General features: G+C 34.9%; 4 protein-coding genes and 1 long non-coding RNA gene across 7 annotated transcripts in view; 2 read left to right on the forward strand and 3 right to left on the reverse strand.

Moving 5' to 3' along the window:
* LOC114302782 (E3 ubiquitin-protein ligase AIRP2) overlaps positions 1-2268 on the forward strand; it is a 4787-nt gene extending 2519 nt beyond the window's left edge. The window contains exon 5 of the mRNA XM_028247863.2: positions 1903-2268. Coding sequence (XP_028103664.1) covers positions 1903-2113 — 211 coding nt within the window. The 3' untranslated portion in view covers positions 2114-2268. The remainder of the gene's footprint in view (positions 1-1902) is intronic.
* Positions 2269-4500: 2232 nt separating this feature from the next.
* On the reverse strand, positions 4501-7954 carry LOC114302781 (ammonium transporter 1 member 3). Its single transcript, XM_028247861.2, has one exon. It carries the CDS (start codon positions 7892-7894, stop codon positions 6506-6508), a length of 1389 nt encoding a protein of 462 aa, XP_028103662.2. The 5' UTR covers positions 7895-7954; the 3' UTR covers positions 4501-6505.
* A 10743-nt stretch (positions 7955-18697) lies between these two features.
* Positions 18698-23917, reverse strand: NPC1 (non-specific phospholipase C1). Its single transcript, XM_028247859.2, has 3 exons — positions 22432-23917; positions 20459-20635; positions 18698-19298 (listed from the first exon to the last, which is right to left on the reverse strand). Exons 1-3 carry the CDS (start codon positions 23534-23536, stop codon positions 18991-18993), a joined length of 1590 nt encoding a protein of 529 aa, XP_028103660.1. The 5' UTR covers positions 23537-23917; the 3' UTR covers positions 18698-18990.
* Positions 23918-32173: 8256 nt separating this feature from the next.
* Positions 32174-50389, reverse strand: VLN1 (villin-like 1). 3 transcript variants are annotated; one of them, XM_082906931.1, is made up of 24 exons: positions 50058-50389; positions 49781-49854; positions 48654-48762; positions 47394-47493; positions 47115-47183; positions 46081-46317; positions 45388-45565; positions 45170-45302; positions 44592-44757; positions 38756-38903; positions 38537-38622; positions 38278-38433; positions 37343-37411; positions 36773-36841; positions 36522-36659; positions 36095-36223; positions 35844-35991; positions 35682-35704; positions 34428-34568; positions 34187-34312; positions 33986-34048; positions 33653-33872; positions 33059-33195; positions 32174-32610 (listed from the first exon to the last, which is right to left on the reverse strand). In XM_082906931.1, exons 3-24 carry the CDS (start codon positions 48704-48706, stop codon positions 32497-32499), a joined length of 2703 nt encoding a protein of 900 aa, XP_082763057.1. In that variant the 5' UTR covers positions 48707-48762; positions 49781-49854; positions 50058-50389; the 3' UTR covers positions 32174-32496. The 3 variants fall into 3 exon arrangements, with proteins under 3 accessions (XP_082763057.1, XP_028103644.2, XP_082763058.1); XM_028247843.2 differs by having other exon boundaries at positions 50008-50388; XM_082906932.1 differs by lacking the exon at positions 37343-37411 and having other exon boundaries at positions 50058-50388.
* Positions 50390-60438: 10049 nt separating this feature from the next.
* Positions 60439-64819, forward strand: LOC114302761 (uncharacterized). The gene is made up of 3 exons (XR_014351327.1): positions 60439-61009; positions 63380-63720; positions 64358-64819. It is a non-coding gene; the product is annotated as an uncharacterized LOC114302761 (long non-coding RNA).
* The last annotated feature ends 7270 nt before the right edge of the window (positions 64820-72089 follow it).

Genomic DNA, 72089 nt, shown 5'->3' on the forward strand with positions numbered 1-72089 from the left:
AGCATTTTATTAGGATAGGAAAACAAAAGGTATCGGACTTTTTTAACACTCCTCAGAAATCAGTTTTCTGAAGCATGTTTTTTAATAACTGTCAAGGTTGTATCCCTAGCCACAAACAAAAAATAAAGAACTGAAACTAAACATTCCAGTGTATGCTGAAAATTACTTATTTTTAACTCAATTTTCGAAAAAGAGATTCTGTGAACAACAAATCAAACGAAATTTCAGTCCTGTTCTCGGTTTTCTGCAACTCTAGGAACAGAACTCTTAAAAACTCTGCCCACCCCTGCCATTACCTCTTGGCTCATTGACCATGAGAAGTTTTTTTTTTATATTTAAATCATTTGTGACCACTTATTGCTGTATATTGGTGGCACATTGATTGAGTTGGACAAACTAATTGGTACCCTCATTTTGGCGCCCACTTATAATCTTTCTTTGATTGAGTTTGATGTATGGAAAGCAATTCTAAAAGAAAATGTGTAAAGAGAAGTGTCTTCACTATTCCATGGTAACTAGGATCGCAAGTGTGTTTGACTGGGTGCGTTTGTTTGGACGGACTGGATAAGGGGGGATTGTAATCCATCGGACTATTAGTCCTGGGATACATTGTCCAAGAACTATTGGGTTGGACTAAATTTGTATCCTATGTTTGTTTAGTCATGGGATTAGATGTCTGGATTGGACTATTTTTAGTTATCCAATGTTTGTTTGAAATATTATGGAGTAGGATAAATGCTCAAATGACTATTTTATCCTTTTCAATTATGTACTAAGTAATAGTAATATTAAACATAGCTTTAATATTTTAATTATTTTTAACTAAATTAAATAAAAATTTGTTTTATTTTATTTTTTGCACAATATTTTAATATTTTAATTTATTATTTTCAATTAAATTAAATTTATAATTTATAATTTATATTTTTTATTTAATATATAATTTTAAATTAACGACAATAAAAAATAATTTTATTTAATATATAAATTAAATTTTCAACAACACTAAAAAAATTTAATTTATAAGGCCATAATTTATAATTTATTATTTTTAAATAAATTTAATTTATAATTTATATTTTTTATTTAATATATAATTTTAAATTAACAATACTAAAAAAATAATTTAATTTAATATGTAAATTTAATTTTTTAACAACACTAAAAAAATTTAATTTATAAGGCCATAATTTATAATTTATTATTTTTAATTAAATGAAATTTATAATTTATAATTTATAATTAAAATTTTTTATTTAATATATAGTTTTAAATTAATAACACTAAAAAAATAATTTATAAATGTTCAAAAAAATATTTTATCCTTTTCTAATTGTTTGCTTAGTAATAACATGGAGGGTAAAATGAACATTTCACAAAATAATCCTATAGGATACCAATCCCATGGTTTCTATCCCACCCTCCCCCATGGGATAGGATAGTCCCATGTTTGTGGGACTAATAGTCCGGGGGGACTATTAGTCCGGAGCAAAAAAAATGAAACAAACAATGGACTATTCATCTGGTGAGACTAATAGTCCAATCCCACCCCCTAATCCTTCAAAACAAACACACCCGTATGGTTATCCCGTCATAGTACAAGATGGGGAATCATATTCTGATACTGTCAAACCATATATTTTTCTGCTATGAGTAGTGTTATACAAACAAAATCCATATACAATAATATGGTTTATTATGTATCTTTCACTTCAAAACAAAACACCATTAAAGACAGATTTATTTACAATAATGGCATTGTCACATCATTTTTGTCAATTTTTTGTATGAATTTTATGTATGTTCAGAATTTTCCTTCTGCTATTCTGCAGGAACAGTTCTTGCATTTCCTTTTGTAAATATTTACTTTGGACCTTCTGTGTTTTTTTTTGCTTGCCTCAGGCGTGGACGATCTCAATCATGCCCCTTTTGCCGGGACAGCCTTAAACGGGTGAACTCAGGTGACCTTTGGATTTGTACCAACAACAGTGAAACTATTGATTTATCGATAATCTTGAGAGAGAACTTACACAGGCTATTTATGTACATAGAAAAGTTGCCTCTTGTTATTCCAGATACCGTGTTTGCTCCCTATGATTCTCATCTGAGGTGAGGAATTATTGCTCTGTAATCATCCTGCTAATGGAAACCCGCTTGTATATAAACAGTTAACAACTGTAAATCCCTGCTAGCTTTTGTATTGGTGGGATTCAATATTCCGTTGATCTCTGGATCGTTCTTATCAATATAAATATGTTTCAGGTTTTACTTGTTGCTCTTCTTTTATTCTTGCAGCCTTATTTGACTCAAATGTGTACCATAGTTCTAATACTCCGACGTAGGAGCTCACCATTTGTCGCAGCTTTAGATATTACACTTACGGGTGTTTTGGCTATCCACTTAACCAAAAAAAAAAAAAAAAAGTTAAAAGTATACTTTTAATTCATATTAAGGGGTTGTTTGGGGTGTCCTAAATAAGTGTATTTTTTATCTTTTTGGACTAAAAAATTGAGAAAAAAAATATGAATATTTCGGTTAATTTTTTGACTTTTTATGGAAACATGTGTATTAAAAAATTGTATAAATTAGTGTGTATGGAAAAATTAAGATTGAGAGTTGTGCAGTCATAATTTTTGACTTTTGATGAAGAGAGATAACTTTTTAACTTTTTGAGTAACTTTTTGACTTTTTTTAAACTTGTCAAACTTGACCTAAGTCATATCCCTTCTCATGAAATAGTAAAAAATTTGAAAAAGTTAAAAAATTAACTTTTAATTTTCTTCCTATTGACGTAATATTTTTTCCTTGGATTTTGTTGAGTTCAAAGACACGAGGACTGTTATATATTATTAAAATATTTTATCAAAATGTTAAAACTAGTATGCAATTTGCATTGATGGACATGAGAGAGAAAATAAAATAGTAAAATATAATTAATAAGGCTTCGTTTGGACAGTGAGTTAGTTTTTTAGCTTTTTAATTTTTTTTAACTAAATTTAACCTGAGGTTAAAAAGTTTGATTTTGGAAAGATTTTTTATTTTTTTTGATTTTTTTAATTTTTTTGTGAGAGAAAGAATGTAATGATTATGGATTAGATGTGATGTTTTGTCTTACTGGGTTAAAAAATCTATTTTGTTTTTTGTGGTTATTTTAGCCAAAAAAAGCTTTAAAATCCACTATCCAAACATAGGCTAAGACTGTCCAATCGTGTATCAAATTCATCATTAAATTTGAATTTGATGAAAAATGTGTCTTTTTTCAACTCCAATAGTTTCATCAAAACAGTATCAAACTGATAATATCAAAAATCAAAATAGTATCAAATCAAGAATATCAAAAATGTTTCACCAAATAAAAGACATCTGGGAGCGTTTAGCATTTCCCGGTTTGATACCCTTGGTTTTGTAGAACTGGACGACGAGCCAGATGTCCGACTGGTTGTCCCCTTGGTTATCCAGTTACTTGAAAACTTTTCATAGCAAAGCATACTCTAAGAAGTGAGGGATTGCTCTTGCCGGTAAACCAGCCAATCGTCCTCCCAATTGACTTATGGGTTGATGACAGTCAAAACTCTGTTTCGTTGTAGTGCTGAATACCATATGAAATTTTTACTCAAATTTAGTGAAATAAATTATACATGGTTGGATATAATTATCATTTTTCACAATCAGTACTCTATTTGACATGTATTTAATTTTTTTTTAAAAGGAAAAAAAAAAGGAAAAAAAGAAGGGGATGCATGAACTCATCACATGAAGATGAGTTGTTGTATATGTTTGATCTATTGAAGTGTAAAAGTGATTTTTAAACTTTTAATTTATTTTAAATTGTATCACCTCTTTATTTTTTTTTTATATTTTTTTAAAAATATATCTAAAAAGTCAACAAAATAGCTTTTAATTAACTTCTCAATATAATCCTAAATCTGTAGTAATAAGATGTATATATATTCCTTTCAAGATGATGTGGCAAGTCCAATTTTGGATAAGATGGTATCTGTTGCTTTCAAGATGATAGTTCAGTCTTTGATGAAATACTATGACTTAGTATATGTTGAAATCATGAACAAAAGTATCTAGTATTTTTTTTTTTTTGGTGGGTAACATCTAATCCCTAGCTTGGATTTGCCACAAGTTTTGAATCGTTGACTTGATCTTCTAATAGATGTAAGGTTTTGATCAACTGAGTTATTCAGCAGGCAAAATTGTTAGATAATCTTGACTATTGAGTATTTATATGATATTGTTTGCACAGTGTTTTTATCATTTACAAATTAAAAAAATATATGAAGTGAGCTATTATCTAATGAACAAAAAAAAGATGCTTTGAAGGTGGTAATAATGACAATATTAAAAAAATGATCAATGAAATTTTATTGCACACCTTAGAGTTACAACCTACTTTCTCAAAAAAACAAAAAAAATCAAATTCAAGAATTTCGAATTTCAAAAAATGTGACGCAGCGGAATATACGAAAGGGGCTCTCGAATCCACGAGAAAAATAGAACCTTGAATCCACAAGGAAAAGAAAATATCTTAATATTGAATGAAAAAATTATCTTTGCCATGAGGCTTACATAGCTATTTATAATAAACCAAACCTAATACTTGTAGAAAAAGTAATTCTAAAATAAACTAAGAAACTTAAATCAATACAAATTAGGAAACCTAAGAGAATAGGAAATTAGAATTCTAAACTATTTAAAATCCTAGTCAAAATCTAATTCCAAAATAATAAAATTAAGAAACCTAATAATTTTAAAATATTTATACTAAATTACAAGAATCCTAATAATATATCAAAAATATTAAAACTAAAAAATATAAAAATTCTTAAAATCTTGTCCTATATCAGACTCCTCTTCTTTGAAAGAACTCGTCCTCGAGTTCATATTAGAGATCTGCCATCGTCCATCCCAAATAAAAAGATACTTGGAATACTTCAGTTGTTTGTCCCTCTTCTGAACATTATATGCAGAGAAGTTTACTTTCTGAAAGTTGTTCTCTATATTCTTCAACTGGTTGACAAGATCAATTAGACAAGCATTGAAAATCAAATTAAATTGCTCCACACCAAGAAAATCAACAAAATTTACTTTGTGTAGAACTTGCATGCTCTCTTGATTTTGCACCATCTCAGATTCAATTGATCCTTCAACTATCAACCTTGGAATATCAAGTGTAGCATCAACCAATTTCTTTTTTGCACACAGCGGTTGTATTATCTCTTCTTCTGTTTTCTCTTTGTTACTAGGCTCAATCAGATTTCCTTCTTCTTCAATATTTTTATGATTTGTTTGTAAAACTTTCTCCTCAATATTCAAATTACCATGTGTTGATGCATTATCAACATTCGAACAACCAATATCACCACAAATAATATTTTGATGCGATTTTTTTTTCTTTTTCAACTACAATTTCATGGCAATGTTTTACCAACTCCATAGAAGTATCTTGATTTGTATATGACAATATATCTTCATGATCATGAAAGTAAAATTTTGTTGCCAAAAACTTTTTCATTGTTAACCATGAATGAAATTTATCTTTATCTTTGCAAATTCGATAATCTTGTAATCCATTCCACCACTTCAATGCAATTTTATCAAGTTTGTAGGATGCAAATATAACCTTCTTTTCATGAGGAATCTTCATGATTTCAAAGAAATTTTCAAGATCAAGCAACCAATCAAGAAAATCTTCTTTTTGAAACTTACTTGAACCATTAAAATATGAAATTTCTGCAAAATAACGTAAGCTAACAGGTTGGCCTCGGGTGAATCCTCCGGCGCAATTGTTGTCAACTATTGGTTACCTCTGGTTGACGATTAGTCCCAAATCAGCAAGTAGATTACAAATCTCATTGCGAAGTTCGTGCACCTCTAGTCGATGTTCCTCAATCGCATCCCATATGGCTTCCACCCTACGATCAACGTCAATAGGGATTGTGTGTGCTCCATTGTCTTGTGTAATTGAGCTAGGCGAATCCATGCTCTGATACCACTTGACGCAACGGAATACACGGGAACTAGAAATCGTTCTAGTTGATGAAAGGGGCTCTCGAATCCACGAGAAAAATAGAACCTTGAATCCACAAAGAAAAGAAAATATCTTAATATTGAATGAAAAAATTGTCTTTACCATGAGGCTTACATAGCTATTTATAATAAACCAAACCTAATACTTAGAAAAAAGTAATTCTAAAATAAACTAAGAAACTTAAATCAATACAAATTAGGAAACCTAAGAGAATAAGAAACTAGAATTCTAAACTATTTAAAATCCTAGTCAAAATCTAATTCCAAAATAATAAAATTAAGAAACCTAATAATTTTAAAATATTTATACTAAATTACAAGAATCCTAATAATATATCAAAAATATTAAAACTAAAAAATATAAAAATTCTAAAAATCTTGTCCTAAAAATCTTGTCCTACATCAAAATGACAATAATGAAAATAATTAAAAATGAGAGAGAGAGAGAGAGAGAAGGGTTGAATCATCATTGGTTTTGCAGCCTCATGTAATCAGCATAATAGCGTGGGGTGTCCTCTGGATGAGCAGTATAGGCATAACCTCCATGGCTAGAGATGTCAAGCCCTGCAACTTCCTCATCAACAGATATCCTCAAAATCTCGAGCCTGTGTAGTGCATAGAAAAGTGGGCCCATTGTTATACTAACCCAGCCCACAATAACCAATACCTCAATCACTTGGGCTCCTAGTAGGCCCCATCCCCCACCCAATAAAAGCCCATAGGGTCGAACCACTCCAGTCTCACCCGAATTATAGGCCTGAACAATGAATTCCTCTTTTGCAAACAGGCCTGTAAAAAGCAGACCCCAAGCCCCACACCCACCATGTAATTGGGTTGCCTCTAAGGGGTCATCGAATTTCAGTTTCAGGGCCAAGATATTCAGCCCAATCAATACCCACGCCGAAAAAAACCCGCATACAATGGCAGCCCATGGTTCCACCACTGCGCAGCCTGATGTGATCGCGACAAACCCACCAAGAAGCCCATTGCACACATCTAATGCATCCCAGTGGCCCACTAGTAACCGTCGGCCGAATAGTGTTACGAGTCCGGCTGTTGAACCGGCAAGTGCGGTCGTGACCGCTGTTCGGCCAATTCCGGTCCAGTTTCCTTGATTGGATGTGTCAGGGTACGCAACAAGAATTTTGTCGAACGAACCTGGATTGAACCCGAACCACCCAAACCACAACAAGAAGGTCCCTAGCACCACAAGAGTTGCATTGTGGCCTCGCATTGGCACGGGCTTGCCAAAGGCATCGAACCGGCCCACCCTTGGGCCTTCTATCAATGAGCCCCAAAGCCCAGCAATTCCACCCACTAAATGCACCACTCCACTCCCAGCAAAGTCAATTGCACCCGAACTAAAAATCAAACTAGTTGAGCTCGGACTAAGCCAGCCACTCGATGACCAAACCCAGTGAACCACCACCGGGTAAACGAACCCCGTTAAAAAAAATGAGAAAACGAGGTAGGCGCTGAACTGGGTTCGCTCGGCTATCGAGCCGCTAGTGATGCCAGAGACAGCGATAGCGAAAGCCCATTGGTAGAGAAAGTAACTGTAGTCATATGAACTATCGGGGATGTCTTTGAGAGCAAAAAATTCAGTGCCAATGAATGGGTTGGAACTGGAGCCGTCGCCGAAAGCGAAAGCGAAGCCGAAGAGGTAGTAGGAGATGCTGCCGACAACGGCGTCAACGACGTTGGTGAGCATTATGTTCATGGCGTTCTTGGCTCGGACAGAGCCGGCACAGAGCATGGCGAAGCCGAGCTGCATTACGAAGGCTAGGTAGGCGGAGAAAAGGAGGTATATGGTGTTGATTGAATCGGTGACGCTGGCTTCCCATGAGGCCTCCATTGAAGAGAGAGAGAGAGAGAGAGAGAGAGAGAGAGAGAGAGAGAGGTGGTTGGTGTTGAAGGAAGATGGAGAGATAGGTGAGACATGTTATAGGAGGGATGTAAAGGGTAAGTTGAATGGTAGTTAACAGTGTTGGAAGGCCCACTAGTTGAGTGTTGATGTAGTTGATTGGTGGTTCATTCTAATTCAGTCACTTTTATATTGTGCGTGTAGATAGGCTTTGGACTCGGATTTGAACTTGGAATCAGACTCAGACTGCCACTCACGCTCGGACTCGTACGTTCCAAATGCTAATATGTGGGTTGCTTTGCTGCATGGTGCTGGTTTTGGATTTTTTTTTTTTTTTTGTATTTTTTCATTAATAATGTGTTTGATTGGGGAATTTAAGAAGAAATTTGGAAAGCAAAATGAAAAAGGAAGGTGAAATGTGAATAAATCATACCTATATTTCACCTAGTTTCACACACGTTTTCCTTTTCTCTTTCCAAATTTCTCAACCAAACACAGCGTAAAAGACAAATTGGTTATAAAATTAAAAAAAATAAATCTAAACAAAATATCACATCAAATCTCATAATCATTTCACTTTTTCTCTCACAAACATCATATCTAACTACAAAAAAACAAACTATCTTCTCAAATGCAAATTTTTTTTTTCTTCAATAATATCTTACAATTAAAAAATCTACAAAAAAAACTCACCCACATTGTTTGGATTGAGCGACTCCGATTTATTGAATGCGGATACATACTGATATTTTTGTTATTGGTTTAATTATTGTTAAAATTTTAAATTATTTTATAAAAAATAATTTTACATTTGTGTTTATTTTTCCTCCTTGCTATTATCTAATTATTATTTTTAAATAAATATTAATCATCTCAGAAATTTTTTTCTTTTTTTTTTGGGTAGAAAAGGAGCATATGTAAATAAAATTAAAAAAGTAATTAGAAGTACATCACTTAAAACGTAGTAAGGAGGTGTTTAGCTCATCCCAAGTCAAAATAGTTAATAAAACAAAATATTTTATTATATTATTTTTTTTAAAAATATTTTTACATGTCTTTTTATAAAAAATTAAATAACTAACTAAAATAATTTAAAGGTATTTACGTATAGATCTTAATAAGTGAACTTATTGTCTAGTAGGTCCTATGTGAAAAATTTGTCATAAAAAAAGTCATTAATTGTAAGTTTTAACGGCAATTTATAAAAATTATAAAAAAAAATCACTAATTGTCAATTTTTAGTAATGTATGTAAAAAATTATCACAAAAAAAATTATTCAGCAACAATTTAACTAAGACTTATTTTCAATAAGACTTGATGAGAATTAAGTTTAACTATTAGGATCTATTAGTAGTTTAGCCAATAATTTTATTTCTAAATAATGCCTAAATATTGAAAGACATCCCAGATATTGGCTAGACTAGATGCCTAAATATTAGAAGTACATCCCAGATATTGGCTAGACTAGATTCCAACGACTGAGCAAACAAAGAAAAAATAAGTCTAATATGAACCATTTAATCCACGTCAAATCGGACCGTTTGTTTTGAATCACCTATTTATAATTTTTTTGATTTTTTTGCTCAGTCTTATTCTTTTCAATAGAGATGGGCTGGTCACGTCTAGATATATTTTGGAAGTATATGCATGGATCAAAATATGTTTAAAATAATTTTTGAAGCTTCTTTTCGATAGATGGGTTGATCACGATTCACATCTAGATATATCCTAGATGTATATATTAGGTAAATTTTATTTGAATCTAAAATATGTCTTAATATGGGGTGCTTTTATTTGCACATTATATTTTTTTTCAAAGTACACCATTAATTGGTTATTTTTTATTACAATAATACCTTACCTAAAATGACCAAAATGGCCACAAAAGAATATCAATACACACGTTAGTTGAATACACAACATCTAAACCCTAACCCTAGCCACCATTGTTGCAGCCACCGCTGCCTCGTTGCCCCTTTCCAGCTTTGGTGAATCTGCATCACCACAAATCCTCACCGGCTCTCTCTCTCTCTCTTGGCGCGATCTGTATTCTCGCGATCTGCAAGGTGGTGAGTTGCGGGATTGGTAACGGAAGAAAGATGCGACTAGGCTAGGAAGAGGACAGCAGCAACGCGCGAGTGAGAAGAGGGATTGATAGCGGTGAAGGTGATTTACGAAAGGAGGCGACGACGAGGCTGAGAATGAGATAGCGGCAAACGCGAGAGAAGGAGGGGTTGAAGACAGTGGCGGTGATCTGTGATGTGGTAGGTCTCTGGGAATGAAAGAAACTTACGAGACTAGAAAGTGAGCAACGACAGTTGCAAAGACAGAAAGAAAGGTTGATGGCGATGGCCATGGTTGGTGTTAATTGTGGTTACTGGTGATGGTTGCTGCAACCGGTAGTAAGTGTCTAACAGTTAGGTTTTTTTTTTTTTTTTTTTTTTGGAATTTGAGGTGTGTACTAAGTGGTATGTGACTAAGGGCAAAAATGGAACATTGTGATATGTGTTGAGAAAAATTATGTTTTTTTAAATTATTAAAGGTGTGAACTGACTAGTGGTGAACCTTGAGACCAAATGTGATATGTAAATAGAGGCACCCCTCAATATGTCTAATTTAAATTCATAAATTTGAATTCTTAATATATCCTAATATGAATTTATTAATAAGGACAATATATATTAAATCCCAAAATAATTTTTTTTCTCATGGTACGCCCTAATATCTCTCTATCTTCTTCCGTAGGATATCAAAGTTATTATTTCTTCTTCTTCTTCTTCTTCTTCTTTTTCTTCTTCTTCCTTCCTCCAAACTTCAATCCACCCTATCAAAACTTACTATCATCATCAACATCATTGCTTTTTATTATTTTGAAATCCTAAACCCTAGAAGAAAATTTGAACAAAATCAAAAAATGGATGAGAGCAATAATCAAAATAGTTTTTTGAAGCAACTCATCAAAAAGGAGATAAGTATTCATATAAAAGGGTTTCACAATTTTTGTAAAGCACCATCAATTATTTTCTGTATCGTTTTTTGACAAAAATTAAAATACCCAGTAATTAAATTAACAATAACATATGATTAGAATTATTCTTATTTTGTTATTTAAATAGTACATTATTTGAAAACTACTATTTCTTGTTAGTTCTTGATGTTTATGTGCTTATAAATTTGATTTTTACTTTTTCACGAGCATTCTTGTAAATAATTTATAATGTAAAAGTTAGTTTTTTCTGTATTGAAAAGTTTTATAATACTTACGTAAAAGTTTTGTTTTTTTTGTTTTTATAATACTTATGTACTTATAAGTTTGATTCATTATTATTATTATTTTTCTTTTGTATTTGAGAATTATTTTCTTTATTGAAAAGATTTGAAATAATTTAATTTATTTAATTTATTTATTATTTATTATTTATTATTTAAGTTTATCTTGAGGGTAATTTGAGAAAAATAATAGAGCATAATGAGAATAAAATAAAATCTTAAATAATTAAATATGATATACTTAGAAATTAGGAATACTTAACCATTTTTTTTTTTTTTTTTGGTGTAAATAGACTCCCCCATATTATGATATGGCTAATATGGTTGTCTAGATGAATGCATTTCAAGAGTATGTTCCACTGCCCAAAATTGAATTTACACCATCCAATAATATTACGAGTTAACTTTCTTTTTTTTTTTTTTTTTTTTTTTTGTGTGTGTGTGTGTGTCAATTTTCTGTATTATACTATTTGCCACTGGGTGTCTATCATCATTTTCTCAAAGAAGTTAACAATATAAACATCAAAAAAAAAAATTTCAAATTAAATTTCATAGTTTTAATTTTGATAAATTAAATCCTAGAATTTCTTTCGTATTTTAATGTGAACCCTCCGTCTATATTCGTTTGATTAAATTAACGGAATCTGAACAAAATTCTCAGATTCAAGCACACATGTTTAAATACTTGTATCTCCCTTGTCGTAATTCTGTTTCGCCTCATTTTTGCGTCGTTGGATTCACCTCGTTGCCTAGTTTTCATTCCATGCCTCATTCGCCTTGTTCCACATCTTTTTGTGTGCCGTTGGAACTCTGAAAGTTGAAAAAAATAAGATTTTTCCCTCTTAGGAAAATTTTCAGATTTAAACACACATGTTTAAGCACTTGTATCTCCTTTGTTGTAATCCCGTTTTGTCTTTGTATTCACTTCATGGCTTAGTTTTCGTTCCACCCCTCATAAGCCTTGTTCCACCTTTTTTGCATACTGTCAGAGCTCCGAAAGTTGGCCACAAATAAGATTTTTTTTCTTTCTTTCTTCATCTATCTTATATCTCCATACTTCTTTCTTCTTCCTTCCTCCTTCCTTTCCACAATTATTCTCTTTTCCTCTTCTTTTATGGCCCTTCCCCTACTCTTATGTTTCTTTCTGTTCTTGTAAGTCATATACATTCATACTCGATAACACTGTCACCGTCGGAGGTTCGGTGGTCACCATGAGCTCGGTGGAAGGGCCATGAAGGAAAGGGAAAAAGAGAATAAGAGGTGGAAAATAGGAAGGAAGAAGCATGGAGATAGAAAATAAAGGAGGGAAAAAAAAAACAATTATTTTTTGCCAACTTTTGGAGCTTTGACGGCATACAAAAAGAGGTGGAATAAGGCGCATGAGGGGTGAAATGAAAATTAGGCCATGAGGTGAATCCAACAAAGCAAAAATGAGACAAAACAGAGTTACGATGAAGGAGATACAAGTGCTTGAATATGTGAGTTTGAGTATGAAAATTTTGCCCAAAGAAATAAAAATCTTATTTTTGACCAACTTTCAGAACTCCAACAATATGCAAAAAGAAGTGGAACAAGGCTTATAAGGGTGGAACAAAAACTAGGCCATGAGGTGAATTCAAAGACACAAAAATGAGGAAAAACGGAATTACGATGAAGGAAATACAAGTGTTTGAACATGTATGTTTAAATCTGAAAATTTTCTTAAGAGAAAAATCTTATTTTTTTCCAACTTTCGGAGTTCCAACGACACACAAAAAGAGGTGGAACAAGGCATATGAGGGACGAAATGAAAACTAGACAATGAGGTGAATCCAACGACGCAAAAATGAGGCGAAACGGAATTACGACGAGTGAGATACAAGTGTTTGAACATGTGTGCTTGAATCTAAGAATTTTGTCCAAATTCCGTTAGTTCAATCAAACAGATATAGACGGAGGGTTCATATTGAAACAAGGAAAAAACTCCAAAGTTTAATTTGTCAAAATTGAAACTATGAGATTTAATTTGAAAAACACGCAAAACCCTAGGATATTTTTTGTAATTCCCCCTCCCCCTCAAAAAAAAATTAGGAAGTGTTTGGTAGAGTTTTCTAAATATAATTTGAGAATAAGAGTTGTATTTTGAATTTGTGAGTTTTGGAATTATGATTTGAGTGTGAAAAATTTGTTTGGTGAATGAGTTTTAAAATAAATTTTGAAAAGAGTTTTGAATTGAGTGAGGAATTTTTGATGTGACATATGATATTTGATACAAAAACTTACAACTCATAACCAAACACACAACTCAAAACTCATAAAATTTTAAAAAAATTCAAAAAATATTTTTTATTGAATATATAAAAACTAGAATGTATCAAATGCAAAAAAAAAATAAAAATTTACTGTTCTGGTCAACCGGCGTACTGGTAGGACGATCGGTTAGTCTAAATTTTCCCGCTTTAAACAGTATTTTCAAAATTGAATGTGGAATTAACTTTTGAAATCGCGAACAAACGTCAAACGCAAATAAAATGGTAGAAATATATTAAAAAATACAACCAAACACAACCTTAATTTTTTGCAACCCTAAAAAAAAAAAAAAAAAAAAAATTGAGTGCTTTCAATTTTTTTCTTTTTTCACCAAACTTGTTCTTGGAATGGAAACACAACCAAAAATAACAGAAAGTCTACTTAGAAATGGTAGGTGTGCACCTAGAAGCTCCAACAACTGTTTTCTTGGGAAATTAATTGAACAATAATGACCCGGATCCCATTTTTTCCCCACCTTCTTGACCCCCTCTTTACTTGATTGGCCACTTTTTTTCTTTTTTTTTTCTTTTTTTTTCCTTCTCCTCCAATCACCATCTGCCACGTGTGTATGGGGTGGTGGGGGTGGTGATTGGAGGGGGTCTCAATCATGACCCGCTCTAGAATATTACCCTATGCTCTTTTTTTCCTGAGCAATGCTATAGACTACTAATTTGCCATCACTAATCCCACCACTAGTGAGGTGGCAATTGAAAAAAAAAAAAAAAAAAAACAAGGCACAAACACACTGTGGCAGTGGGTGGGACCCACTGCCACATCATTAGAGCCACCACTAATTAGTGGTCTTAAGCATTTTCATTTTTTCCTGCGTTCGGATCCTCTAGAGTGAAATGGTGGAGTGGATTAGTGAGAATGCAACACTTGTCCCACTAATGGAGTCAAGGTTGAGATTACCCTTCACCAAACGACGTCGTTTTGGTGGAAAAAAATAAAGAACGAGAGAGAGAGAGAGAAACAGAGAATGAGAGAGAAATGTCGATACCCCTCCTCGCCAACACTATCTCCACCAGCTCCTCTTCTTATTCTCTCCTCCGCCTCATCTTCTTCTTTTGGTGGGCGGTGACAGATACAGATTGTAAAAGGAGTTAATTTGAGCCCACTAAATTAATTAGGCCCAATAGTCTAAGGTTGGTGGGCCCAAATTTATCGCAAGTCTAAGATTGGTAGGCTCGGATTTATCGCCATCAAACGGGCCAAATCGCTCTAAGCCTCGAAAGGGTTCAGATTCACGAACTTAGAGACTTACTTGGGCTCCTACTCGAAAGGGTTCGGATCCACGAACCTAGAAATCCGAAGCACTTGACTTCGAACAGATTCAGATGCAATCTAGAAGTCGCTTCATTAATGAGTCCCAGAACACTTGCGGACTCGGAGCTTTTCGGGATCTACGTACCAGAACCATGGGCGTAATGGAGTCCGAACAAAGGACCCGACCCCGAGGACGGTGAGTGGAGATAAATTCACTCTTTAGTTAAACTAGCCTATACCTGGGTCGAGGTGGCACGATCTAGGAGGTCCCTGAGACTCGGCAATATTTGCGACAAGGCGTTCTCTTGAACTACCCCTGACCCTTCTGCGGCAGGGTGTCCTCTGGGATTACCCCTGACCCCTTGGGATGATTGGGGTCATTGGTTAGGTGTGGCTAAGAAGAAGGGTTCGCCGAGAGGTTGATCTCCTCTTCGGGGTTTTCCTCATCCTTGGAGAGGTCACCTCTTCGGACAAGGTGGTTAGAGAGAATATTTCCCATGTACTTTGCATATGGGCTCCATCCTACATCATGAGGTGCCTATAAATAGCACCCACCCATAGCTTTACAAGGGATGAATTTTGGAGAGATAACTCTTGGGAAAGAACTAATTGCCCTTCTCCATTATCAACCTCGAGAGTGAAAGTGGGAGATCCATGGGAGAGCCTTGCCATTATTCTCTCTCTAATTACTTTGCCTTCTTTTTCACTCAATCTCTTATCTCCATCGTCTCTTTGGTTTTGTGTTCTTAGTTGTGCCTATTGAAGAATTTAAGCTTCTCATCATCTTCTAGAGAATTCGAGTATTCTTCAAAGATCTTCGAAGATCTTCGAATTCTCCAACGACGTTCTTGAACCCTCTCATATACAGATACAGATATATATATATATATATATATATATATATATATATATATATAGAGAGAGAGAGAGAGAGAGAGAGAGAAACATATTCCAGATCTAGGGTTTTAAAACCCAGATTGTGATGTCATCCGGTGGATCTTGGAGGCGGCGATTGTGGGTTTGCAGAGGTCGGTGGCGGGGATTACAAAAAGGGTGGGGGCATCGGGGGGGTAAGGGCTTGCATAGGGTGGAAAGAGGGAGGAGAAGGGAGATAGAGGGAAGATGGAATGAGTAGGAGTGAGGCAGAGGACGGAGGACGATGATGGGTTTAGAGTAATGCTTCTCTCTCTCTCTAAATCTACGTACATTTCCTTGTTTCGTTGGTTTCGATCTTCACTGGGTTGTCCCTCTATTTTGTTGCTAAGAAAATGCAGAAAATAAATTGGGTTTCATGTTTTATGATTTTCCATAATCAGGATTTGGTTAGAGGTGCAACTCGGCCGAGTTTAGATTGTCCAAATCTAAGTTGTACTGGTACTTGTCAAGATCCGAATTATAATCTGAGATTACTTGCTCAAGCCGACCTGATAAATTTGAATTGTCCGAATTATCTGAATTGTAAATGAATTTTAATTTTTTTTTTTGTAGTTATATTATTAAATTATTAAAATTTGACTCTACTATATTTTTTTTAAGAAAATCATTAATAACATCAAAATAAATAATTTATATAACGTAAGAAAGATATAATTATAGTAGTCTTTACCATTTATGAGTGTGAATTAAAAAAAAGTGTTATTTGTATATATAATATGAAAAAAGATGCAGACCACTAATTAGTAGTTGCACTAGGGATGTGGCAGTGGGTGCCACATGTGTTTTGTGTCTTAGTTTTTGTGTTTTTTTTTTTTTTTTTACTTGCCACATCATTAGTGGTGGTGTTAGTGGTAGAAATTTAGTGGTTTGTGGCATTGTTGATATAATATATATTCAATATGATTTAATAATTTAAATTATTTTAATATCATGTCATAGATAATAATATATATATATATATATATATATATATATATATATATATATAAAATTCAGATCTCAAGTTGCTCAGGGTTCGTTTGGCATGAAAGTTTGGATTGGGTTGGGTTGGGTAGGGCAATTTTAGTTATAAAAAGACAAAATAAGTTTTTTAACCCAATAAGACAAAATGTCACTCCAAACTATAAACGTTTCAATTTTTTTCTCACAAAAATTAAAAAAATCAAAAAGACCATTCCAAACGAGGTTTTTTAATCCCAAGTTAAAAAAGTCAAAAAGTCAAAAAAATTAAAAAGCCAAAAAAATCAACCCACATTTCAAACGAAAGCTCAGATTGTTTGATATCTTTACTCAAGTCCGTCTAAATTTAATTCAAATTTTTAAATTTTTATCTAAATTCATACCAAATTTAAAAATATTTCTTCCAAATCTTTAAAAAATTTCAAACTAGACTCAAGTTTGTCCAGTTAAGCTGGCCCAAATTGGACGCCTAAATTTGATCAATCAACTCAATAGAGAAAAGACAAGTACCCAAAAAAGATAAGAGAGAGTTATGGATTGGTTCTATGGACCAGTCTTTTTACCTAACAAGTCCTAGTCAAAAAAATCAAACGGTGTTTTTCATTTTTACCCCTAAACTCAACACTGCATATTTATCACTGGTTTAAATAAATTTATCACTGATTTGTCAATGGTTTAAAAAAATTCATCAATAATTTATCACAAGTTTAAACAAATTTATCACTGATTTAACAAATTTATCACTAGTTTAAACAAACTTATCACTGGTTTCAACAGATTTATCACTGGGATCTTTCCCAATATACAGAGAGAGAGAGAGAGAGAGAGAGAGAGAGAGAAAAGGCCCAACGACAAAGAACCTAGATCCTAGATCGAGAGGTGGAGGCAACGAAGACTATGAAGGTGGAAACGGCAATGGTCGGCAACGATAGTGAAGATGAAGACATCAGCGAAGGTGGAAGCAATAGTGAAAGTGGAAGAAGATGTCGGTTGGGGTCGCCGACAAAGATGACAATGGAGACGGCGGTGGTCGACAACGATGGAGATGCCGATGGCTATTGATAGAGAAATATGCACACACACACAGATAGAAAGAGAGAAAGAGTAATAACCCTTAAGAACCAAAAATGTTCAAATTTGAGTATAAAAATCTGAGGCCAAAAATGAAATAAACAAAAATATTCAATACCTATAGGTAAAAGAGTCTCCATTAAGAACCTATTGGGTACTAAGGCTTGAAAATAGGACTAGCTTGTAAAAATCTTAAAAGATAACCAAATATGCACTCACGGAGGTGTTTTGGAAACAAGTTAAAAAAAAAAGTAGGGCAAATTACATATACACCCCTCGAGGTTTGGTTAAATTACAGATACCCCCCTGAGGTTTCGGAAATTACATCCCGCCCCCTGAGGTTTGTATTTTCATAACAATTTACCCCCTGAGGTTTATATTTCATAACAAATTACCCCCTAATTTCTTATGCAAATATAGCATTCAGGGGGGAATTCGTAATTTCTCAAACCTCAGGGGGGTATTTGTAATTTAGCCAAACCTCGAGGGGTGTATATGTAATTTGCCCTAAAAAGTAAACTTTTTGATTTTTTAATCTTTTTTACATAAAAAAAACCACAAAAAAACCAATTTTTTTACACAAAAAAGCCAAAAAACATAATAAAAATTAACTTTTAATTAACTTCTCAAAACACCCCGCTATAGATTTATACGTTGTGTTTCAAAAAAAATAAAAATGTTTTATACATTTTCCCCCGTTTTGGGGTAGATTTAACCCACCAAAATGACGCGGTTTTAGTAATTCAGCCATTGATTTTATTAGTGGGACTGGTGTCATGCCCTCACCATTCGGCTCCACCAGATCACCCTAGTCATTCACTTTAGAGGATCAGAAAGCTTTTTTCCTATTCCAAAATTGACATTGGTACAATGAGGCAAGAGTAGTTGGCATTAAATGTAACATGCAGTAATAAAAATGCTAAAAATATCATAGTAGAAGCCACTTAACAAGCACATGGTCAAATCAAAAAAAAAAAAAAACAAGCACATGGTCAAATAAATTTAAGACTGACCAACCTCGTGGCGAAATAATGTTTACTATTCAACCATTGGAGTTTGCAATTATTTTATAAAACACCTGAAAGGACCTAAGCTCCATACAGAAAGTTCACTAGTGTCATACACAACAGAGTGGTTTATATGTTTACTATTAAGACTTCAAATTGGCCGATCGGGCCAACAGGTCTTGCTTTGGTACTAAGAAGTTTGAATACTACTAAAATTTACGTACACCAGTATGGAAAGTTCAATATGAATATACTATACACAACTCGCTAATGTAGAGGGGGATTGATCAATAGCTGCTATAACCCCCTGAAGTTCGGCTAGTGAGGGACGGTCTCATTCTGACAAGAGCAGATTCATTTGCTCCAGCTCTCAAAGCTGTCTTTCCAGCTTCCAAGAACCTTGCAACTGCTGTCTCCGCATAACGGTTTGCTTCACCCACAGTCATGGATTTTCCCATATATGGGTAGGTATTGAGAACATGATCACCGACCAGCTGGGATGCAAGCTGGATCAACTCGACTTGGAACTCAGAGAGTTTCTCATCTTCCTTTGGTCCGCGTGACCTGAGTGACCTCCTAACTTCTGGGAGCTTTACTGTATAGCCAACAAATTTCACCGCTCAAGATGATTAAATTCAATGCGAGTATATAGCTACTTAAATCAAAACTATAATAAGAGACAGACTCACGCGAGTGTCATGTTCGATTCTAGGGTTCTTGAGAGCTAAGATGTGGCAGATTATATCCATCCAACCCTATATATCATCAGCTGAGCCCAACTTAGGACTTTATATGAGGAAAATCAATTTGAAGAGATCCTCAACACTCAACTGTATTAACAAAAGGGGGGCCTCTAGGTAATCATATTTCAATCTACATGTTCGGAAAAACTCAGGTACTATGAATGCTCAACTTTCAAAACCATGTCCAATAAACGGCCGAGAATCCTATACCCAAGCACAGCAGAATTTAAATTTTGTTTTGATTTACAATTCTCATGATCATGTTTATAATGTATAAAAAACATATATAACAAGCAAACATCAATTGTAGATAGAAGATGATCCTAAATGCAAAATCCAATTTCGTGTTTGATCCTTTTAGTTCACCGACTCCAATTTCAAAGTCTCAATTGTTTGGCTTCAACCTCTAAAAGAATGCACACGGAGCAATTCATGAACACAAACACTGACACACTCACTAGCATAAAGATTCAGGGGGAGAAGGCAATGAGTAAATGTTAGCACTTGTGAGAGCTCTCCTATTTACCTTGACTCACAAAAATTGGTATTTTTTTTTTTGTCTTACAAAAGAATTAAGTTTTATCACAACTAACTTTTAATTGCAACAAGTCCTTTATTTAACTTAAGTCCATAATTAAACTTTAATTAGGATTACCTCTCTTTATTCATTTCTATTACACATTGTTCCTTTTGTATATGACATTTTAAGTTCACAATAAAGTAATATCATCTCTTCATATTAGATTATCACTATTTCTAATTCCCCAAGAACCTTTCTAATAGGCTTCTATTCTTACAGATCATGAGTGACAATTAGCATCATATCATAAATATACTGCCCTATCAAAGAAAAGGCACCAACAATGGGCAGCAGTAAGGTCACACTAGGCAATGTACAAAGGCTTCATAGTTACGATTTCACTAATCAACTATATATGGCAAATTTATCAAGCTTCATCAATCAAAGAGCATAGAAAAGCCGGTAGTAATTAACAAATGCAATGATGCAAACCTGGACAATCATCACGTGGAGTATCACGAAGTTTGAAGTAATTCTCAAACGTTCCAGCCCATGCATCCCTTTTGGTCAGGAAATTAGACTTCAAATTGAAAAGCTTCTTAATAGTAGCAGGGATAGAAGAATGTTCAAACTGTGAATCTGGTGTTGGCCCATTTGGCTCATGAATTACTGCACCAAATAATCAAATAGTTAATCTTAAAGACAGATTACTCCCAAAGTAAAATAAATTTTTAGAAATATAAAAGAAATGTCTGAAAACTGTAATACTCCAATCATAATTGCAACCTGAGAACATTCATATAGACATTTAGATGACTTGTTTAAGAATCTCCTTCTCCAATATACTAAGACGAGTGACAAGAAAGGATTTCAAACTAGATAAGGAAGGGGCAATATGCCAATTTGTCATGACTCCTGAGATGACAATGGATTTTAAGCAAAAAAAAATATGGTCAGTCAATAACATTGGACAAGGATATCACCGTATTTTATTTGAATCTGACGTAAAAATAAAAGGTTTATATAGCATGCCGAACCTAAATAAGTAATAAACGTTGGCAGGAAAATCTCATTCTGACTCCAATGCTAGTTCCCCAATGTCAAACGTGCTGCCCCAACCCCTCCAATGCCCCCGCCCTGCCCCCCAACAAATAAAGGGAATGACAAGAGCCAGTTCTGGAATTGGTCAAAAAAAAAAAAAAAATACAAGAACCAGTCTGGAAGTTCACAAAAGGAAACTTATCTTTGCTACTTCATAGATAGCAAACTTGAATTTATCATTCACATAACCATTCTCGATTGTTTTTTCAACAATAAATTCCAACTTTTGCTAGTTACGAGTAAGCTAATGGCTGAAATAATGATGCAGGACAATCCTCCCTTGACTTGAGTTAGTGGCATGGGATTCTTTTGGCACTTAGGACAGGAGATAAGAGAAGAGATGGTGGGTTCCAATGGCAAAGGTATATTCTTGATAAAAAGTTACTCATTTACAATTTGAGCGCATCATGCATCTCTCTAGCTTTATTCAATTTTAGGACACTTCTATTAAGCACTTCTAACGCCCAAAAAAAAAAAATTGATAACGAAGCATCTCCCTGACCCCTTTGATATCTACTTTGACAACCACTTCAGAATTAAAATAGTATTTGTTACAACACCAACATATGAAGCACACCCTGATCAGAATAAAGATAAGGATGTTAACCATACGAGTAAACATCATAGGGGAAAAAAACAAGTAGAAAATGAATTTCTCCTCTATATGCCCAACAAAAAAAAAAAAAAAGTGCAACAAAGTAACAAGAACAAGCTCTAGACAACTAGGAAAATATTGTAATCGCAACAATAGTAGGGAAATTCAACAAAATCTGCAGGCACCACAAAAAACCTACTTGTTAACTCAAGAGAAGAAAGACTTGATTGACCTCTAGTCTATACTCTGCACAAGTTCACTTTTAGCATCAGCTCCGTCTTAAGTTCTGTTATCCCTCTCATCTTCAGCCATGACTTCTTTCCTTGCCACTATAACCCCACCTCTCCTTAAGCCACTCTTGTCCTCATAGCACCACCAAACACAAATTTTCTCGGATCAATTACAACAAACTCTAATTTCATTCCGTGAAAATGTTCACTTCTTACTTCTGTTTATTTGTATTGCCACCACTCCATCATCCACATTTTAAAAACACCACGTGGAACAAGCCTAAATAGACCATCAAAACCACAACTCACTATAATCATTACTCAATTCAACAAAATTTCCTTACTTGACAACTAAACTAAGCATAAATAAATGAAAGTACCCAGCAAATTCCACCTATAACAAGCAATTACAATCTTTAAATTGATTCACTAGGATTTCCTTCCTAGATTGAAACTACCCAATATTCACAGAGATAAACATAATTGAAACAATAACATTGCAACATGAACTAAACAAACTAGTAAACAGAAAGACTTACCTACACCCTTATCGATCCACGGCGATATCAACAGCGTCGGGACTCGAACCCCCAACCGATCAAACCTGAAGTACCAGGGGTCGGGTCCAATGATCCCATCCGGGTTAGGCACACCAGAGACAGGGGTAGGCACGTGATCATAGAACCCACCATGCTCATCATAAGTAAACAACACAGCCATCTCATTCCACTGCGGGCTAGCCCTCAGGATCTCGTACACCTCCTTCACGAACTTCTGTCCGATCGCTACGTCATGAGAAGGGTGATCATCATTGGCCGGAAAGAGCTCCACATCGAAGTAACGCTGCTCCACCACCACGTAATTCGGAAGCTTACCCTTCTTAGCATGTAGTTTGAACTTCAATTTGTACTCATGAAACTTTGTGATGTGCTTAAGCTTCCTCATGCTCTTGAAGAACAGTGTTGCAGGGATGTTTTGGTAATAAATCCCAAAAGTGAGGTCATTTTCGTCCAAAGAATCGAAGATGGTTTTTTGGGGGAAGCCATGGATGAGGTCCTTCCTCACGTTGCTGGAAGCTCCGTGTGATGTTGCAGAGTGGACGTAGAACCGGTTCGGCTGAGTCGAAGCGGGAACGGACGCGAACCACCGGTCGAACACGGCGAACTCGTTCACCAACTCAGTGTATATCGGCAAAACCTCCGGTTTGAACCCGCTCATCACGGTTTCGGGCATACTGACCCCCATACTGTACGCTTGCTGGACGAACCCGTTCATCGGAGCCGGGTTAGCGGTCGTTACATTTGACCCGAATATCTGCTCCCGGATCGCCTGAATCGAATGCCCCGGATCGGAGTCGATGAAGATAGCGTTGTCGGAGACGAAGACTTCAGGGGAGTTTGGGTCGGAAGCGTTGAACCGGTTCGATTCCTTTCCAGTTAAACCGTCGATGTCGGGTCGGGTTTTCTTCAACCATCCGAGCATGTGATCGAAGGACCGGTTCTCCATGACCACGACGACTAGGGTTTTGATGGGTCCATCGATTTTGTGTTTGGGTTTTGATTTTGTGAACTCGAGAGAGTGAGACGAAGCCAATAGGTAGAGGAAGAAGACGGCGGAGAGAGCGATTCGCCGCCGCGGAATCATGTTTTCCGACGACTCGGCACCGTGATGGGGCGGCGATCGGGGAGAAGGGTAAAGTTGTCTTCTAGGTAGTTAAAGCTTTGTGGAGTTTACATACGATATATTTTTTTGTGGAGTTTACATATGATATATTTTTGTACCGTATATGATATTGTGGGGTTTATATAACGTAGCAGTGAAGGGTATATTTCTTTTGGATTTTTGGAATATTATGATTAGTGGGACCTTGTGGGAATCATATGGTGGTGTTGGGGCAAACTTATGTGGTGTTTTAATTTGTATTTTATTGCTGAAAAAATATTGATACATCAAACTTAAATTTATTTGAATCGTTCGAATTATGTAAGTTAGACGATCGGTCGAATGATTAGCGTCACCCTTATTAACTGTGGTAGTCGCCTTTGTCAATTGGCATATCAAGTAGCATATGTCAAAGAACTGGCCACACAATCTCTGGAATGACCGGTTGAATGATCAGCCAAATAATTGACATGTACAAATTCAACTGATTTGAGAGAGATTAAATTCAATGAATGTAACATTATTTTTTATTTATTAAACTGTGGAGTTGAAAAATGCTTGGGAGCACTAATTAGTGCTCCCACTAATTAGGTGGCAGTGGGTCCCGCCATTAATGATGTGATGTTTTGGTCTTTGAGTTGTGTTTTTTTTTTTTTTTTTACTTTTTTAATGCATTAGTGCTATTAGTGGTGATGTTTTTAGTGGGATGAATCATTGTTGCTGTGGAGTTTATGTTAGACTTTAAGAAATAATTAAACAAGTGTCACACAATTAATGGTTGAAAGCGTTTATCCTATTATTATATATGTGAGCATATGATTTAATGTCTAATAGTTTTGTGGTTTAAACTTCTGTCATGTGACAAATTTACATATTTTAAAATAAAAAAATATTATTCAAAGGTATAAGTAAGATTTAAACCAAAGATTTGAGTTTTATAAAAAGACTCTTATTATTCATACAACATATATATTATAATATTATTTCTTTTTATATTTATTTATCTTGCTTAAAAACTATCAAATAATTTCTTTTGGGTCTTGCGTGTGAGTTATGTAGACTGTAACGGGAGACTTTGAGCAGTCCTTAAGTTGCCACGTAGCAGATTAGGTGAAAGTCATCATCCGACGAAAAATTGAAATAAAGGCATTTTGATGTGCTGCTTGTGTTCCTTGTGGCCATATAAAAGTGAGAAAAATAAAAATAAAGATTGAATGTCAATTTTTTATTTTGGGTAAATTATGTTTGAGATTTAAAAAATATATATAATAAATTTTATAATTTTGATGTAATTATATTTAATTTTTTTATAATTTTAATTTATATAATATATAGTTCTCTTTTCATTAATTATATGAATAAAAAATTTATATTGTTGTCTCTTTTATAATAAAATATATATATTTATTTATTTATTTATTTATTTTATCTTCACACTGTTTGCATCAGTTTCAGTTATATTAACGTTGTGTAAGTAAGATCGGTGTAATTATGTTAAAATTATAAAATTATTTAATATATATTTTTTAAAAATCTTAAGAAAGATAAGTGTAATATATCCTTTTATTTTTATTTCTTTTACATAGATCATTGAGACATTTCTTGTGGTAGGGTTATAAAGCTTGACTAACAATTCAATCCACTTTATTGTATTCAAGACAATTTGAGTCTTCTGAAAATGAGAAGAGATTTTTTCAATTTATTGGATTACCCTGTCCAACTCTGTGAATTTTGTTATAGATCTCACTTTTTTATCTGATTAATTTATTTATTATATTGATTTGACATTAATTCATTTCAATGGTATGCAAAAAAATAGGTAACAAGTATGCATTTGAAAATAATTATTTATTTTTTACAGATAAATTTGATAAATCATGTAGTTTTTATTATGGGATAAATTTTATTTTCTTATGCATGATCGAAAAATTAGAGAGAATTTTTTATTTATAAAAATATATCTTTCATATTATTTGCTCATTAGTTAGTATTAACCTTTGATAGTAAGGTCAAATTCAATTATTACATGGAGTAATATTGTACAAATAAGAGACAATTATATAAGAGCATATTTAACGCTTCATTTTTTATTTTATCAAATTTAAATTTAATAAAAAAATGTATAAAATTGGTACTCCAACGTTATCATTAAATTAGTATCAAATTGAAGATATCTCAAATTTTTCATTAAATTAAAGATACTGAAATTTTTTACCAAATTATTGTACATAATCGTTAGTTGTTAGTTTACAGGTGGCTGATGGACAATAAATGAGCACCGACTGTCCGGCCGGCTGTCCCCCGACGACCATCCCCTTGCAAAATTGAGGGAAAATTTGTTTTAGAATATGAAAAAATTACACTAGTCGGTTGACCGACTGAACATCCCCCTATCGTCTTTCCAGTCAATTGGTGATTTGATAAAATTTTAGATTATTCCATTGGAACGTGCGACATCAGATGAAACTTTTACTTAAATTTAATGAGAAAAAAAAAAAAAGAGAATAAACGTTGAAGATACTCTAATTTTGAACCTATTGCTTCAAAGTTCATAAAAGGGAGCCTTACTTAGCGCAATGATAAGAACTTGTACATAGCTATGGGTTATATATGGTTGTTTGGTGTAGATTATTTTGGCCAATTTATAGGTTTTAGTTTTAAAAAAATTATTTTGGACTATTTGGTGAAATTTATTTTAAATAACTTTTGATTCCAATAGCTTATTTTAATTTTAAAAAAAAAAAATTGATTATAAGAAGTTACTCATCTCATATTTTTGATTATCAATTTTTGCTATGGATATATTATACCCTTACTTTTTAAAAAAAAATATATATATAAAGATCCAAATAGACTATGTATTTTTTATTTTTTATTTTAGTGGGAAATGTGCACGAGGAGCAAAATTTACAACTAACAAAGGTTACTTCAATTTACAATTAATTGGAGTAAAAATGATATTTATACATTAAAAAATTATTTCAAAATTTATTTACTAAGCACTACTCAAACAACTTAAATGTATAATTTAGCAGTTGTACCAAATAGATTAACAATTTCTCACTAGAGTTATAATCTATAATCCATTAAATTATAATTTATAATCTGTTTTATCAATTGTACCAAACATCCTATAGTGTGATTTGTCAAATGTGAGAATGCTAGCAAAGTGATTTTTTATTTTGACGTCCTTTTATATATAATTTTAAACTAAAAAATACTTATTTAATTTTTCTATATAAATTGGGAGGGTTGACGGACAAAGAGAGCTCATTGAATAAGACAATACTGTTAGAATTTTAAAAAGGTTAAATCTCCATTTTAACACTTCTACTATGTGAATTTTCTTCATTGTAACAACATTTATGCAATAACATTATAATAGTTACTTAGTAACATACACATGTAGTCCACGGCCGATTTTGGAATATTTTCCAAATTCAAGACAAGATGATAAGAAAGTATAATAAAAAAAAAAAAAACTAAGTGGTTTTCATCTTCTCCATTTTTAATTTAGGATTGGTGTCCAAATGTGGACCAAACATGTACAAGGCTACGATATATTTGATTTAATACTATATTATCTACTGATTTTTGCTTTAAAGAGAATCACTCATTTTGGTCAGATAAATTAATCACTCTTCATTTTTTTCTTTAGATTTTTCTCCATGGGGAGGGAGACGGTAGTAATTCTCTCATTTCTCCAATACCCTTCTCCACTCCTTTTTTCTATTCTCTTTGGTCATTACCACTCTACTTTCTCTATTTTCAAGTCCAAAATTTTAAGATTTAGTTTCAGATCTTCTCACAGTTTGAAAATCGATGTTGGATAACACATTTTATTTTACGCTAAACGACCACTTCAACCTCCGTGTTCTATCTTTTTACCAACGGATGTGAGGTCTTCAGATTATAAGTTGAAGTTTGTGAAGCAATAGAGTTTTAGATTAGGTCAGTGGCGACTTAGATCTAGTTTTTTTCTGCTTGATTTTTAGTTTTTAATTTATTGATGTAATAATCTTTCTTATGTGAAGGTTTGTTTTCCTCCCTTGTGGGGACTTTTTCTCCCCCTCTATGATGTTGTTTATCTCTTTTTGAGATCTTACAATACTGTTGTTCTAGATTGATCCGATTTTTTTTATCGGTTTTGCAATTAAGATTTTCTTCCCAATCTAAAAATTTTTTAAAAAATAAAAATTTAATGACCCTTCATTAAAATTTCTATTTTCTTGCACCATAACATTGTGATAAAATATATATATATATATTAAAGTGTACAAATAATTAATTAATTAATTAATTTTATGTATTAAATGTTTGTTAATTTAGCAAATACATAAAATTTTACTTTAATATACAAAATATAAAGAATAAAATATATAAAAATCTTTAAAAAGCCCAAGTGGGACTCTCATTTTCACTCCCTCTCTCCTCTCTCTCACGGCTGCTGGGAGATCTTTGCGATCCACGTACAAGTTAACTTTAATTCATTTCAATGAAACCCAAAATTATAGAATATGATTAGTGACGCTGGCATATTCTTAAAGAACGAGAAATGATTCTCTCCAGTTTATGTACTATTGATGTCTACGGGCTCAACACGGCATTTTTATTTTAAGCTTAGTTTGGTTGGAAATTTGATAATAAATTTAGAAAGAAAAAGAAATAAGTAGTAGGTAAAATGGGAATAAATATTTCGTTTAGAATATGAGTTGAATTTTTAATTCTTTGACTATTTTAGTCTTGAGTTAAAAAGTCTTGTCCGAGATGAACTTTTTGATTTTTTTGACTTTTGTAAGAGAAAAAAAATAAAATGATTATAGTTTAGATATGACATTTTATTTTATTGACTTTTTAACTTATTTTATCTTTTTGTGGCTATTTTAGCCTTTTAGCTCCAAAAAATCTTATGTTAAACGAGAACAAAATATACTTACATTTCATCTAGTTTTACATACATTTTTTTCCCTTTTCAAATCTTTTCCTAAATCCTTTAACCAAAAACAACCTTAATATTTTGATGTTCATCTTATAAAATTTGTCCGTAGATCATCTATAAAAAAACTTAAAATTAATTTAATAATTTTTTTAGATAGCAAATTAATTTAATAATTAAAATCATATCATTTCATTATGTTTGTCTTAAAAAATAGATCAATTTATTTTTTAAAAACAAGTTCGTTGTGGTAACAAGAATCAAGAATCAATAATTCTCTTACCATGAAAACAAGAATCAATAATTTGTTTTCTCTTGTGGTGACAATCCAATTGTCCAAATGAGATGCATGGTATGAATGAACAAATAAATGTAGAACTATAATTTTAAATTTAATCAGTTTAGTTTATGTCTTCCATGATGGCCCAAGTTATGAAAAACATTTTTTGTATTTTTTTTTGTATTTTTTGATCAGAAGTTACAAAACATTAGTAAATATTTTTAAGGGAAAAGGGTGCGTGGGGCCAGCAACGTAAAAATGTGGGACCTACAATCATGGCATTTCTTGCTGGTTTTTTTGTTTTGTTTTGTACGCATTATGGAAGAGGAGCAACATAAAATATCAACCTTATAACGTACGATAAACGTCCATTTAATGTACAATAAAGTCATGCACGTCCATTGTGCCATATTAATGGGTAATTCAAGTGTCTTCCATTTCTTCTTATTTTTTGGTGAATAATCTCCCCATTTCTGATAGTTTCACTTGTGGTTGTGGATCTCTATTTTTCTCTAACCTTATCTGTATTGTATTCTTGTTGATTTTTACTGATTCATAATTTTTTTTAGGCATCATATAAATGAAATATACACAACAAGAAAAAACATCTTTGGCGACCCCTTTTTTAGTCGCCAAATGTCGAATTTTCACTTTCCCCGACAAAAATTTTTAGTCGCTGGTTTTGTCGCAAATACATGGTCGCGAATACCTTTGGCGACTAAAAACTGTTGGTCGGCAATATACAGGTCTTCAGCGACGAAAGAATTTGTCGCCAAATGGAATTCCATTTTTGGAAATTATACATTTCGCGACTAAACTTTTAGTCGCCAATACTGATTTTTTTTTTATTATTTAAACATTTACCGACTAAATTTTCGTCGCCAAAAAGTATACTTTCGACAACCACAAACTTTAGTCGCCAAAACCATTTTTCAGGAAAAAAAAAAAAATTGCCTCTGCTAGTCCCAAGCTTCGAAACCGTAACGTCCCAACATTGTCAACCTTTACCACACTTTCTCCCCACTACACCACTACAACATCACATGAATATTAATGCAACATTTATTATTTATATACTATATTGACTGGTATTAATACAAAATTATATATATATAAATAATTATTTTTATTCAATATATTTTATGTAAAAAATAAATTATTTACTAAAAAAAATAGGATAGCACTTTTGGCGACTAAATCTGAATTTTAGTCGCCAATTCTCCATTTTTTGGCTACTAATTTGTTTTCTATCGCTAAAAGAATTAAATCCCGCCTAAGGATAGCACTTTTGGCAACTAAACTGAATTTTAGTCGCCAAAACCTCTACTTTGGGCGACTAAATTGTATTTTAGTCGACAATTCTTGAACCTTAGCTACTAATTTTTTTTTTGTAGCCAAAAAACTTCACTTTCAGCGACTAAACTGTTTAAGTCGGCAAAACACCTATAATTGGCGACCAAACTGCCGTTTAGTCGCCAAAACCATCACTTTTGGCTACTAAATCATTTTTAGTCGCCAAAAACCGTGACTTTTGGCTACAAAACAACCTTTAGTCGCTAAAACCCCTACATTCGGCGACTAAACTGCCTTTTAGTCGCTAATACCCTTATATTTGGCGACTAAACTCTTTTAGTCAGCAAAAGTGATCAATTTTGGCGACTAATTTCATTTTAATCGCCAATTCTACTACTTTCAGCGACGAAAAATACAATTTTAGTCGCCTAAAATGTTTTTCGTTGTAGTGATAAGAATACTAATTACTAATTATGTGAAAATGGTTAGGACATAGTTCTCACTTCCAAATGAGGTTTCCCACCGTGATATCACTGCAGGCTGTTGTGAAGCTCCATAGGAGCTTGTCGTTAATCTTTTTTAATAATTCGAATTATTTATATATGTAAAAAAATTAAATTGGTTAGACATTTATAACTCTAGAAGAAGAGCATATTTATATTTTAAAAGATAAACAGTTAATATAATCTTAATAATTTTTTTAAAAATAATTAGATTATGATCATGTTATTATAGATGTCTAATCAATTTAATTTTTTACATTGATAATTTACTCAATAAACTTTACAATATAAAGGGGTACTTACCAATCAGTCCTACTAACTAGACTTATTTACTTACAGGTCTTAACTGATAAATTTATCACGATAAAAACAAGAAATTGATAAATTTATCACTATAAATTTATTCATAAACACAAATAGACTGATAAATTTATCGTTTATTCATAAAACCAAGAGACTGATAAATTTATCAATTAATAAATTTATCAATAGGACTTAATAGGTAATAAGTCTCAAAAATAGGACCTATTGATAATTTTCCCTAATATAAACTGTTCAAATTATCAAAAAAAAAAAAAACTCGGAACAAGCTCCTTAACACAAGTCTCGCTTACACTCAACTGGTTTACAATTATTTCCTCCTATCATTTTCAATTTTTCTGATACTTTTTTTTTTCCTTCATATTTTAAATAATCTTTAGACGTTTGTTTTTGACTCAAGAACGGAAGTTTGGCATCTATCAAAATCTCTCATAAACAAGCCAAGGAGAGTTTCTAAATTACAGCCTCCATTCTAGAACGTTGAATTCTTCTCAATTATGCTAAATCCATTTTAAAATGGTGTTTGAATTGTGTTAATTTTTCGTAGATGTGTTTATCATTGAAAATGAGAAAAAAGAAAATAATTTTCAATAAATTGACTAAAAAATAATATTGCCCTGCTTAGATTGAGTTCGAGAAAATTTTAAAAATATATTCAAAACTTAAATGAAAAAACCAAAGATAACACAAGAAAGTGAAAGAAAAAGAATGTACTAATATTATTATTATTATTATTATTATTATTATTATTATTATTATTATTATGTATTTGTTTAGATAGAAAAAGAATATATTATTATTATTATTTTTTTTTTAATGTATTTGTTTAGATAGAAAGTTCTAAAAAGTAACAGAAATTAAAATTTTCCGTACAACTCAAATAACTTATTAGTTAGGCTAATAATTTCTTACAAAATATACAGAGAAATTTATTTTTTTTCCACACATCTTGACAAGGTTTTTTTTTCCTTTTTGCCTCTATTTCTCCCCTACAACTCTCTATTATGCAGTGATTATATTTTTTTCCCATCATTTTCTTATAAAAATTTTCATCTATTCAAATACATTCAAGAAAATAATTTTTTATTTGTTTTTCCTTTTTTTCACTTCACTTTCTACTATTTTCATAATCTATCATCTACTTCTTTCTAAACAAACAGAGCCTAAATGAAAAATTAAAGAAAAATTGTTGGAAAACAACTAGTTAGACTTTTATCCAAATGTTATTTTTCAAATTAAGACAAGTTACATATTAAAAAAATGTAAAAAAAAAAAGAGTCCATTCATTCTTTCTCAATGGTGCCATGTATTTTATATCAAATATATTTAATTTAAGTACTCAACCAAGTTTTCTTAAGCTAAGGATAGCTTTGATAGAAGATTCTTCAAAAATACTCTTTCACAATTAAAACAGCCAAACAAGTACTCAACCAAGTTTCCTTAAGCTAAGAATAGCTTTGATAAGGATTCTTCAAAAAAGATCACAAAAAGTTTAGGATATGGATGATCAAAAAAGCATGATCTGAGGGTCCAACAGGCTAGATCTCGGTTTCAAACACTGAAAAACAGTCTCTAGTAAGAAGAAAAAGATCAGGTTAGTCCATAAACCCTAGAAAAGATGGAGAGATATCTTAAGCTTGTTCTGTCTCCATTTAGGGAGCTCATAGAAGGCTTTCCTTGACATTTTGAATATCTCTTGGAACTCCTCGTTCGATAAATATGCCTGCAAAATGACCCACCAGAAAATGCAGATCAAAATAGAGACCGATATGAGATATCCCAACTCTAGAAAGTTTTCGATGCATGCTTTCAAATTATAATTCGAAAGTGGAAATTTCAAAATTATAATTCAAAAGTGGAAATTTCAAAAAGCTAGCGTCGAAAAGTCAATGAAACTAACAGGATTATAAATGTGTGGTAAATTTGTGTCCAGGAGGCTTAGATATCAGTTTCCACGTCATAAATTTTAGTTGAAACGGGGGATTTTTTTTTTTTTAAATGATGTTTGCTTTAAATTAAGAGTCACAATAAATCAAATGGCTGTAAATCAAAACAAAAATTTGAGATATAATTTTAAAACCTCCACACTTTCAGATATTGAGCAGTAAATAATGTTTATTTTGAACCAAGAATGGAGCAAATTCCTCCAAGATGAATACGGAAGGGGGTACCTCTCTTTTGGTCACATCTATGCCCGTTACTGGGTCATTTGACACCACTTTCAACCGCTCATATGGATAGATTAACAAGTTTACACCATCATGAATTCCGGCATTTCCAGACGGAACAGTAGATACCAATGATCCATCTGCGAGAAAAAAATTATGGATAACAGATTAGCCCAGTCAAAGAACCAGAGAACCGTGTGAGCTTAAAAAAATAATAATAAAGAGAAAGAATGAGTGAACGAATGAAACGAAAAGAAAGAATGTGAGAGAAATGGTATTATTTGTAAAGAATAAAGTCATTCCCGACTTCTTAACATAAAAGGCAGCATTTTTTCAATCTCATTTTATGGTTCTTGCATTACATGTATAGAACTCCGTCAAAGAAATACTGTCCAGTTGGACGCCCAAGCCATAAATTCATAGAATTTTTTTTTGGCATTTCATGTCAATTCTCAATATTATTCAATTTGCACATAGACCATTATATTTGTTCAAAAGTTGAGCCAGGATGTCAAAAAAAAAAAAAAAAAAAAAAAAAAAAAAAAAAAAAAAAAATCAAGTTTATCCATTGGCAAATAGAAGGATTTTATTCATTACCAGGATCACCAAGATTGGGAGAAGATCCTGAAAAGAGCTTCGGGGTAATTGGAGGGGGGCTTGAAAATCGGCGATTGTATGAAGACTTGACAGTTGAGCCTAAAACACCGGATGCAGGAGATGAACCTCTTGCCAGTCCATTGGGGCCAACAGACTGGCTTCTTACACCATTTGCAGCAGTCTCCATTGAGTATGCTTTCCACGATCTTCGTAAATTTGCCTGTGTATATATATAAATGGCATGACAGTAAATAATGAAATGTCCCATATTTTATTTAAATGGGATATAGAGATCATACTAACTGAACATGAAATGCTGTGGCAGTCACTTACTTCCATTTTCTGTGCTTCACCCTTTAAAATAGCAAGCTTCCGCTCAAATGAATTGCCGAGCATCTACAAGTGCAGAAATGGAGTTAAAATTGTCTAATTACCTTAGCACTACTAAATTGTATAAAACAAGCTAAAGGCAACAAGAGAGCTTAAACAGCATCTCAGCAAATTTAATTTCAGATTAAGAAATTATTCTCTTACGTTGGCCTTTGAGGAATCCCATTCAAAGAATCGCGTGAAAAATGCTGGCTCGTACCCTTCTGTAACAACATAAATTGGACTCTCTGAAGAAAGGCCTTCAACCAAGATGTCCATCTCCACGAATTTCTGTTACTTCCAACGTAAAAGTAGAATAAATGAATTGTCAAGAAAGAACAAATAATCTAAAACCATCTAACCATAAAAAAAGGCAAAGAATTCAAGGTCTATTTGCAGTGCTTACAAGACCAATAGTAAGGGCCTCTTGTTTTGGTCCGATATTTGAATGGCGTCCAATCCAAACATAAATTTCACTGTGGCAGTCCAGTACTAGCACATCTTCAGTAGTTAGATCATCCTGAGAGAAGTTATATATCTCTTTTGCCTGCAAATTATAAAGGCCACAGAAATTTAAAAAAGAACAGGACATCATCTCTCACTTCACAAGAATTGCAAGCGTGCAATGCAATTTTACATTAGAGGTTACATTTACTTTAGACTAGAAAAAACCTAACAAACTCGGCAGAACTTCCAGCATCACAAATCTTGAATTAACAAAAAAGAAGTCGATGAATTATTTTTTGCAGAACAATTATACTCCATATATAACTCACTCAAAAAAAGAAAAAAAAAGTTGGCAGAATATCACGCCAAGCAGCATATTGTTAAGAGTGATTAGTTAAACCATTAGGTGAAATAAAAGGAAAAATTTCAACATATAATAAATTTTTAAATTTTTTTCACGGTTCAAATTCACTGATAAATGATTAAGTAGAACCTTTTTAATCCAAAAATGATAAATGAAGATTAAAAATAATAGACAAACTCAAGCCCTTTAACTAATAGGGGAAATAAGAGAGACAATTTCAACATATAATAAGATTTTTAATTTTTTTCACAGTTCAAATTCACTAATTAATGATTAAGTAGAATTTTTTGATCCAAAACGATAAATGAAGATTAAAAATAAGAGACAAACTCAAACCCTTAATTACTTCAACATTCAAGTCTCAAACTTTGAAGTACTGTTATTTCTTTCAGATCAATTATGCGATAATAATTACTAACATAAAGCTAGCTGTATCAAAGCATCTGACTACTTTATTAAAAATAATTTAAACCCAGCATTTATTTAAAACTCTACTTCTTAACTCCTTCACAACTTTATTAAATTTCAAAATATGAGTGAATTATCTGACTTTTGCTTGTATCTTAGATTATAAACATTGAAATATTGATTTCAAATAGTTTACCTACAGGGTGAAAGGAACAGTTTCAACCAAATATATGTTCGACCACAAGCTACTAACAAGCATACATTTAAGTTTGTGCATGTTTGTGAATACATACATACATTCTTTTATCCCCATTTTATTTTTGGGGTGAACAAATAAATACATATGTTACCTTGTCTGTACTACTATATCTGAATTATATAACTCAACGTGCACCAAGTATCAAAATCTATGAATGATATAAAAATGTGTCTGAAATGTACCTTGAAATCACCTGCTGAATTTCCTGATCGAGTAGCAAAGGTATCCAGAACCCCCCATTAGACATGATTTTACAATGATTCACAGCTGGGATAATTCTGAATTAAAGCAGAACCACATTACCTTTTGAGAGAAATATTTGAAGGCAAGGGTATGTTTCTTACCTTCAGTAAAGGCACATATAAACAAATGGGGATCATCCATGAATGTGTTATTCTCTTTTTCCCTTGGGTATTCGCCCTTTCCACCCAGTGCATTCCAGAAAAGATCAGGTTCAGTACCTTCCCTCACTAATATAGGTTGCCATGTTGGCTGAGAATGGCATCGATAGAAGTGATGGTTAACATTAGGTGAGAAAAATAGGTAAAGTAAAGAGCAATAAGTGTGGAAGGGCTATAAGAAAAAGGAGACACACATTTATAAGATCCAGCATTCTGTCCACAAGATCATGATCTGTAGCTGAGGTGAGATTTCCAAACCATGTGAAGATAGATGTCTGAGCCTTCAGGATGTAGCAATAGGATGAATTAAGAGAACTTGAAACCTGCAACAGCATTATCAATCAACAAATACAAAATTTGAGAGTTAACTTTGCTTGGTTTTCAAACTCCAAAGCGTTTTCAAGTTTTTTTTTTTTTTTTTTGCCTTCAATGAATTTTTTTTCATATTTTAGTCAATTTTTTTTTTTTTACTTTTTAGATGTACCTAATCTAGATGCACCTAACAAGTAAAATAGTTGCGAAGAAATCTGAAAAAAAACATATTTCCGTATTTTTGTTGTAACAAAGCAAAAGACTGGCAGGAGAAAGGGCGGGGACTACAAGCTCGACACTAGAACTTACCTGATCAACTTGAATTGCTTGCATGTTGTTCAAACTCTTTCCTTGAACTCGAAAAAGAGCTGTCTTTGTGTCATCATAAGTTTCATCAAGAACACCTTTTTCTGCTATAGACCTCTTGTATCGTGTACTCATACCTCCCTATATGAAGTGACAACAACAAAACAATCAGAAGTGGGACTGACGCCTAACAGTAGATTTACTCAGAATACAAAATCTAAATTGACTGCAAAGTGAAACAATGAGGTGCAAACCTTAAAAATAATCAATGTCTGAAAGATAAAGAAAAATTGCACTGGTTCCTTTCCTTCGACAATTTGAGCCTGAAATCAAAACATATAGGTTAAAATTTGAGAAAATCATTTGATTAAGCAGTAACGAAAGTTGAAGTAAAAACAATGTTATGTCTCCTTTATGTAATTCAGTACTGTCCTACATCAACATCCCTTCAAATACCGTTTCTGGTCATATTGTGAAAGTCATCTCTGAAAGAGAAATTTTGGTGTAAAGGCTACTCCATAGTTACACCATGTGATGAATTATCAGGCAACCAGAGCCAATTATTAAGTGGATTAATCCTAGTTACAACATAGCATGTCGTCTTTAAAAAGAAAATTATTTATTGTGTTGGATTATTACATTAAATTACAAATAAATAAAAAAATCAACAACGATAACTTTGCACCAACATAAGCTAGCACAGTTTAAGAAGATGTTAGTACTCGAACATCAGCATGATTCACATTAGTGTCAGTTAAATAGATTAAGTTATAAGCACAAATATCAATACATTGCACCATGACAATGCAATAGAAAAAACTAACCAAAACTGGATCTCCCTTGGTTGAATTGATAATGGCGTTCATATGGGAAATAGCATCAGCCTTATCTTCCTACAACGTCAAAAGATAATGAACAAAAGAAGTATCATCACTATAAGTGAGGAAAGAAATAGGAACGGTTTTTTTTTTTAATGGATCACTAAATTTAGGGTATTATTGGAATACAAACATACCAAGTTTCAAATTGTGCATTCCCAAACCAAAATAACTAGTGTATTAGCACTTCTCAGTAACTTTTATCATCACTATAGCAGTTTAGGCCTTTTCCCATGACCAATGTGTTGCAATAATGATATGATGAGTTATTCAGTAATACTTAATCAGCACAATATATGTATAATATTTATAATGTATATTATATTTGTTTTGGTATGTAAGTAAATTTAATGAAGAATGTCACCAATAAGATGTTTAATCAGCACAATATATGTATGTATAACCAGGCACAATATATGTTTAATATATATAATGCATAGTATATTTATTTGGTAATCAACACAATATATCTATAATCAGCTCCTGTGCACACAAATAATATAATCAAAAATATATATACTACTAATAGAGCTAAAGTGCACTACTTGGAAAATTACCACAAGAACTAGTCAGCAATATTCTTAATGAATCTAGCACCAATATCCATGAAAAAGTATTACCACTTCACACAAAGTTGTCATCAATAAGATTTGCATGCTGAAATTGCGTGATTGGCCACTGGAAGCCCGTGGTTGAAAACTATTAATCCATTTAAAAAAATAATTGTGATGCAATTAGGTATGCAGAATTCATTTTAACTAATAATGTTCGCTAGATGAGTGAGAAACTAATAATTTGATTTAGATTCATACATAACAAAATGTGTTTATACAAATAACATAAATGAAGATTGAAGATTCCTGTTAAAACACCACACTCACCATTGCACTCCTGCAACCAAGCCATGCATAGAATAGATTCTCCTCCCTCCCACTGCCAGCATATGCATACTGCACAATATAGCAGTCACCACTATAAAGCTTTGCCTGTTCCGCAGCAGGAACAAGGGATACTTCATCGCCATTTACCCGCCAAACCTAAAATGTAAGACAATATAAACAATAAATGCTCAATGACACAAGCTCACATTCATAATATCAAGACACAGGATTTTTTTGTTTAAAAAAATATATATATTACCTTTAATGTGCCGTTGCAATCTATAAATGGCTGGCAGTCTTCATCAGGTAGCTCTTTGACGTCATAACCATGCTGCTTAAATATTGCTGATTATAGAAAGGAGATAAAAAATTAAAAAAAACACAACTATACCACTAGAAATACTCTACAGAGCTATTTTTCAGTGTCGAATTGCGCCTATATTTTGCTTTGTATAAGGTATTGAATGAGGTACGAAACCTGCTACTTTCCCTCGACCTTCTTCATACAGCTTTGGTTCAGCTGTTGGCCAACTATCAAAATATGACCTAAACAATGCAGTTTCTGATCCTTCAGTTAAGAAAGTTAAATGGGTACCAACTGATCTTCCTTGAGATCTGACAAAATCCTGTGGAGGAGAAACCAGTAATCATTCAGGAAACAAAGCCCTTAAAAGGGCACAAGGGCAAGCACAAGCTGTTGTATTCGTGATTATAAAACATACAGCTTTTTACAGATTAACACTGTTTCATTATATTCTTTTTAAATTTTCTTTTTTCTTTTTTCATGTGTAAGACAAAGAAACTCACATCTCAATGGAGACATGAAACCTGCACAACTTAAATTTTGATATCAACACTAGTCCACCATATTGGCATTTTCTCAAAATATATCAGCAACATCTCGCTTACAAGCTAACTGACAGCAACTACCCATCAAAGCATCTCTCTCATGAATCAGCTGCACCAGGTCTCTCAGAATTTTAAGTCTTGGGAAGTTCAATATTTTAGAGTTAAACACGGTTGCATCTTCTTGATGCTTTCTTAATAATATTTGCTTATTTATCAAAAAAAATATTTTAGAGTTAAACACAAACTAGCCCTCTTACCCCATCCTGTTGTCTATACCTATTTTGCCATCTTTTTCTCAAAAACACACTCAAGGATAAGAATGCTATAAAAAATTAGGGAACAAAGATACAAAGGATACATCATACATAACCGGGAAAGCAAACATCCTTTTGAGGACACTAAAAACTCTAGACCCTTTTTTTTCATTTTTTTTTCCAATTTTTACTTTCAAATATCATAGACAATAAATTCTAATTCAAATGTTAACTTCAAGCAGCTGCAGTAGTTCACAATTCCCTTAGATTACCAGATTAATATCACCAGGTTTACCACTTGTGTATGTGCCTAACAACTTAGACTTTTACAAACATACTTCAAGAGGCACTTTTCACAGCACAGCAATTCCCCTTGATGTCAAGCCTAAAAGATAACTTGTATTGATCTGACATATCATTTATAACTCCAGTGATAATAGAAATAAGAAATCATGGTGTGCTCCCGAATTTTGAATCTAGTTAGCAAGTCCATTCTATCAGACACCACACCTTTAAGTAAATTATAAAATTTGAGTCATTATTGATTAACAATATTGATATCCTTTTCAAGTTACATATCCCCTCATCATTCAGTCTTCACAACAATTTCATCATCAATATACTATGTGCTAGAACCTTGAAAAATCTAGAAATCCCCTAGATGTTGATTTGTGATTATGTATCAATTTTAAGCAGAATATAACAATCCCAATCAAACAATCAAACAATCAAGACAAAGAGACACAACTATTTAACGTGGAAAAAACCACAATTGGACACCTCCAACTGTGATCAAAAAAGCACGGGCAACAGCCACAAGACAATCCACTAAGAAGAATTAAAGGAATTACACAGGTATACTCTCAATTACCTAGCGAATCCACAACGCCTAATTGAACCAACCTCTATGTGCCTCTTCCAACCCCATCTTCACCACGGAATTGTCTTTCTGATGAGCCACTCTGGATTCCACCACAGCTTCAGGCTCGAATTCTTCAGAATACACAACTGAAGAACAACACTTTCTTTTGTAGAACAAAACACAACCTTTGATGTACTCTCTTTAGAACATGAGTTAAATACTCAATAAAACATCAAAGAAAACTCACAAAGTATCCCCAGATATAAACCCTAGAAACCAAAAAAGAAGATCTGGAGAAGTCATCCTAAAATCTGACCCAACACGCGAATTTATAGAATCTGTCCCGCGATCTCCGCTCGAGCTCAACACAGCCCGCTCGAGCGGACTGACCAAAAACTACGTGCGAATAAACTGAGATGCGCTCGAGCGTAGGAGAATCCGCTCGAGCGTAGGAGAATCCGCTCGAGCGTAAAATCACACCTTCCAGTATTTTTTACAGGCGACTGCAGAGATGCTGAGAGCTTCCAATCTTCGCTCGAGCGTCCCTTTCCCCGCTCGAGCGGGAAGGCCAAAACTGGAAAAACTGGAAAAATATAACATGATCGGACAGGCAACTTTGAATGCATTTTTGCATTTTGCTTCGGGGGCGCTGCCCCTCGACCCCGCCGTGGCGCTGCCCCGGACCCGCCAAGGGGCGCTGCCCCCTGGACCCCCGCGAGCTGACCGGGCAGCTCGATCCCCGTCATAATCAGCGAAGTGGCAATCTTGAAAGCATTAGCATCACAAACTTCTCTGAATGGCACAATTCGGGTTGGATTCGCATCTAAACACTCATAGCCTCACTGAAATAAAAGTGCGAAAAGAAATACAACTGAAAGGAGTTTTGTCAAACGGGATTGCCAAGAAATAAAACCTAACAAACCTTTTCAATTAGCACCTATTTAATTATCTCCTAATTGAACTTCCTAATGTTCTATCTATGTAGGATGGACCGTAAAATTCTCTCAGAGAAATGAATGTTAATATACTACATTGTAGACAAAGCAGAACAAACACAATTATAACACCACATTTTACTGTGCACGTGTATACTGCATGTTGTTAAAATTCAATGTATAAAAAGAAATAGAGAATTGTATTATTGATTGATATATATTGTATTTTACAAATGGTGAGGGGCTCCTTATATAGGAGATGTAGTGGAGTAGGTGGTAGTGGTAGGTGTGTAGTAGGTGGTAGTAGGTGGTGGTAGGTGTAGTAGGTGGAGTAGGTGATGGTAGGTTTTAACAGCCCCCCGCAAACTCAAGGGGGATAGGAACTAACCAACTTGAGTTTGGAGAGAGTAACAAAACAAGAAAATAATCTGAAAAATAAAAAATGGATAGGAGACACTGTATGGTCGTGTCAGACCGTTGTAGAAGACTGGATGGTTATGGCAGACCGATGTAGAAGACACTGGCTCGTGTCGGACCGATGTAGAAGACAGTTTATGGGGTCATGTCGGACCGTTGTAGCAGACAATGTTGTGACAGTTGTTGTGACAGTTTACAGAGTCTTGCTGGACCCTTGTAGAAACTAACCGGAATCAATGTCGGGACAGTTTACAGAGTCTTGTCGGACCCATGAAGGAGCTAACCGGAATCAATGTCGGGACAGTTTACAGAGTCTTGGCAGAACCATGAAGGAGCTAACCGGAATCAATGTCGGGACAGTTTACAGAGTCTTGTCGGACCCTTAAAAAGTCGCACCCTCAAAAGGTGTGCCCAATCTTTCAAAAGGCGTGCCATCAAAAAGCGTGCCCAATCCATAAAAAGGCGTGCCATCAAAAGGCGAGCCCAAGTCATAAAAAGATGTGCCGGACATGATGGCGAGTCGCGTCACCACATTGGCTTGCGCGCCCGTTTTGTCGTCTGGCGTCAAGTGGCGCGCGATGCGCGTGTCTGCCTTGGCTATTTAACCAAGACGGATGCTGAGGCTGAGGCTGAGGCTGAGGCTAAGACAAAAAACTGGCTAAAAACCTCTGAGAAACTCTTCGTTGTCTTGCGAGAGATACTCTGTAACACTCTGTAACCAGCCCTTCTCTGAAACACTCAGCAACCCATAACATGGCCTCTTCGTCCCGTAGTCTGCTCACTCTCTTTCCCGACCTCAACGAGTCCACAAGAGAGGTAACTGGTGCGGTTGCCCGTGAACCTCAACCAAGCGCCCCTGAGTTTGCTCCGTTGACCTTTCCTATGCGGTCTGTGGAGCAAAAAATGGCAGCGCAATCAGATATTGAGGCGAATCAGTATACATTGAAGTCATGTGTTGAAACCATGACTGCGGTCACAAACTTGTCGCACCGGCTGCAGAGTAGGACAAATGAGGTGCAACAGTTAAACGCCCAACTGGCTCTGCTCCAACGCATGTATAAGGATGCGCGAGCAGAGATAAGTGTGCTAAAGGCGGAAAATAAGGAGCTGAAGCGGAAGGCCACCGTTATGTTCCGATTTGGAGGGCCGCCATATGCTGCAGTGGAGGAGCAGGGTGGAGTGAGCGTGCCCAGTGGAGTGGGAAACACGGAGGCAACACCGTCAAGGGCCGCCCAGGACGGAGGCAAGAAGAAAAGACCGGCGGAATAGGCGAAGAAGTGAGGTCGGTTGGTGACCGGCTGCAGAAAAGAAAACAAAGCGTTTGGTGTTGTGTGGTGGTTTGTTGTTGTTGGTGTTTTTGTTTTTTTTTTGGTGTAAAATTGTGATCGGGGTTGATCCCTGAGATGAATAAAATATGGTTTGGTGTGCAAAGCTATATGGTATGAATGGAATTGGAAAAAGATTAAAAATAATGTGAAAGAAAAATAAAGAAAGAAATAATAAAAATATATTTGAAATAAAAAATGAAAGATGGGGGAAATAAGGAAAGTGGTTTGGAGAAAATAAATAAAAATAATGGAGTTTGAAATCAAACGGAGGAGAGATGATGATTTTTTTTTTTTTTTTTAATATATAATAAAAAGAGATATATATATAAAATAAAGAAAGTGGGGAACAAGGAGTGCACCAATTAAGCTTTAGAATAAAAAAAAGTTTGGGCGGTGGATGCAAAGTGAGGAGAGAGAGTGGGTGAAAAGAAAAAATAAAGAAATAAAAGAAGAAAAGTAAAATGGGTTTGATTAAAGATGCCAGTCTGGCTCCAGTTGCCGAACAAAAGAAGTCCGACCATTTTCTGTGCCACAAAAGAGAACCTTATCTGTGACCAAGCCACCAGATGTAAAAACCCTAGCATCTTCTAAAGCTAGGAGAACCTTTTTTTTTTTTTTGTTTTTTTTTTTTTTTTACTTTTATCATCGAGAACTCTTTCCATGAGATAAAGATCACAAAATTTTGTAATCTCCAGCAGTACTTCCAGCACAGAGGATCTCACAGTAGCTTGTTTCTGAAGCTCCTCTGTAGGTCGAATACTCATCGGCCTAGTTTCCATGTAAACATGGTTGGGCTGGAGAAAACTCAGAGATCCAACTCAAGCAGGTATCCATGGGATTTGGATGCTGAAATGACAGATGAAGAGGAAGAATTTGAACTGTGGTTACAGTAAGCTCTGGCCTCTGGCATATTTTCCGAGACACCCAAACGCAGGAAGAGTTGGAGTCCCTTCAAGTTGCCAGAAGGGAAGGTTGAGATCCGACTCCGAAGACTCGTTTAGGGCTTCTCTATAGACTATGCGAGTCGGCCCAGAAATTACAGTCGGATTAGACGACGATGATGATGGCTTTCGACAAGAAAGGCTTTGTCGTTGTTGTTGCGCCGCCGGAGCCACGGCTGCTGATGGCGGAGATCGAAGCCTCCGGCTGAGGATCCGAACCGTCTATTGCCAGTAATTCGGGTCGAGTATGTGAGAGAGGGAGAGAGAGCTGTCATGCGATAAATCCCCCCTCAGCCCATGTGTGTGTTGTGGTGTCTGTGTGTATGGCAGTGTGTGGATCAATATGTGACGCTTCTGCTAACTCCGAATCAAAACAGCGGGAGAGAAGGTATGTGTAGAGGTCCAGCGGGCGGCCAAGGTGAGGCTGCCGCCCGCCGGTGAAGCAAAATTATTAGCTTCTTAACCTTGCTCTGATACCATGTTAAAATTCAATGTATAAAAAGAAATAGAGAATTGTATTATTGATTGATATATATTGTATTTTACAAATGGTGAGGGGCTCCTTATATAGGAGATAGTGGAGTAGGTGGTAGTAGGTGGTAGTGGTAGGTGTGTAGTAGGTGGTAGTAGGTGGTGGTAGGTGTAGTAGGTGGAGTAGGTGATGGTAGGTTTTAACACATGTGTACGTGCGTGAGTGAGAAAGACAAGAGAAGAAAGGGAGTTCTTACTTCTACAGCTGAGATTGAAGTCTTCCGTTCTGTGATCGAGGTATTTCTTCCCATCCAAGCAAAAAGTTCAGCATCACAATCCAACATATAACACTTGTTTGAGTCAAGCATTTCTTTATTCAAATTGTCACTCCCACTTTGACATAGTTTCCCCTGAGAATTTATCCTGCCAATCAGAGAACCTTAAAGTGATTATATTGAGGAAGGCACACTCCGAAAATAAAAAATAAAAAGAGGAAAATTTAAAGGAAACACATGCAACTTGGACTTGTCCAGAATCTGGGAAGATTGATTTAGCTCAGTCAAGGATGTCTCATGCAAATCAAAAAGTCTAAGAAGCACAGTCATTTATGTGCATTGGAACTACAGAAATTGATTTTTTATGGCTTAATGATGTTCACTAATTTCTCAAAATTAGAAATATAAGACCTCTGAGCATTTGGTAGGATGATTTGAATTCTCTCTCTCTTCCCCTGTATTGTTTTTTGGTGGGTAAATTGACTTCCGGTCATGCAGGCTAACGAAAACTGTGGATATGCCAAAACACAGACTTGACAATAATCAGGCGCAAAACTCACCAGAATAGTTTTACAGTTGAAATATCAGGTTGTTCCTGAACAGTAGAGGGCGAATCCCGGGGAATGGGAGCATATCCACCAAACAAGCTCCAAAATTCCCCAACATCTGGATCACCAACAAATTTTCCGTCATCTGCACCAATTGAGCAGTTAAAATTTTCAATATCTATTCTTACTCTATACCAAACAAGCTCCAAAAGTACAGAGCAAATCCCTACCTATAGTTGCAACCTCACAATTCCCCCCATGCTTATTCTCGTTGATGTACTGAACAACTTCCAAAGCCTTAGCTCTTTCTTGTGTGCTGGAATTGCAGCCGCTGAAAAGGAAAATTTTTGATGCTGTGTCAAGAATGAACACATCATTGTGGTTCAAGGATGTTCTAGTAAAAGGCACCTGGTCACAAAGTACAACACAGAGGTCACACACTCATACTTAGTATGTGAGCAGGCATATAATATAGAACACTATGAAGGTGCTTACAAATGAAAAAGAAGCAAAATAGAACATTTTGATAACCTAGGTTGGAGATGCAAGGCCCTGGATTAGCTATGCAATAAATAGCATGTTTTATGCTCTAAGGCCTCGTTTGGGAACAGGCTAATTTAGTAACTTTTTGGCTATTTGGCTAAAAAGGTAGGTAAAAAAAACTTGTATGTTTGGGATGACTTTTTGGCTAATTACGAAAAGATGTGCAAAAAGTAGAGAGAAAAGAGAATCTTTGACTTTTTGGTATAGGTTGTTGGCTTTTTGGCTAATTTAGTAACTTTTTGGCTAATTGGCTAAAATAGCCTCTTGCCAAACGAGGCCTAAGTCAGATCAGCCAATGGCCACGAAAATTGCAGGCTTCTTTCTAGAGTTGACTTACTGGGCTTAACAAATTACAATTGTAAACTTTAAGAATCATTTACCTCTTTAACGTGAACAACACGGTCTCCCTTGCATGTTAGCAAGCTGATTTGGTATGTTTCACTATTTGCATGCCCTGGTCCCGAAGAAAACACTCCTTCAATCGGGATAATACAGGGTTTAAAGTATGACAAGAATAACTCAGTTTCTTGACCTTGAACTTCTCTATATTGCACAACATGGGACCCCAGGGCTTCATCCAATTCAAGTGCTTTGTCTGATGCAAGGGCGGAGTCCACCTGCCAATTCCATAATACAGATTAAATTAGGGTAAACTACAAATAGGTCCTAATAGTTGGACTTAATTCTTATCAAGTCCTATTGAAAATAAGTCCTGGTAAAATCATCACTAAAAATAATTTGTGTCGATTTTTTTTGCATATATCGCTAAAAATTGATAATTAATGTCTTTTTTGTCATGATTTTTATAAATTTTCGCTAAAACTTACAATTAGTGACGTTTTTCTGTGATGAATTTTTTAAACTGTCGCTGAAAGTTGAAAATTAGTGATTTTTTTGTGATGATTTTTTAAAACTGTCGCTAAAACTTATAATTACTAATATTTTTTGTGACAATTTTCAAACTGTCGCTGAAAATTAACGATTAGTGACATTTTTTAATAGTATTTGATGAAAAATGCCATTAATTATCATAAGACCTATTGGACAATAAGTGCACCTATTAGGATCTACACGTAAGTTCCCTAAAAAATTAAAATACCCTTCCATGAAGTGAATTATCAAATAACATGTCTTTAGTCCAAAATTTCCAAATTCATAAACATGCCCTCGCCCCAAATCCCCTTATTTTCTCAAAACATACAACTAATTAAAAATATGAAGTCGATGGATCAAATGACAAAACTATCAAGCACATTAATCAAGAGGCAAATAATTTAGAGGGCCGATGTATTCCCTTAAATGAGCATCATTTCTCCTACTTTGGAAAATGATTACTGCTACGGTACCTCTGCAGGTTTAGTTACTATATAATGCCATTTATTCCAAAGATATAATGAGAAGAGAAAGTAAAAACCTCATTGGCATCCTTTCCGAGCCAATAATGGATATCATGTTGCTGAGTGCCATTTTTGAGCAAAAAAGTCTGTCTCAAGCAGAACACAAAAAATAAAGTCAAGTTGGTTGCTATGAAAGGAGGCAATATAGATGTGTTACACATCCACATATCATTAACAAGGCTGCAACAATCACTAAACAAATCAGATGAGCTTCTAGATGAAGTTAGGTTTCTGAAATTGTTGATGACTGGCCAATAACTTCGCATAATAGAAGCCAAACCGTGCCAGGAACTTACATTCAAAGCTATATATGCACTTCCAGAAAAGAACTTCCCATGTGAAGACCTTGGAACAGGAACCAACTGAATGTTCTCAACACACCAGATTTCTAAACCACTGAATACCAGTTAAAGGATGAAGTAACAAAATTAACGGCATAGAGATGACTAAAATGGCTAGCTAGTAAATGCATCCTAAAAATGTAATTGACTAATTTGATTTGTGCTTGTTCAACAATATCAAAATGAGTACCCATCTAGCATAAAAATACACCCAATATAGTCTCCAGTAAATGGGATGTGGGAGAGGTAGATTGGGTATCTAGCATTTGGATTTAGAACAATGGTCAATGGCAATTTTTGACTGCTTATTTATTTCAGCAACATGTTTTACTTATTTGACTTCAGAAAACCACAAGTTCTTTAGGTTAACCAAACCAAACCAAACCAAACCCCCAAGCCTTAAGTCCCACAAGTTATTTGGGTTATGAATTTTTTTGGCAACAACACAAGATGCTTTGAGACTTCTAATATCTTTACTAAAAAGAATCGATGGCAGAAAAAATGAGTCAAAACAGGGTGTATCAGAGAGCTGAGTTGTGTCATTGGCCTGTTCTATATCAAATTCTAGACATTTGAGAGCGAGAAGAGAAAAACCAGTTGTGGGGACGTAATTTTGAGTTGTCCACATGGCCTAGGTGGTTAGCCGAGGTGCCACGTGGGTGACTCTGATTGGCCGAGGTGTGGTTAAACCACGTCTGAATCTAAGATGTTCAAATGAGGGACTAGAGTCCTAAATGATGACAGACTCTTTATTTGGGTAAGTTTGGACTCTTGAGAGGGTTGATCTTAATCCAAATAGGAGGAGTCTTGGATAAGTGATATCCTTGTAAAGGATAGAGTCCCATGACGTAAGACTTCTAAAGGAAGTTGGACACTGATCATTATATAAAGAGGGCACCTCGTGGGTCTAAAGTATATTTTGAACTAGTGTTATTTTGTTTTGATATCTTTGAGAGATAAGTTGACTAACTTGATCATCGAAGTGCCCCTGGGTAGACGAGCCAACGTGGTTTTTCTTATCTTCTTGTGCACAAGTGTTGGCTTAATCTATTCCGCCGCGTGCTCTCCAACTAAGTTCCCTACATCTCGGCAGAGAGATATGATTGTTTGTAAGGTCAAAAACCAACACCCACACCAGTGTTGATCTAAAAGGCACAGCCAACTTTAATAAAGTGTTTAATAAGGCATAATTAAAGAAAACCATAATATGGATACAACTTTGCTCCTGCACCCTGCAATGCAGGGTCAACAGTACCAAAATAAGCCATTGCCTGCTATATATCTGATCCTTCCGGAAACATTCCGCACTTTCTTGCAATATATTCTGCAGCAAAGGGATTAGCATCTGTTATTGCCACATTATACAGGCGGTTCATGTATTATACTCGTTAAAAATTGATATGTCATATGTCTATAAAATGACAAATATCATGCATCAGGGATAACACAACTTCAAAGATGCTCATGTTTCTCCATTTTGAGTCCAATTGTAATTTATAACCAAGTAGAAGGCATCAGAAAAAAGGAACAACAAAATGTGTTTCCCAACCTATTCCACATAAGTTCTAGTAGTTCTTCACGGCAATTTGAAGTCAGCCTTTGCTCTAAAACTCATACTCACAAACTGGTGTATGGGGGCTCATGAACATCCACATATATATAGAATTGAAGGGATTCAAGTAAATACATTATTTACTTTTTTTGCCATCAATTTTTTGAAATAATGCCTTTTAATTGTGTGATATCACCTGTTTTGTTTCGTGACAAATATTCTACAAGGGTTGCTTCCAAAATCAAACAAAATATCTCATTTCCATGACATGTCAAGATAATTAATTTTATGTCATCAAATTCCCCACTTATCAATGTCTTTAATGAATCAAAGTAAAAAGAAGTAGGCTAAGCGAGAAATTATGACACATGCATGTTGAATACACTTGAACTACATTGAAAAAAAAAGCCTGGCAACCAATTAATTAAAAAAACACACGCACACAAAAACAAGAGAGATGAAGGAGGAGGAGGAGGAGGAGAAAATAAAATAAAAAACCTAAAACTTGCATCTTGTGGCCAATCTCCAATAATCAGCACAGGACATCATTTGAGCTGATGAAAATGTAATCACAATCAATGAATCTACATTTTTGTCCAGCAATCTCTTTCAACAATACAACGCTAGATTTGTATTTGATACAATTATACAATAACCATATCCTCACTCTACCATCATGTGTACATACTCCAAAATCACACCCCAATAAAGATAAATAATCCAATGATGACATACAAGTAAACAAATTATAAGATAACAAATCACAAAACATTTAAGCAGATCTTGTTACCTGTTAACAGTTGGGAACTGAATTGAAGCTTTGGAAATCTTTGAAAGATCCAAAATGGGTAGTTTGGGATGAGCCTTGATAGATAGAGAGTAAAAAGGAAAAGAACAATTATAAGTATATTCTCATTTTATTTTTGACCCATTAAATACAAATTTATTAAAAACCAAATTAAATCAAAAGTAACGGAGATGTGGAAAGGTAGATGGAGAAAGAGACAATGTGGATACCGAAAATTTTGAAAGAAAAGAAAAGGGACTGTGTATAATGCAGTGCTTGCCTTTATCTTGCACCGAAAGTGGGACCCACAAAGTGAAGTTTTTTGTCTCAGCTGAGAGAGAGAAAAATGAGATGATAATGGGGTGGATTGTCTTCGTCACTGGGCTCTGCCTCTGCGAGACAGCCAAGCGCCATGTGAGGTGTTTTGAAGCTTCTCTCTCTCTCTCTCTCTCTCTCACACTGGGATTCAACTTTCTTTTCTTTTCTTTTTTCTAATCAGGATCCAAATTCAACGGATTTGCAGGGATTTGGATTTTCCATTTCATGCGGGAAAATGTTAATTTACATTTTGCTGTCCGAATACCCGTACCCAAACAAAGAATTTGGTCAACCGATGCTGTTAGTGCAGTTGTCTATTTTTGTTGGTGGAATTGGACATGACACCGTCCGCTTTTGCGCTGATTGGGCGAAAATCTTTCTCGAAAATATATTTTTCATGGGCCAAAGAAAAATTAATTAAATTATTTTTCATATAGTGTTTGATAACTAAATTAAATATTTAAATTTTAATATATTAAGCGAAAATTAATTAAATTTATTTAATGATAACAATTAATATGATTTTAAATGATTTTTATAATATAAGTTAAATATTAATGAAATTTTAAATAGTGTAATTCTACTTAATTTTTATGAAATTTATAATTATTTATTGAGAAGTATTAATGTATCCTATTATGATATCAACTCATTGTCGACACCACTGTCATCACCACACCACCGTATTGCCTTTCTAACAATATTTCTTTACTATACTATCACAACTTCCACCACTACCACTACCACCACCACAATCTTAATATAGCTACTAACATCATTCCAACATTACAATCACTACCACCATTGTAACTATTGTCACTTTCATCTTCTATGTTATTATTATCATTTTTGCCAAAACCACAAACATCATTTCATCACCACCTACTACTTATCACTTACAATTACTATTGTTTTACATCCAATACACCATTTGTCCACCATGATAACAATTACTATCCCTCTGCCATAGACATTTTCGTCACCTTCATGTCTGCCACTACCATAACACAAAATGTGAATGAAAAAATATAGAAGTAATAAATTTAAAACTTTAAGTTGTACATTCAAATATTTTGTTTTATTTCAACACTTATATTTTATAAAATAAATGATTAATTAAAAAAATTCAGCATTTTACCAATCACCACTTGAATTTTAATTATTTTTTTGCAGTTTTCAAATTATTCCATAAAATTATATATTAGTGTATTTTGTTAAACAATAAATGATAGGGTAAATTACATCCACACCCCTTGAGATTTGTATTTAATACAATCCCGTCCCTGAAGTATTAAAAATTACATTTTCTACCATGAGATTTATATTTACATTACAAATTGTCCCCTCAGTTAATTAACCGTCAGACCAATTAACGGTTTTTGCTTATGTTAGCATTATATTTATTTAAACTACCAATTTTACCCCTACCTCTCCCTCTCTGTATATGAATGTTGTGCAAAACCATTTGCAGAAACATAGAAAAATAAAAATGAACATAAAAATCATTTGCAGAAACCCCAAAAAAATATTAAAAAATTATTTGAGGAACATCTCTATTAACCATTTTATCAAACAAGTCATTGTATCTTACGCACATTTCAATTAAAGCATTACGAATAAAATGTACCAAAACCTATTTTCAACCATTATCATGAACGAGTCTATCCATTACCACTTACTGATGAGTTTGCCATAGAAAAAGAAATAGGTTGGAAATAAGTTGAATAAAATAGACTCCGAAAATAGGTTTTATACAATTTCGAAAATTATATATATATATATATATATATATATATATCAAAATACTGAAGAAGAAGATGATGAAGAAGAAAATTCAGAAAATAGCCAGTGTGATTCAGAGAGTCATGTCAAAGACGCTATCCTAAAGTCGTTATGTGCTCCCTCTATGCAGGTTCTAACAATCACAAACGACTCCAAAATACAACCTAAGAATTCACAAGAATCTGACACAATGAATAGTTGCACCAAATGGATTTGCCAAGTCTCTGTATCAGTTGCCCAGAAATATAGAAAATACAACAAAGAAGAGAAAGAGAAAGCAATCAAAATACGTTGTTTATTCCTGAGTAAGAGTCCTTTTTTAAATAGACTCTTTAATGTCTGTTAGGAACAGACACACCCATTCATTTTGAAATCAAATACAAGTTTAAAAATTCAGACAAATAAGACTATTAAAAGAAATACATAAATAAATAAATACAAAAAAAAATAATAAAATAATAAATAAATAAATAAATAAAATAAAGTTTTGAAACTTTTAGGAAATCTCCAACAATCCCCCACAAGATTCAAAATTTTGTAAAATCGTCAAATAAATACAAAAACAATAATGATAATATGGGCAACACTTAAGACCATACAATGGGTGTAGGTGTTTTTCAAATTTGAACCTCACTTAGAGTTAACAGTTTCATTCTGAAAGAATCTTAGTGAATCAAGTCTTGAACTAAATCTTTTTTACCAGAAATCGACATGTCACACATATAGTATGATAGATAACTTTGGCACAGGTTAGCACTATTAGCAACCATGTGTACATCAGCACTGATATCTTAGGGATGAGCAGGAGAATATAAATAATAAATTTAATAAAGTCTCTTTCTTTAAAGTATTGGAATACGAGTCACACTATAAGGATTGTTCCTACCCATTGAACTTCCTTCATGGGATCTCCAATCACAGAAGTCGGGTTATTTCCTTAGTTGACTCCTTATGGGTTTAGACCCATCCCCCTCGATAAATCTAAGGCTATACTCTTAGATAAACCTTTTATTAACTGATTAGCAATATTCTTTTTAGATTTCACAAAATTCAAAGATACAATATTTTTATTCACCAAACTTTTAATAGATTTATACCTCACTTGCATATGTCTATTTATCTTTTTATTAACAAGTTCTATTACAGCTCTATTGTCACAATGTATGAAAATAGCAGGTATAAGATTTTTCACAAGTGAAGTATCAATGAGTAAATTTTTAATCCACTCAACTTCAGTACACGTAGTATCTAAGGTTATAAGTTCTTATTCTGTTGTACTTTTAGATATAACGGTTTGTTTTTTAGAATCCCAAGATATTGATGCTCCACTTAACATAAATATATACTCAGTAGTAAACTTAACATCTAAGTTATTTGTTATCTAATTAGCATCGTTATAACCTTCTACCACATTAGGAAAACCACTAAAGCAAAGTGAATTATCTAGAGTTCCTCTTAGATATTTAAAAACTCTTTCCACAGCAATTCAATGATCTTTACTAGGATTATGAGTATGTCTACTTAATCTCCCAACATCATAGGCAATATCAGGTCTAATGCTAGGATCAAAAGGAGTTAAAACTGGTTTGAGATTATAATAATCAAACTTTTTAAACATCTTCTCTAGGATTCTAGATTGATTTAATGTAATACATTTGGTTGTTTTCTTGAATTTCATACCCAAAATTATATAAGCTTCTTCTAAATCTTTCATATCAAATTTTGAAGATAAATAAGATTTCACATTTTTAATTATCTCTAAATGTGTTCCAAATAATAAGATATCATCAACATATAAACACAAAATAATACATTCTCCATTGTCTTCTTTATAGTATACACATCTATCATGTTCATTATTCTTAAAACCAAATTCTAGAATTACCTTATCAAACTTTTCATGCCACTGTTTAGGAGCTTGTTTAAGTCCATACAAAGATTTAACCAACTTGCAAACTTTATGTTCTTGTCCTTTAACCACAGAACCTTCAAGTTGCTCCATATAAATTTCTTCATCTAAATCTCCATTCATAAAGCCATTTTAACGTCCATTTGATGAATTTCTAAATTATAAATGGATGCTAGAGCAATTAAGATTCTAATGGTTGTAATCCTAGAAACAGGCGAATGGGTATCGAAATAATCTATTCATTCCTTTTGTGTAAATCCTTTGGCTATTAATCTTGCCTTATATTTTTCTATACTACCATTAGGTTTTAATTTCTTTCTAAATACCCATTTGTAACCGATAGCTTTACTCCCAGGTGTAGCACGCGCCCGCGAGGGGGGGCCCTCGCTACAGTTCGGACTCGATTTGTGTCACGGTTCTTAATCTGAACCAAAGAGTCCAAATCCGGCAAATCGTTTTGAGAAACAGATTTTTTTGAAAAGAAGTGCCAAACATGGACTGCTTTGCCAGATACAGAGTCGCCACCTAAATATTTTAAAATGGAAAAATTTAGGAAACCCTGACTCGGTGCCAAAGGCCACGCGTCTGTCATCACCAAAGTTGCCTCGGCTCGGGAACTTGGGTACGATTGGGGAAGGTCAGCTATGAGCACCCCCTCTCGCCCGATCCGAAGATCGGCCTCTACTAACCGTGATATCCGTTTTTGAAAACGTTATGTGTTCTTATTCCATTTATTAGCCTAGAATTACTATGTTATGCGCATAGCACACAAGTATAGACTAGATTGCTTAATTTGGAAATAAGTATTGCATATCCGTTTGTTTTGGAAAACACTTTGGAATTTGCTACTCGCAAGTAGGCTAAAACACGGATTTCAACGAGTTTTTCCAACTCAGACAATCCAACTTTCACCCACAGGCACTCAAACAGTTTATCACATAAGCATCTAGCCACATGGTAAACATGTTGTCATGATAGCATTCACACGCATGCGATATGCTAAAGCAAAAGAACTTACAGAGTACTCCAAGCCAAGACAGGAACTAGTTAGTGATCACATGCATGATCCTAGTTCATATTTTGAAATGGCTAATGCAACACATGCAAAGATGCAATCCAAACGGGCTCGGCTATCCTAAACATGGTATGTGAACTGCGATCAATTGATGCACGTATTCAATTTGGAATCGAAGTACAAATGCAGTTAACATGATGTACCGAGCCTGATGCATGCAATACAAATGCATGAATGCACGCATGCATAGCATAAGGTATGCTAATTTTAAATATGCCCTAGTCTACCATCATAAGCAGGTAAATAAAAGGGAAGAAAGACGTGAGGTTGGAAGACATACACACACTCACGCACACTTATTACACAATTGCCCCCCACTCGGAGGGTCCAAATAAATATTACAGTCCGAATAATAAATACATTAATTATTATAGAATTTCTAATTAATTAACAGAAAGGATGCTAAAAGAGGAAATGTGACCACAACCCCCGCCTCGGGATGCCCGAGTGATGCATGCTTGAACCCGTCTCGTCCGGAAAGCCCGTACCATACCATTGTTGCCTCTATTTTCACTGCCTTGCTTCTCTGAAAAATGCCAAAGTTCTGGGACAGGTTCCTTGCACACCGCAGAATACCATCGGCTGGAGGAAATGCCCACCGGCAATATATAATTTCCATCGGCTGCTGATGGAGTTATCGGCCATTCACCAATGGCAGGTCGGCACTGAATGCTGCCGGTCGGCAGAAACTTCCTGCAGAAGACAGCTTTGACAGCAACAGAGGACAGACAGTATATGGCATGGGATTTCAGGCACATGTGAGCATGGTCATGTTCCCCATCATGTATTGAACTCAGGGAAGCATGGCCCTCGATCCTCGAGCCATCAATTGTGCATGATAGCTTAAGAGATCAAGCTTGCCATTTGATGTAAAAATGTATGCAACACACAAATGAGGACCAAGAGCCTATCATGCCAAAGTCAAGGGCCTCGGTGACCGAGGGTTGAGGTGTGTTTTGTCACTCGAAGTACAAACACCCCTCATCCCTCACACTTGGTTTGACACCCCAAGCCAAGCAATGCAATACATGTTATGCAAACATGGCTCAAAATGCAACATGATACTAACTATGCAAGGCATGCCAAATGCCATGCAACTACTATGGCAAATATGTAATGCTAGGCATGCAAGATGCAAATGCAATGCAAACATGGACGATTTAAGCAATAGGATCATCATGTTACAACACCTAATTAAGCAATCATGCAACAAACATGAGACAAGCATGCAATGGTGGACTTAAACCATAAAGGGGAAGACCTCAATCTGCCCCAAAACAGTGGCCAAAAGTGCCCAAAATGGTGGACAAACACTCATGCCAACACGCAAGCCAATGGACCTAAGGCTAGGGCACAAAAAGGGGGCACTTTACTTCCACCAGTATGACCATTCATGGCATGAATTAGACAAGCAAAAACAGAATCCTAGCATGCAAAAATGGACTCCAAAACCCACTGATATGGCAACTTAAGTGGCTCCAATGCACCAAAACTCATTTCTAGGCATAAAAGGGCACATCCTCAAAGCATGAAAGAGGTCACATATGCAAGCATACAAACATGATTTATGGACTGAAATACGATCCTAAATGATGCCAAACCATGATAATGGTCTAAGCTACGCATGCTAGAGGCCAATATACTCAAGGCTTACAAGCCAAAACACAAAGAGATGACACCAAACATGGCAAGCATGACTGAAACAGATGGCCAACAGGCCTTAAACATGGTAAAGTAATGCCAATACCTTCATGAAATTAGGCTAACACATGCAAGAATCATGACCTAAACACAAGATGCATTTCTAGGCCAAATAGAGGGATGTAAAACAAGTATGTTAAGAATGCAAAAGGGCACAAATCCGACCAAAAACAGAGATAATATGTGACCTAGAGACACCCAAAAACCTCTAAAATAGGGCCAAAATCAATCAAGCATGCATGTTGCCCTTTAAGCCAAAAGGCAAGGAAATGAGGCAATGAAGGGAGAGGGATGTCCCTCCCATATACAAGACTTCAAACCACCTTCCTCACCACTGAAAATCCACTGGTTTTCCGTGGTGAGAAGACCAAGACACTCAAGCAAACAAAGCCTCACAAAGGAAGCACCGAAAAGGCCAAATAAGGCCTAAGAGGGTGAGTTTGAACTCAAACCACAAAGCACCCTTAATGAAAGTTCTTAAGCATGAAAATATAAGCTTTTTTTATGTTATGCACAAAACCTAAATCAGCAAGTAAGATAGGTAAAAAACTAGTGCAAGTTTGGGGAAACTAAAGCAAAGTGATTACCCTTGAAGAACACCTCAAGAACAGCCAATGCAGCCCTCTTCTTTTGATCAAAATCAGTCCAAAAACTCACGAATCAACCCTCAAAGTGACTCAATCTCGGAGCAAGGTGTAATGGTGTGTGTATTAGTGCAAAAGTAAGGTAAAAATGCACTTTTGGGCTACCAAACACACACTAAGGGAGGAGAGAGAGGGAAATATAGAGAGAGATGATATATCTATGTATAAGCTCTGGTTTTTCTCTCAAACTTGCCAACCAAGAAGAAGGAGGAGAGCCTCTTCTTATAGAAGTCCCTCTTGCAAAGCTTACTAAACAAGCTTGCTTAGAGGGAAATCCCTCCATACACGTGTATGGAGGGGAACAGAGTGGGTGCCAGCTATCACAGCTGGCACAAAAGATCTACAAAAAGCAAATGCACAGTAGTCGGCTGCTCAAAATTGCCATTTTGACAAAATGGAGTGCCGACCGGCAACAAAAAATGCCGACCGGCAATATACATTGCCGATGGCAACAAAACACCAGCCGGTGGCCTCTGGCCATGGCCGGTGATGTGTGGGGATGCCTCACGAGGCATTCTCTGCCCCTCCAAGGCAAAACACAAGTGTTTGGTGCAAAACCAGACACTAAACAGTCGAGTTCGGAGATCCTGAGGCAAAGCGCGTAGCCGAGACCTCCGGGAACTCCAAACGAACACAAACATGGATGATCACCGGGTGTTCAAACGGTGACGTCCAAGTCTTGAGGACGGTCAAAAATAGGGTGTCTACACCAGGAGGTAGATTAGTTAACTCCCAAGTATTATTTTGAAATGTAGTTTCAATCTCACTATTAATGGCTTCCTTCCAAAATGGTGCATCTAAAGACAACATAGCTTCTATAAAAGTATTTGGTTCTCCTTCAGTTAAAAAAGTATAAAAATCATCTCCAAAGGTTTTCTCTATTCTAGTTCTCTTACTCCTAGGTTCTATGTCTAGATGTTCAGAATCATCTCTCAAAAGAATAATACTAGCACTAGTAGTAGAAGTTCTATTTACAACCTGATTTGAGATCATAGTTTTATATGGAAAAATATCTTCAAAAAATGTAGCTTCACGAGATTCAATTATTGTATTATTAGTAATTTCACTAATTTCAGAATTTATTACTAGAAATCTATTAGCACTGCTATTTTGAGCATATCCTAAGAAAATGGTATCAACAGTTCTAGGTCCTATTTTCTTACGTTTATGTTCTGGAATTACTACTTTTACTAAACACTCCCACACTTTCAACATTTTAAGATTAGGTACTCATTTTTTTTTGCAGATTTCATAAGGTGATTTTATCATTATCATTCACAATTACTCTAGTTAATATAACATGAGCAGTGAGTATCGTTTCCCCCCACAAGCTCTCTAGTAAACCAGAACTAATAAGCATTACATTTATCACATCCATTAGAGTTCTGTTTTTTCTTTCAGCTATCCCATTAGATTGTGGAGAATAAGGTGGGGTTACTTCATGAATAATTCCATGTTCTACACAAAAAGTACTAAGGGTATCTACATTATATTCGCCTCCTCTATCAAATCTAAGTTTCTTAATCTTTCTTTCTAATTTATTTTTTACTTCAATTTTATAAATTTTAAATTTACTAAACACTTCACCTTTGGTTTTAATTAAATATAAGTAACAAAACTTAGAACAATCATCTATAAAGGTTACAAAATATTTATTTCCTGCTCTAATTGATGGTCTATTAGAATCACAAACGTCACTATGTATAATGTCTAAGAGTTGTGAATTTCTTTTTATAGATTTATAAGGTTTCTTAGGTTGTTTTGTTTACACACATATTTCACATTTGCTTTTGACATCAATAGGTGATTTAGGTACTAATTCTAAATCCATCATTTTCCTAATTCTCCTTAAATTCACATGTCCAAGTCTTCCATGCTACAAATCACAAACTTCAATATTCAAAATATTATGAGAGATATAATTAACTTCAAAAGATACATTCAATTTAAATAAACCATCACATACAAAACCTTTACCAATAAAAATATCATTTTTACTTATTACAATTTTATTCGATTCCATTACAATTTTGTACCCTAATTGTACTAAACACGATCCATTAATAAGATTTCTTCTAACTTCAAGAACATATCGCACATCTTTCAAAGTTAAGATATTTCCAACAGTCATCTTTAAATCTATATCTCCAATGCCAAGTATCGATACAACTGATCCATTCCCCAAAGTTACACTTCCTCCACTTGATTTCTAGAAAGTTTTAAGGTAACCACAATCAAAACACACATGTGTATTAGCCCCATAATCTAACCACCAATCTTGATATTCAAAAGTAGAATTAATTTCAGGATTATACCTAAAAAATTGTCTGACAATTTCTTCTTTCTCCAAAATCATATTCACTTGAGCATCATGACCTTGATTGCTTTGCTTATTGTTGAACCTTGGTTTATACTCATCAGCCTTCTTAAAAAAACAATCCTTAGCAGAATGATTGGTTCTTCCATCTACATAGCACAACTTTTTGCCACTCCCTTGTCCCTTAAAATTATTAGCATTGGCTTGGTACTTGTTATTACGGTGTTTGCCATTTTGACCTCTAGATTTAAACTTAAGGTTGTTCTTGAAAAATTTATCTTTAGGTTGAAAGTTATTCCTATTGTTTGTAGCGACCTTGATTTTTCGTAAGTCTTTATTTATTATTATTATTATTATTGTTGTTGTTGTTATTATTATTATTATCTTATTTTATTTTTGGCTTTATTAATTGCATGGTATTTAATTAATTTAATGTGATATTTAATTATATATAATTAATATGAATATTTATATATATTTTATATATGTATATAAAAGGTGTTTTATATATATGTATATATATGGGTTGATCATATATAGTATATTTATATATATATATATATATATATATATTGTATTTGTATAATATCTATATAATAAGGAAGCTCGGTTTTTAAATCCTGATTTGACTCTTATACCTGTGTCAAAATTTGGGCCATTAGATTGATTTAATCTAAGGGCTCAAAATATCTGAGCCTCATTTGTCTCTCATTTTCAACAGACAGCCTCTCACTCCCATTTGTCTCACCCATTTATCTCTTTTTGATTTCAAATTTTGAAAACACGCAGCCCCTCTCTCTCTCTCTTTTCTCCATCAGAGCCCAACCTTCCCTGTCAGAGCCCATTCCCTCTCATCATTTTCTCTCTTCATCTTCTCTCTTCCTTCCTCTCTCTCCCAATCTTCATGAACAATGGCAGCCCCAAACTCCATTGACGACGGAGCCGTTGCAAAAGAGGAACAAGAGGGCTGCAAAAGGGAACAATGGTGTTCAACAAAGAAATAATCCGGTATACATACTGTTCAGGTGATCAAACCTGGGCTTTTTCTTTGTATTTATATTTCTATCTTTGGGTAATCTTTGAATAAGCTTTACTCTAATCTTTAATTTTTGCATAATCTTTACTCTAATCTTTAGTCTTTTAGTTAAAATATTATTAATCTTTACTGTAATCTTTAATACGGGGTCACCTCTACAATATCTAAATACGGGAGTCCTTTCATCTATCTGCTCCTCATTTATTCTATGGAGATGGAGAAGAGGCAACTGTTCTTGAGGAGCTACCAGTTCTGCAGGAAGAAGAGTGTTGCAAAGAGGATCAAGGGTTCTTTCTTCCGGGTCAAGAGGGTCGTCTAGTCTAGGTTCCGATCCGCCAGAAAGATCCGAAAGATAGTCTGGTTCAGGCTCTGATATGGCCTCTTCTACTCCACCACGAAGAGAAACTTTCTTCGCCTCCACAACCCAAACACCACCACTACTACATCTTGGTCTTCTTCTTGCTTCTCCTAGGACTCTACTCTCTTTTTATTTATTTATTTATTATTATTTAAAATTTTAAAGTTGATTTCAAGTTATGTAGCACTTCAAACTGCAGAGTATGATCCAATTCTTAGCTAACATGTTTGATACAACTGTTATACATATTATATAGTTATATCTCTATATATGATTTTAACTATACAAATTTATTAGTCTCTGTTTCTGCCTTCATACAATTTTACCCATATCCTTCTTGAAAAATTATTGAATAATTCTAAAAATCATGAATATTGTTGTGTTACTTTTGATAAATGAGTAGTTTAGTTCTTTCCAGCACTACATAAAACACATTTAAGTGGGTATTTTTGGATTGTTTTGGGAAGATGAGTAAAAGTTAATTTTTTGATTTTTTTGTGTCAGAAGTTACGAGAGACGATATAATTTAGTGTTCTTTTGGAAAGCTAGATGATATATATAGATATAATTTATGTATATACATACATAATTCATGTATTTGTTTGTATTGTTTAAAAAACAGAGGATGGAGAGGATGGTGGTAGTGAGAGAAAGAGAGAGGAGGTGGCGGTTTTGGTGGATTGAATTTTTGATAATTGGGTTGGATACATGTGAACAAGTCTAAAATTATCCTAAATTTGATTAAATAAATCCTAGGTTTGTTTCATGTGAAATTTTAGATGTGTTTTCTTCTTTCCATGCTTAGCATCAGGTTGTAACCATGTTAAGTTGACAAACATTTCTCAGTGAACATAGTACTCAATTTTGAAAGTACCTTTCAAGTTTGAAATCAAAATCTGTAGGAGTGTTTGAGTATACCTGCAAGTAAAATTTAAGAAGAAAGTATATGTTTGAAATCAAAATCTGCAGGAGTGTTCAAATATACATGCAAGTAAAATTTAAGAAGAAAAATCAAAAGACCTTAAGTAGTATATTTTTAAAGTTTCTTCATCACACTCATAATAAATCTGTCTATCCTATGGATGCCCTGCTGTGACTTTTTTTAACAGTTTTTTATAATCATCTGAGATGATTATGTGTGGATTTTCAGAAATTATTATTTTGGTTCAATTTTCAGGTTTCATTGAAATTTTTATATTTTGTGGAATTTTAACAAGATCAATGAAAATGATGATTATGAGTGTGATTTTGATTTTGATTTTTTTTTAAGTATATTTGTTTTGTTCAATTTGTATATTTCATTATAGTGTTTGAAACTTGCGAAATTCAATGAAATAAATGAAAAAAACATACTATTTTTGGTCATTAACTTTTTTTAAAACAACTGTGTGTTTTTTTTTTTAATTTTAATAATGGGCAGGTTTTTGTATATTTGTTTTATTGAAATTCATTTATTTGAGTCAACTTTTAGATCCCTATCTATAAAAATTAGAATTAAATTTTTTTTGTTAAGTTTCTAATTTTTCTCTATAATTTTAGAATTTAGAATTATACTAAGATGAACAATAAGAAGGCAAATATCCCAATTTCTTTAGCCACAACTACAGATAATGTTGGTGCAGCAATATGTGCTCAAGGTGTTGAGAAATGAATTAGTAGACATGACAAATGATGCATGGCAAGAGCATCATGTAAAATGCTTTCACCATTTGATTGTGACTGGAAATGTGTTATCTTCACATTGATGACAAGAAACTGATTTTGATATTGTGATGTGAGAAATTCTACAAAACCAAGTCTTTGAAATACCAAATCTTGGATTTTTCTAAGAAGGGACTATATACCTAAATGGAAAAAAAATAGGAATAAGCACTTAGTTAAGTTAAAGTCTTGACAGTAAACCTATCATCTATTTTTCATGTTCTAAGTAAAATGGAATGTATTAACCTATCTACGACACATTGTTGTTTTGTAATGTTTATTATGCCTGTGTATTTCTAGAAGTGTGCTTCCTAAAAATGCTCTTTTGGTTTGTGAATTATATAAATCTGATATATACCAAAATTCTATTGTTTCCATTAAAATACAATAAAACCCAATGCAATATACTGAAACCATAAGTTGTGTCAACATGAATTTAGAATGTCATGAAAAGAAAATTAGTATTTTTGACTTCTTAATGGCTTTTAATATTTATGACTTATTTATCACTTTTCGTGTAGGCTATGTAAACCTAAATTTTAACCACATTCCAGGCTAGGTGTTGTACCACTCCGTTCTTTTCCCACTGATAGTGATCAATCATTTCATAAAGTTGTTTGAATTTACAAAGTTGGTTTGCTACTTTTTGATAATTCATAGTTGGCAACTGTTATGATTGTAGAAGGCTGAGTTATTTGTCATTATGGTAATCAAGGCATATTTGGCTTTTTGGAGACTCTTATACATGTTTTATGGAATAGGTGGAGCAATAGCAAGTTGCAAGTCATTGTTGGTACGGTATGTACAGATGGCATTTTCCTGCCAATAATTTTATAGAAATCCTGCCTATCATTTTGAAACATATACTTCTTCTACAGGTAGCATTTGGAATGGGAATCAACAAACTAGATTGTTAGTATTTTACCTGTCTATTCTTTTGATCTATTGCTTCTCATATGAAATGATACATTGATACATGAAAGCGACCCTAAAAATGTGTTTATTTAAGGTTAGTTCTCTTCCTTCTAGGGCTTTGATTCGCATCAATTCCAGAAGCTCAATTCAAAGTTTGACTAAATCGATTCCAAAAGTTCAATTCAAGGTTAATTTTTCTCTAATTCCTTTGTTTTTTTATTCGTCTCTTTTGCATACCTGTAGAAGAAATTCATAAATTGAAGGTTAGTTTGATTCAGTTTTACATGTGTATTGATTGATGTATATACTGTTCTTATATAGATTTTTTTTAAAATATATATATATATATATATATATATATATATATATATATATATATAATTCATTTTGGCCCAAATTTGATGATTTTTGGCGTTTTAACTATCATTTAGATTATGGATATTTTCTATTATTCTCTGGTTTGTTTTTATTTTATCAAGAAAGATTTTTGGTTACTAGATATCTGCTCTTGCTATGCGATTCTCTGTTTGGTAAGAGAGAAAATAATGATAGAAAGATAAACTTCATAAATACATATGAATTCAAAAAACCTATATTCGTTGCCAGCAAAGTAGAAGGCTTAGACTCTCAGTTAGTGAACTCATTTTCTTTTGTTGAACTTGGAGGGCTCAAAGTGCTCTGTATTTGTGATTAGCTATTTGCTCAAAGTGCCAGCAAATCTTTTTGTTCATTCCTCATGAAATCGATTTTTTGTAAGGTTTTCTTTGTGTGTATATATATTGATTATAGATTTTTTTTTTTGTTTTTTTGTTTTTTGTTTGAAGCCAAGAGATCATCAAGTGCAGTTGGTTGCACTTTTATGGGTAATGTTTTCTTTGTGTGTATTGCAATTTGTATGTTCATCCCTCCTCCCCCCACTTTCTCCTCTTTCCCTTTTTCGCACTTCTCCTCCAAAATTTTAAGATGAAACAGCTGCTTTTGTATGTATCTACTGTTTCCTTTTGATTGCTGTAGTGAATTTGGAGAGCCGCCAGCATCTGGCTGACTCAAGTGCAGTTTTTACTTGGCATTAAGTGTAGTGAAACAGAGTTGCAAAACAATTATCCCCAACCCTGAAAAATAGAAAGGCTAAACTGCAAAAACATGGGATGAGGTAGAATAATTGCAAAAATATTGAGTATCAAAAATAATTGCAATAGAGGTGGAAACTTAAAAATTAATCTTAAAAATTTTACAATTTTCCCCTAACTTTTGCCCTGTTCTCTTTCTTCCTCCCCCCTTCCCCTTCCCAGTTGCTAGGGTGGGGAGGGGCGGAAGGTTGGGGGGTGTCTGGGAAACAAGGGTTGAGGGAGGGGGTCGGGGAGGGTGGAAGAGTGGCCAGCAACTGGGAAGGGTGAGTGAGGGGTGGCCGATAAAAATGTAATTTTACTATGTTTTTAAAATTAATCTTCAAATTGCATTTACATTTCAATTATTTTTATTAATCTTCAATTATTAATCTTCAAATTGCATTTATTTAATCTTGCAATTGTTTCAATTTTTTCCATTTTATTGCAATTTTTCCAAAAAGCACAAAAATTAAAATTCTTGGAGATTTATTTATTTATTTATTTTCTTATATTAATCAAATGCCAGCTGCAAGATGCAAGTATTTGTTTTGATTCATGCCATGGATATTGGTTAGAGTTTTATTACTTTGGATTCTCATACTTCAGTTGAGCTTGGTAAGAAGAAAAGGTTTAGTTAGGGTTCTTCAACATTAACCAAATGGCAACAACAGTATACTATTGTTGTTCAGGTTTTTCTTTGTGTTATCTTTTCCTAATTTTTTTCTTTGTTTTTTTTTTCTGTGAGTATTGTTTTTCTTTAATTTTGGGTGCACTTTTATGGGTTTTGTTAATTTTGGGTTCACTTTAATTTTGGGTGCACTTTTATACACACATATAATAAGGGAGAGTGGTTTTTGAGTTACTCTATTGAATGGTTGTTACCAAAATGTTCAATAACCATTCTATATTCCTTACTTATTAAGTTTGTTTCAATGGAATTTACACACAACAAATTCAGTTGATGGTATCTTCTCTCATATTTTTGTTTTTGGTTTGATTTTGTGGAGAAATGGAAATCATCCCAATAATTTTTTAACTTGCTTTTGGATAATGGGAATCATCCAACTACCAATATTATTCTTCTGGGTCTGTGTTTTGTTATTTTTTTGCGATACACAATATATGTGGAAATATATGTTATTTTACATAAAATATTTACATAAAAATATGGGTCTGTGTTCTGTATCTAGAACAATATATGTGGAACTATGCACAATATATGTTGCTTTTTTGCCAACTCCATATTGTTAGAACTATGCACAATATATGTTGTATTTTTCATGATTTTCTAGCCATTGTATACATTTTACTTTCCTGAAATAACTTAAAACATGATGAAACCCAGTCTATAATCCAAGTTTGCAATATTTTATAAGTTTCTCTTTAGGCTGTTTTTGGATTTCAGATTTGTGGTGGGAAAAGGAAAGGGAAGGGAAAAAGTGATTTAAGCTCTCTTTTTTTACCCCCACAAATCCCTGCCCTTTCTGTAACGCCCTCAAAATAATAACATTAAACCCATCAAATAAGGCATGCATTTGCATATAAACTAACCACATTCCTTTATTCCTTAGAGTTTCATTACATAAGTATTACATGATAACATCATACACAAAATGCCCTACGGGCTTACATCTTTCCAAGTTAACACTTGGTTACAACAAAAGAGTACTAACTCGATTACACATTAAGCCCTAGGCTTGAAGTTACATGTAATACATCAAAAGTTGAGCAACAAAGTATGCCCGCCATTAGCCTCCCAGCTATGTCCTTGGAGGTGGCATGCTACCTGCACCTGAAAATGATATTCCCATATAGGGTGAGCCACAGCCCAGTAGAAATACACTAAACCAACCATGAACCATGCCTAAAATATTAGCAATTGATAGATGGCCAACACTGATTCAATCACATAAATCACATATTTATGTCATACGACTTATGAGTCCAAGTTTCCTTTCATTTTTCCTTTTTCAACAGATAAGCATGCTAGCTCTATCATTATTTCCACAGATATGTATAAAAACTATATCTCACATTCAGATAAGCATAAAAGCTATATCCACATTCTCAACAGATATGTATAACAACAATATCCCACATTCACAGATAAGCATATAAGCTGTATCCACACATCACAAAGATAAGCATATAAGCTCTATCTTCACTTCTAGACAAGCATATGAGCTGTATCTACGGAGTTCATCCCCTATCTTCTCCCATCACTATCCGGTTTAGAGGTACATCCCCTATCTTCCCCTAAACCGCGGAGTACATCCCCTATCTCCTCCTCTACACATAACGTATATAAACACATTGGTTCTATATACAATCACCCAATACATACAGTTAATGTATTATATCAACCGTCAAGTCCCATGACACATTTCATTGATTAGTTTCAGTTTGCCTAATCATCATGCATTGTCTACAACAATCACGACTATCCTCCACCGATAGCCCAAAGCAGTTATTTCTAAACAGAAAATAAATGCACAATGGATATTCAATCAACATTTCATTTCTTCATTCTTCTCAATTAATTATCCCAATTAATTAAACAATGTAATTAGGTCAATTCCCATAATTAACATTTCAACCCTTAGGTCCCATTTTCATCAATGATTCAACAATCATTCCATTTTTCTATGCCAAACATGCATCTAGGTTTATTATGAATAAAAACCCAACTTTTGTAAAATTACACAAAAGCCCCAAACTTTCACAAAATTACCAAACCAAGCCCAACATCTCAAAATACTAAAATTTAAAGACAAAACCCATAGAGAGGAGTAGGATATCCCTACCTTGAAGTTTTAGCCAAAAAGGAGATGAAGACTCGAAGATCAACTTGCTCCAAATCCAAACTTTTTCAGATTAAATCGAAGCTCTCAACGCCCTCTATCTTTTTAACAAAGGCCCTAGGCTAGATTCACACCCTAGGGAGATCAAACCTTAGAGAGAGTGCAAGTTTAGAGAGAGAGAGTGTCGGATTTAGGGTTTAATCAAAGAAAGGGACTGAAAAAGTGATGTTTAAGACGCTGCTGTCCGCTGATATAAAACACGCTCGCTCGAGCGAAGGCTTGGTCGCTCGAGCGACCAGACACAGAAAACTCTCGCTCGAGCCAAGAAGTTCTCGATCGAGCGAAGAAAAATCCAGACCGCTCGAGCGAAGGAAGCTCGCTCGAGCCAAGAAAGACAGCTCTCAGGTCCAGAACCAGGTGCAACACGACTCTCGCTCGAGCGACAAACTCCTCGCTCGAGCAAAGGACCAAAAATCTGGGCAGCAACACTAGGCTCCCAAACACAACCAACCTGTAACAAACCTGCCCAACACATCCCATAACTCAATATACAAAGTACAAAGGATGCAAACACGATAATAAACAACAACCAACATCCACGGACACATGTCCGGATCACTGTACAACAAGGGTAAACCCGGGATCGCTATAACCTCCCCCCCTTAAAGAATTTCGCCCCCGAAATTAAGCACAAGTTTTCAATAACAAGTTTTCCTCCATTTTAAATAATGTTACGCTTGAACATTCAACAATTCGACCCATTACCGGTCATCCCATCCCTTTTAACAAGAGACAAATCACAATATATAAACAACATATGTATTTTCAACATGTATCAACATTATGCACTATCTTTCCAATTTCAACAATATAATCAACATATATAATGTCACATTCAACTTCCATATGAGGCAAGTTCCAAAACATACTTCCAATAACCAAAACATTTTCAATGTTTCACAACTTAAGACATATATAAAAGCTCTTAAGTTCAACAAAGTGTAAAATTTAAATACAAGATTACATATCAACAAACAAGTCCGGATATTTCTCTCGGACTTCCAACTCACGTTCCCAAGTGGCTTCCTCCACTCCGTGATGGTTCCACAAGACTTTTACCAAAGGAATGGTCTTGCCACGCAGGACCTGATCCCGCCTATCCAAGACCCGAACCGGTCTCTCCTCATACGAGGCATCCTCATCTACCTCTAAATCAGTCCAATCCAACACATGTGATGGATCTGGCTCATACTTCCGAAGCATACTCACATGAAACACGTCATGCACCCCGGACAACTGCGGTGGTAAGGCTAATCGATAAGCAACCTCACCTATCCTCTCAAGGATCTCAAAAGGACCAATAAACCGAGGGGATAACTTCCCACTCTTTCCAAATCTCATCAGACCTCGCCTAGGTGATATCTTCAGAAAGACATGATCACCTACCTTAAACGCCAAAGGCCTCCTCCTACGGTCGGCATAACTCTTTTGTCGACTCTGGGCTGTAACAAGCCTCCTACGGATAAGCTCAACTTTCTCCGTCGTCTCCCTAACCAACTCCGGACCCAACAAAGGTGCATCACCCACCTCGGCCCAACAAACTGGAGACCTACACGGTCGGCCATACAAGGCCTCAAACGGTGTCATACCGATGCTAGACTGAAAACTGTTGTTGTAGGCAAACTCTACCAATGGCAAGTGCCTCTCCCACGTCCTACTGAAGTCCAGGACACAACCCCGAAGCATATCCTCGAGGATCTGAATAGTACGCTCGGACTGCCCGTCAGTCTGAGGATGATAAGCCGTACTAAAGGTCAACTTAGTGCCCAAGGCACTCTGCAAACTCTGCCACAACCTAGCAGTAAAACGAGGATCTCTATCTGAGACGATCGTCACTGGGACCCCGTGCAATCTCACTACGTCCCGAATATACAAATCGGCAAGATGATCTACCGAATCTCTCACGCGCATAGGAATAAAGTGCGCCGACTTAGTCAACCGGTCTACAACCACCCAAATAGCATCACTACCCCGTTGAGTCCTCGGAAGACCTACAACGAAGTCCATAGTGACATGCTCCCACTTCCACTCGGCAATAGGCAAGGGTTGCAACAAACCCGCTGGCCTCTGATGCTCGGCCTTCACTTGCTGGCAAGTAAGGCACTTTGATACGAAAACAGCCACATCTCTCTTCATACCCCGCCACCAAAATTGGTGACCCAAATCCTGATACATCTTAGTACCTCCCGGATGCACCGCAAGGCGCGAATGGTGAAACTCTCGGAGTACTTCCTCACGGCAAGACTCCGGTACAAACAAACGGTCTCGGTATCTCACACTCAGGTCGGGATACACCGTCAAACCCTTCTCAACCTTCCCACTGGAGATCTTCCCTTGGAGGGATTCTACCTCAAGGTCACCTCTCTGTGCCTCTAACACTCTAATCACAAGTGTAGGCTGCGCAACAACGGAAAACAAGGCCGCAGCCTCAACAGATTCGCCCAGTAGCAAATCAAACTCGCCAAGTGCTCCCAACATCTCCCATTCCCGGATGGCTATACAAGCTACATCACTAATGGTCTTCCTACTAAGGGCATCGGCCACAACATTGGCCTTTCCCGGATGATAGTGCAACTCAAAATCATAATCTTCGATGAACTCCATCCATCTCCTCTGCCTCAAATTCAAGTCTCTCTGTGTAAACAGATACTTCAAACTCTTATGATCCGAGAATACCTCGAACCTCTCACCATAAAGGTAGTGCCTCCAGATTTTCAAGGCAAAGATCACAGCTGCTAACTCTAGGTCGTGTGTGGGGTAATTCTTCTCGTGTATTTTCAACTGACGTGAGCCATAAGCTACCACTTTCCCTTCTTGCATTAACACACAGCCCAAACCCTCTCGTGAGGCATCACAATAAACCGCATAACCCAACCCTCTCTCCGGAATAATCAACACCTCTTGGAACGACTTTTCACAAGTCTCACTCCACACAAACTTAACTCCCTTCCGAGTCAGTCTAGTCAACGGTGACGCTAACCTGGAGAAATCTTTCACAAACCGACGGTAATACCCAGCTAATCCCAGAAAACTGCGGATCTCAAACACACTCTTAGGCTGTGCCCAATCCTGCACTGCCTCAACCTTGGATGTATCAACAGACACCCCTTCCCCGGATACCACGTGGCCTAAGAATTTGACTTCCCCCAGCCAGAACTCACATTTCCCAAACTTGGCATACAGCCTATGGGCTCTAAGCAATTCAAGCACCACTCTCAAGTGTTCTTCGTGCTCTTCCTCAGAAGGCGAATAGATAAGGATGTCGTCCACGAAGACGACCACAAATCGATCTAAGAACTCCCGGAAAATCCGGTTCATCAAGTCCATAAAGACCGTCGGTGCATTGGTAAGCCCAAATGGCATCACCAGAAACTCATAATGGCCATACCGCGTACGGAATGCCGTTTTAGGAATATCCTCATCCCTGACCCTCAACTGATGGTAACCCGATCTCAAGTCTATCTTAGAGAAACAACGGGAACCCTTCAACTGGTCAAACAAATCATCTATACGGGGCATAGGATACTTATTCTTAACCGTAGCCCGATTCAGCTTCCGATAGTCAATACACAATCTCAAGGCACCATCTTTCTTTTTAACAAAGAGTGCCGGTGCTCCCCACGGCGAAACACTAGGGCGAACAAAGCCCTTATCTAGCAATTCCTGGAGCTGAACTTTCAACTCAACCAACTCTGCTGGAGCAAAACGGTAAGGTGCCATAGAAATCGGCGCCGTACCGGGCACTAAATCAATAGAGAACTCTATCTCTCGGTGAGGTGGCAAACTAACAAGATCTTCGGGAAAGACATCCGAATACTCACAAACCACCCTCGGCAATACATGCTGGGTCTCACCACTCTCACCACTCTCAAAGCTAGCAAGTAGACTACTAAGTTCACTTTGCCCTCGCGAATCAAACCCCGGTGGCAAAACACTACCAACCCGGTCTCCCAAGAAATGGAACCACTCCCCGCTCAAGGTACATAACGTAACCCTCTGGCGGTAGCAATCAATAACAGCCCGGTATGACGATAGCCAGTCCATACCCAAAATAACATCAAAACCCTTCATGGGCATGACAACAAACGGAAAAGGAAGCCTATAGTCGGCGACCTCTATATCACATCCTCTAACACCCTGTTTCAGGATCAACTCACCACCCAAAGGCGATACCACACAAATAGGAGATGCTAACTGTGCTAACTCCAATTCCAAAACAGATGCAAATGCAGCAGATACAAAAGAATAAGATGCACCCGTGTCTATCAACACATTAGCAACCGAGTTACAAAACAGAAATGTACCTCTCACTACTGATGGAGTCGGTACTAAATCCTGCGCGGTAACAGCATACACGCGCCCCGTAGGCCCCTGGTCTACCTGCTCACCTCTCGGAGCAAAAGACTGCTGCACAGACTGGGATGACGAAACTCCCGGATTGGCCCTCGAGGCCTGCACAGACTGAGCTGGCTGAAAACCCTGCGTCTGCCTAGAACCAGACGCTCCCGAAGTGGCACTCAACTGCGGGCAAAACCTCTTCAGGTGCCCAGGCTGTCCACACTGATAACAAGTCAAGGGCTGCCCCC

This window comes from Camellia sinensis, chromosome 14 (assembly GCF_055761805.1).
Source record: "Camellia sinensis isolate YWXY chromosome 14, ASM5576180v1, whole genome shotgun sequence".
Classification (NCBI taxonomy): Eukaryota; Viridiplantae; Streptophyta; class Magnoliopsida; order Ericales; family Theaceae; genus Camellia; species Camellia sinensis.

What these genes read in the sequence shown, in the direction of transcription:
- VLN1 (XM_082906931.1), bottom strand. Translation starts at nt 48,706, where the DNA reads ATGGCTTATTTTGGTACTGTTGACCCTGCATTGCAGGGTGCAGGAGCA. An exon ending in TCGGAAAGGATGCCAATGAG is followed by an intron (nt 46,318 to 47,114) that starts GTTTTTACTTTC and finishes TGGAATTGGCAG; the next exon opens with GTGGACTCCGCCCTTGCATC. An exon ending in CCAAGGGAGATCCAGTTTTG is followed by an intron (nt 36,842 to 37,342) that starts GTTAGTTTTTTC and finishes TTTTGATTTCAG; the next exon opens with GCTCAAATTGTCGAAGGAAA.
- NPC1 (XM_028247859.2), bottom strand. Translation starts at nt 23,536, where the DNA reads ATGATTCCGCGGCGGCGAATCGCTCTCTCCGCCGTCTTCTTCCTCTAC. An exon ending in GTGGATCGATAAGGGTGTAG is followed by an intron (nt 20,636 to 22,431) that starts GTAAGTCTTTCT and finishes TATTTGGTGCAG; the next exon opens with TAATTCATGAGCCAAATGGG. An exon ending in TCCACGTGATGATTGTCCAG is followed by an intron (nt 19,299 to 20,458) that starts GTTTGCATCATT and finishes TTGGCTATACAG; the next exon opens with TAAAGCTCCCAGAAGTTAGG.
- LOC114302781 (XM_028247861.2), bottom strand. Translation starts at nt 7,894, where the DNA reads ATGGAGGCCTCATGGGAAGCCAGCGTCACCGATTCAATCAACACCATA.